The sequence below is a fragment of the Staurois parvus genome, unplaced genomic scaffold (genome assembly GCF_062004578.1).
Source record: "Staurois parvus isolate SC_StPar_1 unplaced genomic scaffold, SC_StPar_1.0 ptg001046l, whole genome shotgun sequence".
NCBI lineage: Eukaryota > Metazoa > Chordata > Amphibia > Anura > Ranidae > Staurois > Staurois parvus.
Genome location: NW_028318842.1, coordinates 215,324 through 287,412, shown reverse-complemented (window position 1 = coordinate 287,412; position 72,089 = coordinate 215,324). Strand labels below are relative to the sequence as shown.

Sequence of the window (72,089 nt, the reverse complement as noted above, 5' to 3'; positions counted from 1 at the left end):
GACCTTGATTAGGCATATTCGGGCACAACATTTTTCGCACTGGCCCTCCCCACATACGTCCAAGCATGAGCAGGAAACAGCGGTGGCTACATTAGCGCAATTCTGGGGCTCCCCGCCATGACTTGGAGCAGGACTGGTGGTGACGGCAGTGGGTGAATCTCTGGAGAGTGAGATTGGGTGCATAGCTGAGGCATGTCTTTCACTATGACACTCCTCACACTTGATGACAGATTTACAGTCCTTAGCCATGTGCTCCAATGAAGCGTAGCATCTGAAACATACCCCAAGCTCGGTGAGGATTTTCTTGTGCTCCAGTATGGTTTTGGATCTAAACCCTCTACATTTGTTCAGAGAGTGTGGTTTTTTATGAATGGGACATTCACGATTGAAGGTCTTTTCTCCTGATGAGGTAGCGTACTGTTTACCCGTGGGTACTGCAGGAGATGGTAGGTTAGTCTTTCTAACACTCGCGCTGCTCTTGAAGTCTCTGTGTTTATGCATGACGCTTTCATACCTTGGTGATGATGTTGCTGAAGCTGTAGTGTTGCACTCCAGGAAGTCGAGGCTGGGGTCATTCCTCATCTGGGACTGTTCATCGATGAACCTATAGAAGTGAATAAATGGGGGAAAGGTGATGTCATGCTCTCTTTTGTACCTTGAGACTGATGCCGCCCACTTTTCTTGCAGACTGTATGGCAGCTTCACGACAATTGGGTTCACCCCGTGAGCTGTATCCAGGTAGCACAGCCCGAAAAGACGAGGGTCACCCTTGGCAAGCTCCAGTTCCATGAGCAGATCACTTAAATCCTGAAGCTTCTGGACATCCTTGAGATTGATCCTTGGAACGTTCTGAAGTCTCTTGAATAGGGCCTTCTCTATTGCTTCTGCACTGCTGAAGGTACGTTCGAGTCTCTGCCAGGTGGCAGCGAGACCTGCTTCTGCTTGTCCCACGTAGACAGTTCTGAGGCTCTTGACATGATTTGTGGAACCTGGGCCCAGCCATTTGATCAAGAGGTCAAACTCCTGCTCTGCGGTTAGGTTGAGGTTAGCGATGGCGGCCTTGAAGGTTGCCTTCCAAGCTCTGTAGCTCTCTGCACGGTCATCAAATTTTGAGAGACTGGTGTTGATTAGCTCTCTGCTCACCATAAACCTGGCAAACTCAGACATATCTGATTTCTCACTGCTTGCTGCCATGACTACTTGTGATGCCCCTGGAGCGTATGGGCTGCCTGGCGTGAAGGTATGAGATGCTTCTGGGTAGAATGATGTAGCTGCAGGGTTGAGCTGTCGTTTAGCCTCTGTAGTTTGTGATGACTGCTGCTTGAGCTGTGGAGGTAGGCCAGAAAACGCCTGATAGCGATCTTGCTGTAATAACCGTCCTTGAGAGGGCACATCTGGGTGACGGTTATTAGGTTGCTCGGGTGCTGTGGGTAGCACTGGTACTGCAGGTAGAGCTGACTTGGAGGTTTCAGTGTTGTCGGCTTGGACGGTACTGCAAACTGGGGGTGGCGCAGATAACTGATTCAGTACATAGTCACTGGTGCGATCAACTGGATCATCTATCTCCTGTGGTGGCGACCAGACTGGATCAAGACCGTGGCTCAGTGCTTGCTCAAGTAGTCTTACTTTAGCTAACGCAATTTCCTCCTGCATCTCTGTTTCGAAAATCTTTATTCGAGCCTCTGCTTCCGCTTCTGCCCTCTTGGCCTCTGCTTCTGCCTCTGCCCTCTTGGCCTCTGCCCTCTTGGCCTCTGCCTCTGCCCTCTTGGCCTCTGCCTCTGCCCTCTTGGCCTCTGCTTCTGCCCTTGCAAGAGCTTCTTTTTCCGTGAAGGAGCGTCTCGCTTTGGATTGCTCTGCGTTTATGCGGGCCTCTAGTAATCTGTCGCTCAAGGCTGAGCTTCTTGAACACGATGATCTGTATGACCGAGAGGAATGTTTAGACGAATTTGATCTGTGTGATCTAGTTTCTTGCAAATGCGAGATACGGAGTTCCACTTTACCTTTAACATCCAGCACCATGACGTCTCTTTGTCTGTATATTGATTCTGCCTTGCTCAGTTCTGATAGGGCTTCATTGATATTAGAGTCTTTTAGAAAGGTTATATACCTTGTGGACAGTCTCTTGTATCTTTCATGAGCTGTATCCAGCCACCTGACGGCAGCTTGTAAGCTTGTGGCATCACCTGAGGAGGATTTAAGTCTGGACATGAGGCAGGAAACTCGTTCCCATTGCTCCTCCAGGTTATCACATAGCTCATCTTTCGTGGTGTGATAGTTTTCAATGACCTTTACCATCGGTTTGAGAGAGCATCTTGTTCGCACGACTTGTTCTGCTGGAAGTGTGGATTCTGTTCTCTGCCCTTCATGATGATCAGTATCAGGTTGCATTTGCTTTATTTCATCACTGGGAACTGTGCAAAGTCCTTGTCGCCATTTTGACTTAAGGTGCGCTGTCTCTTTAAGAAAATTAACTTTTGAATTGGGGGCTGAAAATCGCAGCACGGCTCCGATAGGGCACTTTGATAAAATTTCTAAGATGTTTAGAGTGAATTGCGGGGTTTTGGGGCGGCCACGGCAATGTAAGAAGCGTGCATAAACAGTACTTCTATTATCCGAGCAAAGGTTAATATAGGACGTAAAGAATGGCTTGGCGAGTTGTGGAGGACTTCCAGGCGAGAGTATAGATACTGCGTATGCGCAGTGCTTCCGCATAGGCTTGTGGAAAGTGCACTGTAGCCGGGCAGATTTGCTGCAAGTGGGCCTGTTGCTAGGAAGATTCCTGAGTGTGGTACTGGACTCTGAGGGAACCTCTAGCGGGTTTGGACTTTAAGGCAGTTTTTGACTGTTCTGTCCCCACATGAAGGTGAATGAAGGTATATCTGATAATGGCTGCGTAACTTCCTACCTTCGTATCCAAGCAGTGGAGCAGACCGGACCGGCAGATGCTCATGTTAGACGGATCCAAACGTATACACGGGAATGAAATCAGCGTGGGTTTATTTGATCCAAATACAGCGACAAACAGTGATACAATACTGTAAGGTAGTAGAGGTATTGATGCTGTCCTGTAATATCTTTCCTGAGGCTAACTGCTGGTCAAAAACTGATTCCTTCACAAGCCCAGGGTATTGAATGTCCTGTCACACAGCTATGAAGCACATAGAAATGGCTGCAGGAAGTGACACAACCAAGGCTGTTTAAACCACGCCCAGCAGAGGAAAACTTACTAACAATAGCAGAGGCATGCAGCATGCAAACCCTGGCCAGCAGATGGCAGCAACAGATCAATGCATAGAAACAACATGGTGAAATAAGAATTGGTAATACAATGCAATGCACAGTTAAATAACAAATATGAGGAAAACAGCACAGACACCTCCCCTTCCATGTCACTGATTCCCTTGCAGACCCTGAAGGGAGATATCTGTTTATAAAGGGGACCTTCGCCAACAGACCTATCACACTTGCCAATGTCTATGCTCCTAACTCTAGGCAGGTTTTGTTTATGCATTCCCTCACCTCCTCCCTGGCCGCCTTTCAATCAGGGATGCTGATACTGGGGGGTGATTTGAATGTCCCTTTGAGTCCTTTGTTAGACTCCTCCTCAGGTTGCTCATTTTTGCCCTACAAGGCCCTTAAACAAATATGTATACAACTACAACACCTGCAATTGCACGACTCCTGGCGTACCCTTTACCCTACTGTTAAGGACTACACTTTTTTTTCTCCACCGCACAATAAATACTCTAGGATAGACTACTTCTTTCTGTCGCATTCGGATCTCCCTTTCCTCCACGCCGCCACCATAGAGCCAATGATCTTCTCGGATCACCATCCCATCACCATGATATTGCAGTTCCCCATTGCACATCCAAGCTCTAAATTTTGGCGTTTAGATGCTTCCCTGCTTGCGGATATTGTTAGCGAACAAGAGATCCGCTCTTCCCTGACTAAATATTTTTCTTTGAATAGCTCCGCGGATACTTCACCTCTCACGCAGTGGGAGGCCCACAAATGCGTGATTCGGGGTATTCTTATAGCTAAAGCGACGAATTGTAAAAGGCTCAAACAAGAGCGTATGAAACTCCTTACAGACAGGATCCACTCACTAGAGCGAGCTCATAAGCGGACCCTGGCCGCCTTCACTCTCTTGGAACTGACGAACGGTCGCACACAACTTCTCTCGGAACTGGGTAAGGTAGTCAGGAAAAGATACATTCTTTCGCAGAAGCTCTACTACGAATTTGCAAATAAGAGTGGATGGTTTTTAGCTAGAGCTCTGCGTGAACAATGATTGGCCATGGCGGTTCATAAAATCAGGGGCCCCGACGGCATTGAGGCCACATCTAACCCTGACATTGCTGCTCACTTTGAAAGTTTTTATAAATCTTTATATAATCTCCCTCTGGAGTGCCCCCCTATACACACAGATAAATCCAGAGCCTCCTTGATTTCTGAATTCCTCCATCTCCACGGTCCGACCGCCCTCTCCGAGGACCTGGTTCATGCTCTTGAAAAAGACATCTCCCTAAATGAGCTGCAGTGTGCGGTGAAACAGATAAAGTCGGGTAAGAGTCCAGGCCCTGATGGTTTTACGGCAGCTTACTACAAATCTTTTCTAGATATCTTGGGTGCTCCATTTCTTTCTGCCTTTAATACGCTTTCCCACCCTTCACAACTGCATAACCATCTTCTGGAGGCTCACATTACAGTTATCCCCAAAATCGGGAAAGATACCACCCAGGTATCTAACTATAGACACATTTCCTTGCTGAATGTGGATATTAGGCTATTTGCTAAGATCATTGCTAATCGCCTTCTCCCCTTGCTCCCCTCCCTGGTCCACGTTGATCAAGTTGGATTCATCCCGGGCAGAGAAGCAAGGGACAACACGATCAAGGCTCTTAATCTCAACCATTGGATTCATGGCTCTAGATATCCTGGTTTTTATCTCTCCTTGGATGCAGAGAAGGCCTTTGATAGGATTGCATGGGATTATCTAAAGGCGTCTCTAGTGGCCTTGGGATTGGGTGAGAAGATGCTTAACTTTATCATGGCCCTATACTCTGACCCATCTGCCCAAGTACGGGTTAATGGCCATCTGTCGAACCCATTTTGTTTGAAAAATGGCACCCGCCAGGAATGTCCCCTATCCCCCATCTTGTTTGTTTTGTCCCTCGAACCGCTGCTAAGGAAAATCCGTCTTAACCCTGATATTAAGGGGGTCATGATAGCAGACAAAGAGTTCAAGTTAGCAGCCTACGCGGATGACATTCTCCTCTTCCTTACGGACCCTCATACTACCTTGCCCAATCTACTGAAAGACCTCACCTTTTTTAGATTCCTGTGAAATTTCAAAACTAACTTCTCCAAGTCCTCCGCCCTTAAAATAATCCTGCCAGCCGCTCTAGTCTCTTTTTGTGAGTCCCAATTCCCATTTCATTGGGAAAGGGATTCCTTTACTTATCTCAGTGTCCAGCTTACCCGTCACATTGGTGATCTTTATTCAAAAAATTTCCTTCCAGTGCTTCGCTCTATGCAGGAAGATCTCAGTAAGTGGCATCGTCCTTGCTTTTCATGGTTCGGTCGGGCGGCGATCATCAAAATGAACATACTTCCCCGCCTCCTATATCTCTTCCAGACATTACCAATTCAGTTACCGATGGCCTTCTTCATATCTTGCAAAAGAATGTGCTTGTTGTTCCTATGGAACCATAAACGTCCGCGCATTGCCTACTCCCAATTGACCCTCTCTAAACTTGCAGGTGGTATTGGGTTCCCTGACCTTCAACGCTACTATTGGGCATGTCACCTCGCATGGATAGTCGATTTGCACGTTCACCAGTCCTCCAAGGATTGGATATATGTTGAAAGTGCTTCCTCATCCCTACCCCTGGCTTCGATCCCTTGGCTTTTACCGAAACATACGCCATTGGCCCTTCTTACTCACCCGCTGATTGTGCCCACCTTAAAAATGTTTTGCTTGGCGTGTAAATCCGCGTCCATCTCTGAAACACGCAACCCCTTAACCTCTATCTGCCTTAACCCTGATTTCCCTTCCGAGATGCACCAAGATGTTTTATTTAAACACTGGCCATATAAACAGATCTTGGCGAAACACTTCATCCACAACGGCAAATTGAAAACACTTCAAGAACTACTTACAAGTCTGGATATCCGCGATTTCCCTTTTTGGGCATACCTCCAAATTAGACACTACCTGCTTTCACATAAACCCACTCAGAACTGGTCCCGCCCTCTTACCCCGTTCGAGTCTATTTGCGCTAAAGCGGAACCATGTAAACATTTGATTTCAGAGATCTACCCCCTCTTACTGGAAAACAGGACATACAACTCTCTTCCCTCTTGTTGGGCCTGGAATAGAGATTTAGACACTAACCTATCAGACTCCGACTGGGATTTAATCTTTAAGTTCTCTCAAAAATGCTCCCTCAATGTCTCGACCCAGGAAAACAGCTACAAATAGCCTCTAGATGGTATTTCACCCCTTTGAGGATTCATTGCTTCAATCCTTCCTTTCCCAACAGCTGTTGGAGATGCGGAACTTCTGTTGGATCATTTCTCCACATCTGGTGGTCCTGCCCGGCTCTTCAACCGTTTTGGCAAGAGGTTCATCTGCTTGTGGTGTCCGTAACTACCTTGCCCTTAGTTCTTTCCCCAGCTCAATTTCTCCTTCACCACTCTCCCCTTCCCAGGGGACAGTACTTCAAATCTCTGGCCATGCATATGGTCAACGCAGCCAGACTTTCTATTCCTGTTCTGTGGGGCTCCACCCGTCCTCCCTCTATATGTGATTGGCTCACTCGAGTGGGAAAAATGGCGGATATGAAAGAGTTGATTGCAACTGCACACGATACCCCCACGACATTTCTCACGTATGGGCCTGTTGGACACATTTTCTGACTACTCCTGTATACCGATCTCTCATGGACCAGTCGGTCTAAATTCAATTGGACTCCCTGAGGGCGCTACTCTCTCTTGCTTGACTCTATGGGGGCAGATTATTCCCGTTTGTCCTCCTCCCCCAACCGATCGATTCTGATGACAGGCTGGAATCTAGTGGCTTTTGCGAATGTATCACCATATGGATAACAATCACTCTGTTATTCCCTTTCTCATTTGCCCACCCCTTGTGCTGCTCCCCCCCCCTTTTTTTTTTAGTTCTTATCTCTCTTACTCTTCCCCCCTTTTTTTTCTTTTTCTCCGCTCTATGGCTTCTTCTCTTCTTCTCTTCTTCTCTTCTTCATTTCTGACAAACCTCTGCATGCATTGGTCAATTACCCAAAGGACAAATAGCTATGCTGACAGAATCACTTCCCCTTTTATACTAGCAGTGTACTTGATCACACATTCTCGCACCCGCGCTCAGACGCCTCCATCACTTTAAACTCACAGTACTGACTCTGGCTTAGACGTCGTTTGTGTTCTTCTCCCCGCTGCAGATCCACACTTCGTGACGTTATCACAGGAGGTCTGGGGCCTCATGGCCTAACGCATTTTATTATAAGTGTTCTAATGTATTTCAGGCACTACCGTGTCGTGGTTTAGTTACCCCACACTGCTTTATTTTTGTAATTGTACTTGTTTTCATGCACTCTTGACTGATGTGTGTATTGCTGTCTTTCTCACATTTCACATGTTTATCTTATCTTATTATGTCACTCTGTATTTCACAATAAACAGTATTTCTTGGAAAAAAATGAAATAAAGTTGTCATAGAAGGTAATGAGGTCTGTAAATCTCTGACATACAGTATGACACGGGATATAATTATTACAGAAAACAGCAGCATTACAATCAGGACATTATTAGTAATACATCCAATTGGGCCCTCAAAGCAGTTCAGGATGTCCATGAAATGTATAAAAGAAATATAAATGGATAGAAAATAAATCTAACTGGGCAGCTCTTTGTGTTTTCCATGTTGCTGGTGAACATAAACTCCATAAGAACATTTAGAACCCCCTAGAGGTGTCTCCTGGATAAATGGTGACTGATCTAATGTGACCAAACAAGAATGTATCTTCAAGTTGGTGACAGATTATATACAGTGACATGAGTGGGTGTAACAGTTGTGATATACACTCACCGGCCACTTTATTAGGTCCACCTGTTCAATTGCTCGGTAACACAAATTTCTAATCAGCCAATCACATGGAAGAAACTCAATGCACTTAGGCATCTAGACGTGGTGAATACATCTTGCTAAAGTTCAAACCGAGCATCAGAATGGGGAAGAAAGGGGATTTAAGTGACTTTGAACGTGGCATGCATGTTGGTGCCAGACGGGTTGGTCTAAGTATTTCAAAAACTGCTGATCTATTGGGATTGTCTCGCACAACCATGTCTGGGGTTTACAGAGAATGGTCCGAAAAAGAGAAAATATCCAGTGAGTGGCAGTTGTGTGGAGGAAAATGCCTTGTTGATGTCAGAGGTCAGAGGATAACGGGCAGACTGGTTTAAGATGATGAAAGGTAACAGTAACTGAAATAACCCCTCGTTACAACCAAGGTATGCAGAATACCATCTCTGAATGCACAATACATCCAACCTTGAAGTAGATGAGCTACAGCAGAAGAAGACCACACCAGGTGCCACTCCTGTCACCTAAGAACAGGAAACGGAGGCTACAATTCACACAAGCCCACCAAAATTGGACAATAGAAGATTGGAAAAATGTTGCCTGGTCTGATGAGTCTGAATTTCAATTGCAACATTCAGATGGTAGGGTCAGAATGTGACGTAAACAACATGAATACATGGATCCATCCAGCCTTGTATCAACGGTTCAGGATGGTGGTGGTAGTGTCATGGTGTGGGGAATCCATCCTGCCTTGTATCAATGGTTCAAGCTGGTGATGGTGGTGTTATGGTGTGGGGGAGATTTTCTTGGCACACTTTGGGTCCCTTAGTACCAAATGAGCATGGAGTATTGTTGCTGACCAAATCCATCCCTTTATGACTCCAGTGTTCCCATCTTCTGATGGTTCCTTCCAGCAGGATAATGCACCATGTCACAAAGCTCAAACCATCTCCAACTGGTTCCTTGACCATGACAATGAGATCACTGCACTCCAATGGCCTCCACAGTCATCAGATCTCCATCCAATAGAGCACCTTTGGAATGTGGTGGAACGGGAGATTTGCATCATGGATGTGCAGCCGACAAATCTGCAGCAACTACGTGATGCTATCATGTCAATATGGACCAAAATCTCTGAGGAATTCTTCCAACACCTTCTTGAATCTATGCCATGAAGAATGAAGGCCGTTCTGAAGGCAAAAGGGGGTCCAACCCACTATTAGTACGGTGTACTTAATAAAGTGGCCGGGGAGTGCATATTATTCGGTGGTCAGTGACATCAGTCAGTATCACGGTTGATGGGAGATTCTGAACAATGACTTATTTTATTATGGGATAGATTTAGATACAGTAAAATGGTGAGAGCCAACCTGTCATGACCCTAGTACTACGAGCAGTCGGGGACCTCAATATAGTCATGTGCAGAATATGGAGCTATAGGAAGATCAGTGATAGGACAGCGTCATAGAAGCTCAGGTTGGGCATGGCCAGAAAGGGAGGACTGCCCATTTCCTGGTGACCCAGGCAGAATGCAGGGATAAGGGTTTACTATGATTTTTGGTGGGATCCCATGCCATTTTGCTTACACAAAGCTGTGTACTGTCCCATTTAAGAAACAATGGCATGGGCCCCCATAACATTTATACCACACCCTTATCTTGGCACGTGTGTGGGTGCAGCAGTAAAAACACAGAGTCCAGTTGCAGATAAATTAGAACTTGTGTTGTAGAAAAATGTAAACTACAAACAACCCCAGCGGGAGAGCGTCGCTAAGGGTAACACTCAGAGTTCAGTTCTTGGCAGAGGGGCGGTGTGTAAAGATGCACCAACAGTATCTGTCTTTAGAAGGCAGAATGTGGTCTGGTCCCAAAAGTAAGCTGCAGCACAGGTTTGCGAGTCCCTAGTGTAGCATTACCCCCTTCACTAGTCACTAGAGATTTGGGTCCCCCTATAGTCCTGCACACCCAGGCAACATGCATTTCCTTCCAGACGTGCACTCCAGAGACAGTAACCAGTCCTTGATCTTGGTTTTTTTTTGTTTTATTAGGGGATTTTGAACTTGGGTGGGGTAAGGGGCGTATGGGATGCCCAAAGGAACTGCAATTGAGGACAATCTTCCTGGAACTATGTACAAGTCTCTTTAAAACAAAGAATCATCTTATTGGAGAGCTAGCCAACCTCTCCTGGTGGACCACCCCAGACCCTAGATACTTCTTTATACAGCTGTCTGAAGGAATCCCTGAGCAGGGGATCCAGTGCCTGTCACTTTAAATGTAAGGCAGTCCCGGGAAGAAAGCTAATCCAGTTTCTCACTAGAGTGCTCCTCCCCCTCTCTGGCCCAGGGGGTGCATGTCCACTCACTCAGTCCTCCTATGAGCTGGTGGTTTGGTTGATGCTCTCAGGCCTTCTGCTGGGCTGCTCCTTCCCTACTCATAGGTGATCCTCGCTCTGGGGGCTGGTGAAGTCCTGAGCTTTCCTCCTTTCCAGGACTACTGCCTATAGGTAAGCCCCTTCCCGCCTGGACCCCCTCCGAGGCTCCTGCTCTTCAGCCTCTCACACATCTTCCACCCAAACTCTTCCTGCTGCTGAGCAGGATTGGTCACTCTTAAGGGCTGTCCTGGCCCCATGCCAAGCCTTCTGTTCAGGATTGGCCAGGATCCCTCAAGAGTGCAGACTAGCTCCACCACTAGCTGATTTCTAGAGACTGCTAAAAGTCTCTAGATCAGGAGAGGTGTCAGGGAACTTCTCTATAGAGCATCCCAGCCCTGACTTAATTTCACCCTGCTAACTATTACACCTGGACTGCTGCTTAGCCCTCTTAATTTCCAATTGACTCCATCTCCCTCTAGCTATCTAGGAGGGTGCTATCCTGTTCCTAGTCATCAGGAACCTTTCCCTTCCACTATCACTTTCCCTAATAGACGGGTGTCACGGTATAGGGGCCTGGCCAATTATCAATTCCTGCTTACTGATCCGGAGTGTCACGATATAAGTTCTCTGCCAGCCCAGTTATTAATCTGCAGGTATTAATTCCTTTATTAATTCCTCCTGGCCATAGGAAGAGCTTCCTCCAATTAGTATTCAACTCATGTGTGCCAAAGGCCCCTAGCTGTAATTAACTTGAATAACTCTTGGAATCCTAGAGTAGATGGAGAGGGTGAATTCCAATATGTGGATCAGTCAGCCTGGGAAGATATATCAGAGATCCGGAGGTCCCCTTAAGGTAGGTATGATTATCAGCCAGACTCCAAAAGCTCCGTCCCTCTGGTGGTGATAGGTGAGTACTACAGGGATCCTGCAAATGGATTTAGCTCCCAATGGGAACCAAGAAACAGGTGCCCATAGTGTAGTATTTTAAAATATGTTTATTCAATGTAACTCAAATAACAGGCAGGGTAGTAAGGCTGTGTACAGTACATAAATAAAGCAGAGTACGCAGCAATGGTACTGACCCTGAGTTAAAATGGCCGCGGGGCTGTCTCGTGGCTCCGGGCAGAAGATGACGTCATGCTCTGTCGGTTCCTCCTAAGGCCTTTCGTGCCCAAGCACATCATCAGAGGGGATACCAACCAGAGCATGACAGACGTCCATCTGATTTATTCTGAATCTCGGCATTCGCGCATGCGCAGTGCGGCGCCGCCATTTTGCCGAAGTCTATGGAGTGCGCATGCGCGACTCCATAGACGCCATTTTGCCATAGGTTAAAAAGCATATGCAGTTCCTGATAAAAACGGTTGTTACTAACATTAAGTGGTACAACCAAAACCTTATAAAATTACATTAGGGGTCAAATAGAGATGAGGATTACAAACTAATACTCAATATAATAGATGGGTAAAGTATCAGACCCAAAAAATTCTATTTAATATCCAAATGATAATCAGGATTATTATACTCTGCAATACGGCAAAAGGGCACAAGGGGGTGCTAACTCCAATACGGAATAAAGCACTAATAATGAAATATACTGCAGAACGGAACAACCTATTATATAGTTATAAAAAATATATACATGATGTTTCATAATATATAATAAAACATGTACCAATATCAGGATATGTAATACAATTTCCTAAAAAATCGTGATGAGACTCAATATAAAATCAATAAAAGATAAAAAATTTATAATAAAATAAAATAGTATAATAGTATAAAAGAGACAAAAGAAAAAATACCAGGAATCATGGGGTATTAAAGAACCTAATAGGGCGATTGTTTGCAATAAAGCAGTTGACATCAATTTCTATATTGTGTCCTAGTGGGTATAAAGTACCCAGTTCATATACCCACTTAGTTTCTGCTTGTGATACTGCACGCATTTTGTTCATGCCTCTCCAGTGTGGAGTGATGATATCAATCGCCGTAAACTTAAGCGAGGTGGGATCTTGATTGTGATAGATCCTATAATGATTTGATAAGGCATGGTCCTTGTATCCTTTCTTAATGTTGGATACATGCTCGCGTAAACGATCACGTAATCTCCTAGTGGTGCGACCCACATACTGTTTTAAACAAGGGCATTGTAGTAAGTACACTATGTACCTACTATTACAAGAAATAAAATGCCTTATGGTATATGTTTTACCTGTAACATGTGAATTAAATGTATTTACCCTGCGTTTCCTGGTATTACCACATTTACAAATAACGCACCTGTTACATGGATGAAAACCCGTTAGGTCAGCAAATAATTTTACATTTTTAGGGGGGTCAATGACATTAGGTGCCAGACTGTGTCTCATAGAGGACGCTCTCCTAAACACAATTTCTGGTTTGTCTGGCAGAATATTACTCAAAATTGGATCAGTTTTAAGAAAATCCCAATTCTTTTTTATTATTCTGCTAATAGATCTATGCTGGATTGAAAATGTTGTAACGAATGGGCAAACTTTAGCTTGTATAGGTCTGGTACTATTCTGTAGCATTGCATTCCTATCAAAGTTAGCTACATTGTTAAGAGTGTTTACCAGAGTATTATCGTCATATCCTTTTTCAAGGAATCGGTTTTTCAGAATATTGGCCTGAGAATGGTATACCTCTAGATCTGTACAATTTCTCCTAATCCTCATGAATTGACTTTTAGGTATATTAGCCAACCAGTTAGGGTGGTGACAACTGTTGGTAGGGATATAGCTGTTTCGATCCGTATTCTTAAAGAAAGATTTGGTTATAATCCTTCCGTCAATATTCATGAGTGTTAAATCTTGAAAATGTATCTCTTGTTTACTGTATGAGTAGGTGAGGTGAATATTTAGTTTGTTGTTGTTCAAGGTCCCAAAAAAGTTAATTAAGGATTCCTCATTACCATTCCATACCAACACAATATCATCTATATATCTTTTATAAATAGTCAATTCCGGCCATTCTCTAGCATATATCAAATCTTCCTCCCACCTTGACATAAACAGGTTAGCAAGACTGGGGGCAAACTTTGCCCCCATGGCCACTCCCTTAATCTGCAGATAGTGGGTCTTATTGAACCAGAAATAGTTTTTCATCATGGCAAAATCCAGTAACCGCAAAATGAAATCTTTCTGTACAATGGGTACAGTGCTGTAATGTGTCAAATAAAAATCAGCGGCCTCCATTCCATCACAGTGGTTAATATTAGTATACAGTGAAGTTACATCCGCTGTAACCAAAAATGTGTCTGGGGAGATATTAACATTGTTGATAAGGTTCAATACTTGCTTGGTGTCCTTTAAGTAAGACGGTGTCTGTATAACCAAAGGCTGCAAAAAGAAATCAATGTATTCTCCAATTTTTGAGCACAAAGACCCAATTCCACTAATTATGGGGCGACCTGGTGGTTTAATGGGGTCTTTGTGAATTTTAGGCAATATGTATAAAATGGGTAGTTTAGGGGCAGCAGGAATCAAAAAAGCCTTCTCTTTCTTATTTAGTATGTGATTATCATACCCATAATTAATGATGTCCTTAAGAGACCGTTTGTAGCTAATAAGAGGGTCCTTTGCTAATGGGACATATGTGGTCCGTTCTTTCAAAATATTTTCGACTTCTGCTATATAGTCAGTCTTATTGAGTACCACTACCCCTCCTCCTTTGTCCGCTGGTCTTATTACAAGATCTTTCTTTTCCAAGAGTGATCTCATGGTTTTATAATCTCCTGATCCATCAAATGGCCGCTTAACGGATAAATTGCCCAATTCTTTAAGAACTTTATCTTTAAAAATATTAACATGGGAATTGGTTTGTGGAGGGGGGTTAAAAGTGGAGGCATTTCGCAAATTAGAATGAATAAAATTATCGTAAGTGATGATATTATTATTAGGACGATTAGCAAAAAACCTTTTTATAGATAGTTGCCTGGCGAATTTATGTATGTCCATGTATACTTGAAATTTATTCAGTTTACTGGGAGGGGCATATTTAAGTCCCTTGTCAAGCAACCTAAGTTCATCATTTGTAAGTTCTTTATTGCTGAGGTTAAATAACCCTTTGCCCACTACATCTTTCTTTTCTTGTTTGTGTCTATTTGTCCTCCTCCCTCCCCTCTTTCCTCTGCGGTGTTTCTTCGTTTTCGTGTATTGCCATTCCCTAAAAAAGGCTGTCGTGAATTATTCCGATTAGGATTCTGAGGATTAGTGTTTCTATTGGGAGTCATAGGAGGTGCCTGATAGCCATAAGATTGATTAGGAGGTGCCTGATATCCATAATTTTGATTATTCCTTCTTGGACCTTGCCAATAATGTCCGTTTTGCGGTGGTTGTGTCTTTCTATTATTGTTATGTTGGCGTGGAGGTGGATAATAGGAGTTGTCATATTGGCGTGGAGGTGGATAATAGGAAGAATTATCCCCATTAGGCCTCTGAAAATTATCTTTTCGCTGAAAACCATTTCTCTTGGGAGTATAAGTTTGTGTATATGCCGGTGTATTCATAGTAGGGTGCCAACGGGAACCAATATTTTCATCATATGGTTCATATAGAGGTTCAAATCTATTGTAGGTGTTAATATTATAATGTTGAGTCTTTTGGTTATCAGTATGATATGTAGGTCGAGGTACAGAACCTGAAGTATTAGGTCTAGGATTAGTATTCGTTGGTACTGGTTGGGTCTCTTTATTTTGCCAATTAAATACAATATGTTCAGAATAATCTTTATGATCCCTCTGGTATTTTTTCCTTTTCTTAACTTTCTGTTCTCTTTCTACTCCTTCCAGATGTGTTTTAAGTCTGTCTGATTCTATTTTATATTTCTCATTTTCTTTATATGGCATAAGTTTCTCACGCACTAGGTTAATTTCATTGTCAAGATTATTTAATTTCTTCTTTTTCCTTAAAATGAGAAATTTAAGTAGATCTATACCAGCCGCATTAAAAAATTGATACCATTCCAGATGCCCTTTATTATCATCTGAATCAGGGGGGACATCCCATCGTAGAGATCTTGGCACCATTTGTTCTTTTACATATTTGTCTAAAAAAGAAATATCCCATAGTGTTTTTATTTCAGCTGTGGTAAGATTTTTAAGGTGCAGAAAGAGACCTTTAAGATCATCACTGTCACTGTCAATAGTAAAGAAATCCTCAGATAACTCTGTCCTAGATAATCTGAGGTCAAATATATCTCCCATCTTAAATAGTGATAGAAAAAATATTTATTACAATTGGATATATAAAAGAGCTGCTACAACTTAGCACTGGATATATAGAAACGGATAAGGATGGTATAAAGTGAGCGCTCCTAACCAAGCAGCTAGCACTAGAGGTAATCACAGTGTACCCGTAAACAACAGAATAGTAATAACAAAGTGCAGCGCTGAGAAATGAGTGTAAAAAGCAAATAGACCGTGGTTATTAGCTACATATAAATATATAGTCCCAAGAAAAAGCTGATGAAGACCAGGAAGCAAATGGAAAGAGTGCGCACTCACCGGACGCGCATGGAAAATGCGCATAAATGAATAACTCCTGGAATCCTAGAGTAGATGGAGAGGGTGAATTCCAATATGTGGATCAGTCAACCTTATGCCATATAAAGAAAATGAGAAATATAAAATAGAATCAGACAGACTTAAAACACATCTGGAAGGAGTAGAAAGAGAACCGAAAGTTAAGAAAAGGAAAAAATACCAGAGGGATCATAAAGATTATTCTGAACATATTGTATTTAATTGGCAAAATAAAGAGACCCAACCAGTACCAACGAATACTAATCCTAGACCTAATACTTCAGGTTCTGTACCTCGACCTACATATCATACTGATAACCAAAAGACTCAACATTATAATATTAACACCTACAATAGATTTGAACCTCTATATGAACCATATGATGAAAATATTGGTTCCCGTTGGCACCCTACTATGAATACACCGGCATATACACAAACTTATACTCCCAAGAGAAATGGTTTTCAGCGAAAAGATAATTTTCAGAGGCCTAATGGGGATAATTCTTCCTATTATCCACCTCCACGCCAATATGACAACTCCTATTATCCACCTCCACGCCAACATAACAATAATAGAAAGACACAACCACCGCATAACGGACATTATTGGCAAGGTCCAAGAAGGAATAATCAAAATTATGGATATCAGGCACCTCCTAATCAATCTTATGGCTATCAGGCACCTCCTATGACTCCCAATAGAAACACTAATCCTCAGAATCCTAATCGGAATAATTCACGACAGCCTTTTTTATGGAATGGCAATACACGAAAACGAAGAAACACCGCAGAGGAAAGAGGGGAGGGAGGAGGACAAATAGACACAAACAAGAAAAGAAAGATGTAGTGGGCAAAGGGTTATTTAACCTCAGCAATAAAGAACTTACAAATGATGAACTTAGGTTGCTTGACAAGGGACTTAAATATGCCCCTCCCAGTAAACTGAATAAATTTCAAGTATACATGGACATACATAAATTCGCCAGGCAACTATCTATAAAAAGGTTTTTTGCTAATCGTCCTAATAATAATATCATCACTTACGATAATTTTATACATTCTAATTTGCGAAATGCCTCCACTTTTAACCCCCCTCCACAAACCAATTCCCATGTTAATATTTTTAAAGATAAAGTTCTTAAAGAATTGGGCAATTTATCCGTTAAGCGGCCATTTGATGGATCAGGAGATTATAAAACCATGAGATCACTCTTGGAAAAGAAAGATCTTGTAATAAGACCAGCGGACAAAGGAGGAGGGGTAGTGGTACTCAATAAGACTGACTATATAGCAGAAGTCGAAAATATTTTGAAAGAACGGACCACATATGTCCCATTAGCAAAGGACCCTCTTATTAGCTACAAACGGTCTCTTAAGGACATCATTAATTATGGGTATGATAATCACATACTAAATAAGAAAGAGAAGGCTTTTTTGATTCCTGCTGCCCCTAAACTACCCATTTTATACATATTGCCTAAAATTCACAAAGACCCCATTAAACCACCAGGTCGCCCCATAATTAGTGGAATTGGGTCTTTGTGCTCAAAAATTGGAGAATACATTGATTTCTTTTTGCAGCCTTTGGTTATACAGACACCGTCTTACTTAAAGGACACCAAGCAAGTATTGAACCTTATCAACAATGTTAATATCTCCCCAGACACATTTTTGGTTACAGCGGATGTAACTTCACTGTATACTAATATTAACCACTGTGATGGAATGGAGGCCGCTGATTTTTATTTGACACATTACAGCACTGTACCCATTGTACAGAAAGATTTCATTTTGCGGTTACTGGATTTTGCCATGATGAAAAACTATTTCTGGTTCAATAAGACCCACTATCTGCAGATTAAGGGAGTGGCCATGGGGGCAAAGTTTGCCCCCAGTCTTGCTAACCTGTTTATGTCAAGGTGGGAGGAAGATTTGATATATGCTAGAGAATGGCCGGAATTGACTATTTATAAAAGATATATAGATGATATTGTGTTGGTATGGAATGGTAATGAGGAATCCTTAATTAACTTTTTTGGGACCTTGAACAACAACAAACTAAATATTCACCTCACCTACTCATACAGTAAACAAGAGATACATTTTCTAGATTTAACACTCATGAATATTGACGGAAGGATTATAACCAAATCTTTCTTTAAGAATACGGATCGAAACAGCTATATCCCTACCAACAGTTGTCACCACCCTAACTGGTTGGCTAATATACCTAAAAGTCAATTCATGAGGATTAGGAGAAATTGTACAGATCTAGAGGTATACCATTCTCAGGCCAATATTCTGAAAAACCGATTCCTTGAAAAAGGATATGACGATAATACTCTGGTAAACACTCTTAACAATGTAGCTAACTTTGATAGGAATGCAATGCTACAGAATAGTACTAGACCTATACAAGCTAAAGTTTGCCCATTCGTTACAACATTTTCAATCCAGCATAGATCTATTAGCAGAATAATAAAAAAGAATTGGGATATTCTTAAAACTGATCCAATTTTGAGTAATATTCTGCCAGACAAACCAGAAATTGTGTTTAGGAGAGCGTCCTCTATGAGACACAGTCTGGCACCTAATGTCATTGACCCCCCTAAAAATGTAAGATTATTTGCTGACCTAACGGGTTTTCATCCATGTAACAGGTGCGTTATTTGTAAATGTGGTAATACCAGGAAACGCAGGGTAAATACATTTAATTCACATGTTACAGGTAAAACATATACCATAAGGCATTTTATTTCTTGTAATAGTAGGTACATAGTGTACTTACTACAATGCCCTTGTTTAAAACAGTATGTGGGTCGCACCACTAGGAGATTACGTGATCGTTTACGCGAGCATGTATCCAACATTAAGAAAGGATACAAGGACCATGCCTTATCAAATCATTATAGGATCTATCACAATCAAGATCCCACCTCGCTTAAGTTTACGGCGATTGATATCATCACTCCACACTGGAGAGGCATGAACAAAATGCGTGCAGTATCACAAGCAGAAACTAAGTGGGTATATGAACTGGGTACTTTATACCCACTAGGACACAATATAGAAATTGATGTCAACTGCTTTATTGCAAACAATCGCCCTATTAGGTTCTTTAATACCCCATGATTCCTGGTATTTTTTCTTTTGTCTCTTTTATACTATTATACTATTTTATTTTATTATAAATTTTTTATCTTTTATTGATTTTATATTGAGTCTCATCACGATTTGTTAGGAAATTGTATTACATATCCTGATATTGGTACATGTTTTATTATATATTATGAAACATCATGTATATATTTTTTATAACTATATAATAGGTTGTTCCGTTCTGTAGTATATTTCATTATTAGTGCTTTATTCCGTATTGGAGTTAGCACCCCCTTGTGCCCTTTTGCCGTATTGCAGAGTATAATAATCCTGATTATCATTTGGATATTAAATAGAATTTTTTGGGTCTGATACTTTACCCATCTATTATATTGAGTATTAGTTTGTAATCCTCATCTCTATTTGACCCCTAATGTAATTTTATAAGGTTTTGGTTGTACCACTTAATGTTAGTAACAACCGTTTTTTATCAGGAACTGCATATGCTTTTTAACCTATGGCAAAATGGCGTCTATGGAGTCGCGCATGCGCACTCCATAGACTTCGGCAAAATGGCGGCGCCGCACTGCGCATGCGCAAATGCCGCGATTCAGAATAAATCAGATGGACGTCTGTCATGCTCTGGTTGGTATCCCCTCTGATGATGTGCTTGGGCACGAAAGGCCTTAGGAGGAACCGACAGAGCATGACGTCATCTTCTGCCCGGAGCCACGAGACAGCCCCGCGGCCATTTTAACTCAGGGTCAGTACCATTGCTGCGTACTCTGCTTTATTTATGTACTGTACACAGCCTTACTACCCTGCCTGTTATTTGAGTTACATTGAATAAACATATTTTAAAATACTACACTATGGGCACCTGTTTCTTGGTTCCCATTGGGAGCTAAATCCATTTGCAGGATCCCTGTAGTACTCACCTATCACCACCAGAGGGACGGAGCTTTTGGAGTCTGGCTGATAATCATACCTACCTTAAGGGGACCTCCGGATCTCTGATATATCTTCCCAGGCTGACTGATCCACATATTGGAATTCACCCTCTCCATCTACTCTAGGATTCCAGGAGTTATTCATTTATGTGCATTTTCCATGCGCGTCCGGTGAGTGCGCACTCTTTCCATTTGCTTCCTGGTCTTCATCAGCTTTTTCTTGGGACTATATATTTATATGTAGCTAATAACCACGGACTATTTGCTTTTTACACTCATTTCTCAGCGCTGCACTTTGTTATTACTATTCTGTTGTTTACGGGTACACTGTGATTACCTCTAGTGCTAGCTGCTTGGTTAGGAGCGCTCACTTTATACCATCCTTATCTGTAATTAACTTGCCCCTCCACAAAAGGTCCCAACTTTAGGAAGAGCTTCCTCCAATTAGTATTCACTCCTGTGTGCCAAAGGCCCCTAGCTGTAATGAACTGGCCCCTCCACAAAAGGTCCCAAATTCAATTAGTGTATACATCCCTAATTAGTGCCTTACTTTTGTATTAATGTATTTCCCCCACTAATTATCCGGCCCAACCAGTCCTTTCTGTTTACAGTAATTAAATTACTGTAGTTCCATTCTCTTCATTGTCACCTGCTAATGACCCCCCCTCCACCTCTCTTCCTGCTCAAGGGGCTTAAGAGGCCAGTGCTGGTCTCTCTTGTTGTGCCATTCTGACGGGCACCCACTGAGAGGTCCAGTTGGACTCTAGTGGCCCCCCGGCTCTGCCTGAGCTCCATTGGAGGAAGGGGGATCCCAGAAGCTACATCAGCCCTGTCTGGAATTCTGTCAGCTCTGCCTGAGACTATCGCATCAGCTTTGCGTGAGTGTATGCTCCCCTTGTGCTATCTGACTGCTTATGAACTGCCTCTTGGATTACAAATTGCAAATTGTGGAGCCTTTAACTTTGTCTACCGGGGCTGGATTACAAGTATTTTGGACTCTCTCCCTGCACTACTCCCCATTGAGTGACTGTTGTCTGTTTTAATAAATCTTTAAGTGTTTGCCGTCTGCCTTATGTGTTCTGTCCCGCTTACCCTCCGTTACAATGGGATGTGACACAACATGGGGGTCACCAAAGATGGCCACCAAAGGTCACCTGGACACATAATAGCAAACCGAAACGCTGCCTCAAGAAACCATAGAAAAAAAATATTTTCCTTTGACTTATTTTCCAGGATGTGCCGGGTGCCACCTACAGTGAAGAAAGCAGACGGCACCTGCCTACAGGCATACAGCCTTGGTGGCTTGTAGGGATGGTCTATATGTTCGAGTGTTCGCTGAACACACGAACATCTGGGGCATTCAGCGGGCCTTTCGCCTGTATGCCCCACAGTGTAATGCGCTCTGGTGACGCATTGTAATTGGCCAAAGCATTGCACCTGACCACAGGTGGCGACAACCACCACCCACAGACCGAAGTCCCCCAGGGCGCGGAGTCTAAGTCCCAGGCTGCCCTTCACCAGGGCCCCTGATGGTGGGGATGGACTTGACACAGCCAGGAACCAGGTCGCAGCCCCCAAGACACCTCAGTTGCGGTAATGGCCGCTGCCAATGGCATGTAGCTGGTGGAAAAGACAATAGAGTAGTCGGGCAGGCCGGGTCGACAACAACGGGACAAAACGGTACAGGACAGCAGATGAGAATCACGGGTCACGGGCCCAGTTCAGCAACGGAGGGTCAGATAAAAGAGAGCACAAAGAATGGTCAAGTCACAAGCCGAGTCAGATTCCAGGAGAGTCACGAGAGTCAGAACAGGGTTATAGCGACACAAAGACACAAGACACAAGTGCAAAGAGCATGTGCGGACCACAGGCTTATATGTAATCAGCCACACCCCTCTGGGGGATGGACCTCAGAGATCAGAAGGTATAAAAGATTCCCACCATGCTCTGCAGAAATACAACATGAATGCCAGCACATGGAGAAACATAACCTCTGGGAAAAGGTAGGACCTTGACACCCCACTGCCCACAGACCCCCACAACCACTGGACCAGGGTTGTGGGGAAGAGGCCCTTGTTCTCATTGGCATGGGGACACTGAGGGTATGTGGCCTGGTAAGACCCGGGGGGGGTCATTTGCCCCACCCCCTCTCCTGGCCTGCCAGGCCTGTGCTCAGATCAAGGGTCTGGTAAGAATTTACAGGGGATCCCATGCTCCCCTCCAAAATTTTGGGAGGTGCGGTTCCCCTAAAAGTCCTACCAAACCTAAAGGGTCTGGTATGGCTTTTAGGGGGAACCCCACACAATTTTTTAAAATACATTTTTACTGTGGGGTCCCTCCTAACCTTCCTACCAGACTTAAGGGGTCTGGTATAGATTAGGTGGGGGGGACTCCATGCTGATTTTTTTTTTGTTTTTTTTTAAATGTCAGTCTTGCTGCAGCAGGTTTAATACACAGATGTGCAACTTTGCAGGTTGTTTAGGGAGACCCCCTGCCCCCAGGCATGATATTTAAAGGAATTTCTCATTTCTTTTTAACTTTAAGCAATGAAAATGACTACCCTTTAAAAACAGTACTTTTTGAATTTTTTTTTTACTGATTCATGTCCCTCAGGGCAGTGCCCGAGTCCCCATACCACATTTATGGCCAATAATTTGCATATAAGCCTTCCAAATGGGCATTTTTTAGATTTACATTTTCAAGTCCCATAGACCTGCATTATGTTCGATGTTTGCAGTATAACGACCCGAACACAGGGGGTGTGCAGACCATCACTAGTGGCTGAGAAATGGGAAGTAATGATCATGCAGCCTCTTCCTTAATGTACCATACGCCTCCCCCTTGCAAGGCACCCCGTGCCCATGTTCAGGGGGCAGTGGACTCATCTCCACATTCTGTGCCCAAATAGGGTGGCCCAAATAGGGTGGCTGCCTCATCCCTTTACACCCGAACACATATTAATGACACAGGTTCTGTGGCTGAGTAAGGTGGTAATTAACCGCTTCCCGTCCACCATATAGCAGAAATACTGCTACAGGATGGCACGGGTGTGCAAAATCACGTATATATATGGTAGGGTAGTGCCACCATTCATGGAAGTGGCTGTAAATCACCGGATCCTGGCCGGTGATCACTCACCTGGTGACTGCTGAGCATCACCGACGAGGAGGACAGTTCTCCTCCCTGTCAGCTTGTGCACACTGCTTTGGATGGCTGTGCTGTGCACAGCCATCCAAAGCAGTGTGCACAAGCTGACAGAGATTACAGAGAAGCACATGGACACAGCTTATAGTAACACAGCACACAGTTAACCCTTTGATCTCCCCAGATGTTAACCCCTTCCTGCCCAGTGCCATTAGTACAGTGTCAGTGCTTTTTTTAGAAGATCTGAGGGGAAGGCTGCTGGGATTCAGTTCAGTCCTGGGAAAAACGGGGTACTTAAAATAGATTTGATTTTTGGATTCTCTCCTCCCTCCTGGTCCCGATCCTCTCCTGGTCCAGATCCTCTCCTCCTTCCTGGTCCTTAGCCTCGCCTCCTTCCTGTTCCCGATCCTCTCCTCCTTCCTGGTCCTGATCCTCGCCTCCTTCCTGGTCCTGATCCTCTCCTCCTTCCTGGTCCCGATCCTCGCCTCCTTCCTGGTTCCGATCCTCTCCTCCTTCCTGGTCCCGATCCTCTCCTCCTTCCTGGTCCCAATCCTCTACTCCTTCCTAGTCCTGATCCTCGCCTCCTTCCTGGTTCCAATCCTCGCCTCCTTCCTGGTCCAGATCCTCTCCTCCTTCATGGTCCCGATCCTTGCCTCCTTCCTGTTCCTGGTCCTCTCCTCCTTCCTGGTCCCGATCCTCTCCTCCTCCCTGGTCCCGATCCTCGCCTCTTTCCTGGTCCTGATCCTCGCCTCCTTCCTGGTTCCGATCCTCCCCTCCTTCCTGGTCCAGATCCTCTCCTCCTTCATGGTCCCGATCCTTGCCTCCTTCCTGTTCCCGATCCTCTCCTCCTTCCTGGTCTCGATCCTCTCCTCCTTCCTGGTCCCGATCCTCTCCTCCTCCCTGGTCCCGATACTCGCCTCTTTCCTGGTCCCGATCCTCTCCTCCTTCCTGGTCCCGATCCTCTCCTCCTTCCTGGTCCCCATCCTCGCCTCCTTCTTGGTCCCGATCCTCTCCTCCTTCCTGTTCCCGATCCTCTCCTCCTTCCTTGTCCCGATCCTCGCCTCCTTCCGGTGATGTCACTCCCTCCCGTGCATTCCACGCGGGTTCCGGTGCACTTCCTCACATACACAGGGCATCCCGACTCCATTCTCCCATCTTCCAGCCCAGATGACAGCGGCAGACCCTGCTAAAGGAGCGAGCTAAGGACCTACTAATCTGATACGCCTAAAGTTTGTAGTCATCTTGTGAGTGTTTTAACCTCTTTAACTCCTCCCCTTCCAGAGGATCCCCCCTCCTGACCAGGCCATTTTTTTCATTACAACTCTGCATTAATTTAACTGACAATTGCGCGGTCATGCAATGCTGCACACAAATTAAATTTACATCCTTTTTTTCCCACAAATTGAGCTTTCTTTTGGTGGTATTTGATCGCCTATACGTTTTTTATTTTTTGCGCTATAAGCAAAAAAGTGACCAACAATTTTGAGGAAAAAAACAAGATTTTGGACATTTTGCTATTAAACATGTTCTGTAAAAAAATTTAAAAAATCAAATTTTGTCATAAATTTTGGCCAAAATGTATCCTGCTCCGTGTCTTTGCTAAAAAAAACCCCCAATACATGTAAATTAATTGGTTTACATGAAAGTTATAGCGTTCACAAATGGCGGTATAGATAATGAGATTTTTTTTCTCTACTAGTAATGGCGACAATCAGCAACTTTTAGCGGGAATTCGGCGGACATTTTGACACTGGGGGGGAACCAACTTGGTCTCACTGACACCTGCAGTGACACCAATACAGCGATCAGTGCTAATAAAAAGCACTGATACTGTACGAATGGCACTGGGCAGGAAGGAGTTAACATGAGGGGAGATCAAAGGGTTAACTGTGTGCTGGGAGTGTATTACTAGGGGGCGGTGGTGTGTGCTTCACTGTAATCACACTGCTCTGGATGGCTGTGCTGTGCAGTGTGCCCGAGCTGACAGGGGGGAAGATTGTTTGTAAACAAAATAATCTTCCTCCCCATCGAAGATGCTCGGCAATCACTGGGCGGGTAATTACCGGCCAGGACCGGTGATTGACAGGCTCGACCACGCCCCCTACCGGGAAATGAGAAATCATGTATTTATATTTCTTTCTTTCTTTATTTATTTCAGGTACTTGTATAGCGCTGTCAATTTAAGCAGCACTTTTACATATATTGTACATTCACATCAGTCCCTAACCCTCAAGGGGCGTACAATCTAAGGTCCCTAACTCACATTCATATACAAGGGGAAATTTAGACAGGATCCAATTAACCTATCAGCATGTCTTTGGAGTGTGGGAGGAAACCGGAGTACCCGGAGGAAACCCACGCATATATATATATACTGCATATACACATACTGCACTTAGCTGGCACCTCCTGTCCTTCCCTACATAGCTGGTCACTCCCTGTGGACGGCTGCCACCGGCTACTCTTTGGATTTTTTGTATATTGTGGAATTCTGGGCCTTAAATGGACTTTGTCAGAGTAATTAGGACTTATAAGGACTCCCTTACATATTGTTTGCATTACCATTGGTCCTAGTTAAGCGCCAGATCATACTGTTCTCTTTGTGGGGGGAAGCCCCCTGCACCAATTCACCCCTCCACGTTGAGGGCATGTGCCCTGGTGTAGTTTGGGGGGAGTGTCAATCATCCCCGCCCCCTTTCCTGACCTGCCAGGCTGCAGGCTCTGATAAGGGAATGGTACGGATTTGGGGGAGACCTCAAGTCATTTATTTTTTTAATTATCTGTACTGTCCTGACATTTGGGGGATATCTGTACTGTCCTGACATTTGGGGGGATATCTGTATTGTTCTGACATTTGGGGGATATCTGTACTGTCCTGACATTTGGGGGATATCTGTACTGTCCTGACATTTGGGGGATATCTGTACTGTCCTGACATTTGGGGGATATCTGTACCGTCCTGACATTTGGGGGATATCTGTACTGTCCTGGCATTTGGGGGATATCTGTACTGTTATGACATTTGGGGGATATCTGTACTGTCCTGACATTTGGGGGGATCTGTACTGTCCTGACATTTGGGGGTATATCCGTACTGTCCTGACATTTGGGGGTATATCCGTACTGTTCTGACATTTGGGAGATATCTGTACTGTCCTGGTGTTTGGGGGGATATCTGTACTGTCCTAACATTTGGGGGATATCTGTACTGTTCTGACATTTGGGGGATATCCGTACTGTCCTGACATTTGGGGGATATCTGTACTGTCCTGGCGTTTGGGGGGATATCTGTACTGTCCTGACATTTGGGGGATATCTGTACTGTTCTGACATTTGGGGGATATCCGTACTGTCCTGACATTTGGGGGGATATCCATACTGTCCTGACATTTGGGGGGATATCCGTACTGTTCTGACATTTGGGGGATATCTGTACTGTTCTGACATTTGGGGGATATCTGTACTGTCCTGACATTTGGGGGATATCTGTACTGTCCTGACATTTGGGGGGATATCTGTACTGTCCTGACATTTGGGGGATATCCGTACTGTCCTGGCATTTGGGGGGATATCTGTACTGTCCTGACATTTGGGGGATATCTGTACTGTCCTGACATTTGGGGGATATCTGTACCGTACTGACATTTGGGGGATATCTGTACCGTCCTGACATTTGGGGGATATCTGTACTGTCCTGACATTTGGGGGATATCTGTATTGTTCTGACATTCTTGGACCTCAAGAAATTAGATTGGCCTTCAGTACTTCAGGATTGATCGGTTTTCAGATCTATCCCATAGTTTGTGAACTCTATAACTTTCCTACAGATAAATAATACATCCTAATTTGGGTTATTTTCACCAAAGACATGGAGCAGAATACATCTCGGCCTAAATTTATGAAGAACAATTATTTATTTGCACAGAAACAAAGAAAAACATGACTTTTTTTTTCAAAATTTTTGGTCTTTTATTAATAATTTAGCAAAAAATAAAAACCCCAAAAGAAAGCTCTAGTTGTGTGAAGAAAATGATAAAATTTAAGTTTGAGTACAATGTTGTATGACCGCGCTATTGTCATTCAAAGTGTGAGAGCTCTGAATCCTGAAAATTGGCCTGGGCAGGAAGGGGGTGACAGTGCCGGTATGGAAGAGGTTAATAATAATAATAATAATGATAATAATAATAATGTTAATAATAATAATTTCTGATTTCAGGTTCCGATATCTCGATGCTCAGATCCCTGTTTACCCGGCAGCAGAAAAAAGTTTGGCTCTTCCATACATAAATGCTGCTATGAGTGTTCCCCGTGTCCAGAAGGAGAGATATCCAACATTTCCGGTACAGTTTGTATTTGTTAGTAAGTGATTGTTGGACTCGGCAGACTTTACCAATGTAGTTAACCGGTTCCGTGCCGCCCTATAGCAGAAATACTGCTACAGCTCGGAACGGGTGCGCACAATCACGTATATATATGTGATTTCGCAGTTCCGGGTAGCACCGCCATTCGCAGCCTCGGCTGTCAATCACCGGGTCCCGGCTAGTGATTACTAGCTGGCACCCGGTGATCGCCGAGTATCTCCGACAGGGGAGAGACCTGTGTTTAGACAACACAAATCTCTCGCCTGTCAGCTCCTGCACACTGCTTTGTATGGCTCTGCATAGCAGAATGCTTACAGTGAAACACAAACACAGCACACAGGTAACCCTTTGATCGCTCCACATGTTAACCCCTTCCTGCCCAGTGCCATTAGTACAGTGTTGGTGCATTTGATCACTGTATTGGTGTCACTGGGGATTTCAGTAACACCAAGTCAGCCCCCCCCCCAGTGTCAGAATGCCTGTCACAGTCCCACTATAATTCGCTGATCGCCTCCATTACTAGAAGAAAAAAAAAATTCCAGTATATATGCCGCCATTTGTAAACACTATATATAACTTTAAACCAATTAATTTACACACATTGGGATTTTTTTTAGCAAAGAGACGGAGCAGAATACATTTTGGCCTAAATTTATGAGGAAATTAGATTTTTTAAATTTTTTAACTGGACATGTTTTATATCAAAAAGTCCAAAATATAAGTTTTTTTCAAGAAAATATTTTTTTTGTTTATAGAGCAAAAAATTAAATGAAGAAACAAACAAGAGATCCCTGTGCTCAAATCCCAAAAGCTAGTACATGCATTTACCCATCAGGTGCTAAAGGGGTGTAACCACATATTAACACTAGAAATACACCCGGGCACACCATCCCACCGATGGGTCCCAACACACCATCCCACCGATGGGTCCCAACACACCATCCCACCGATGGGTCCCAACACACCATCCCACCGATGGGTCCCAACACACCATCCCACCGATGGGTCCCAACACACCATCTCACCGATGGGTCCCAACACACCATCCCACCGATGGGTCCCAACACACCATCTCACCGATGGGTCCCAACACACCATCCCACCGATGGGTCCCAACACACCATCCCACCGATGGGTCCCAACACACCATCCCACCGATGGGTCCCAACACACCATCTCACCGATGGGTCCCAACACACCATCTCACCGATGGGTCCCAACACACCATCCCACCGATGGGTCCCAACACACCATCTCACCGATGGGTCCCAACACACCATCCCACCGATGGGTCCCAACACACCATCCCACCGATGGGTCCCAACACACCATCCCAGCGATGGGTCCCAACCATTCGCTTTAGCTTAAAAGTATGTGCCGCCTCCAAAGACCAACAACCGCCTCCGGAGCCAGAACATACCGAGAATAAAAAAAAAAACACCCACACACACCCCCAGGGAGGGTGGGAGGAAAGCTCGCTCCAATGATGTTGTATCCTGGATTGAATAGGATGACCCCCCACAACCACACCCAAAGGTGCCGAAGACCCCACCCTGCACTCCCGTCACCAATCAAATAACCTGCCCATTTTCTAACTCCCACCTACTTTTCTCTTAACCCTTTCTTGTCTTTCCTACCCCCCTCTTAAGTCATGTCTACCCTGCGCTATTTTCTTTTTCTTGCTTTTTGCTACAGGCATCTCTTTCCAATCAATGTTATTACCTCAGCCACTTCTCAACTACTCAACTTAACCTCTACATTTAACACAATGGACACAAGCCACCACTTACTCCAATGGCAACACCCTCAACCTCGCATTCTCCCACTTAAGCACTCCCAGCAACCTCTCCAACATCCCTTTCTCTCTCTCTGACCACAACCTTCTCAGTTTCACACTTTCCCTGTCTCCTACCTCCCATGCTTCCAACCAGCAAATGGTTACCCGCAGGAAACTTGGCCACCTCAACCTTCCCTTCTTCATCCTGCTACTGACTGCCTTTATGATAAAATGGCTCCCCTGTCCTTCCCAGACCTGGGCACTTCTGACTACAACAACATTCTGTCATCCTTCCTGGACACCATGCTCCTCTCACTACAGGCCTCACCTGTCACAAATGCTAAAGATAGTTATTAAGAGGTTGTTAAATAAATTATCGTGTCACCCAATGTATGGTCTCCATTCAGTAGCCAAAAGAGGCATACAAAAAGGGGGGATTTGTGAAAAGAGATTCACAGAAAAGTGGCTACATAGTGAACAGAACGTGACACTCAGAAAAATTTCCAAAAATTATGCTTTATTACACATATATAAATATGACATATGGGCAGTCGCCCTGGTTTACCATCACCTCAGTATGAGACAATACACACAGACCTAAAACCATATAAAATGACACCAAAACCGGTCTGAATGCATGTGCAACAGAGAAAATGACTACAAGAGTCTAATGTCCCTGTAGCACAGACACATAGGTGAACACTTCCCAAAGGAGGTGTATCCAAAAATTATACCATAGGCATACCATAATAAGATATAATAGATTAAGCTACTACCATGATGGTAAATCCCAATCTGGGAATCCAAAAATTGTACTATGGATATGAATATCACATGTATGCAATGCAGCAAGCACAATATGCGTCAAAAAGAGAACATCAAGCCTCAGGCCTGTATGAAGGAAGACATAAATGTCAAAAATATAATGCAATACATTCCTGTGCCGGCACAAGTGGTTGGGGCCCATTCATCTGTAATATAAACAGCTGTTTCCTAGAGCTCTTGAATGAGAATATGCCCCATTAATTCCCAGGATGGAAGAAAAGATGCACAAAGCAGCACTCTGCTTGAAATGGTTTCTTCACCACTATATGTGGACTACACACCACTTTTCGTAGGAACAACAAGACACATCCCAATAGATCTTCTGCCTGTTGAAATATATATGGTATATCTTGTTTCCTATACAGCGCACCATGATGTCCCCATCCTGTAGTGAAACAAACAATATGTGGGAAGTCACTGACAGAGCTTACACTCTATATAGGATATATAGGTCATATGGATCACAGAGGACCATATATCTAATGTGCTGTAACAGTCCACTCACCACCTGTGCTGTGGATAATAGGAATGAAAGAGAAGTCCTTCATAGATACTGCCATACAGGGCCAAAGAGGCCAAGGAACCACCGCTGACATCCGCCGATATACCGCGGGTTCCAGCCCCTTCTTGGCGCTTGTGCTGCTTAAGCTTGCCTCATGGCATGTGAAGATGGCTTCCTCCTTATGGGTCAGCGTGCGTTCCACCTAGTGCGCATGACCGGAAGTGACGTATCGGACGTATGACATCAACGCGTTTCGCCGATGGGCGTATCTCACTCAGCTTCGTCAGGACCAATGAAACAACTGCATTTCAATTTCCTATTTATAGTGGGTAAAGACCCACCCATTTATGCAAAAACCAGCCTGCAGTTATTCCTAATGGAAGAAAAAAGGGGGCTAAATACTTAGCACAGCTGCTGGTCATTATTGAATATAATTAAAAAGACAGACGGCTGGAGACATCAGAGAGGGGAGAGGCTTAGCAATTTTAACAATGCATATATTGATCAAGGGGTCATGAATTAAATATACTAGTCAATTGAAGCATTTATCACATTCTAACCAGAAGATGGCGATATTAATCAGAGAATCAACAAGTCCATTTACTGAGTCAAGTTTTTTAGAAGACAATGTAAATTACCATGAAACACCACAAGATGGCAATATAACCTGAGAATTCTCATTAAGGGTTATTTCAACGAAAATACCCCAATTTTCAAATATCCATCCTATGGTGTGGTTATTATTAAAGAAAGGAGGTACAGAGGAAAAATTAACTCAACAGTCAATCCTTTTACATTTTTTTAGAGCTATATTTAAACTCATAGCATAAGATCATCCATATTGTTGTTATTATTTCCAAATACACACAGGCTTTTTTTGGGATTATTTGACATAAAGTCCAACTATTTGTGAAAACAAAAACAAAAAAATGCCATAAATTAGCCACCATATGGCAATAAAAAGGTACATAGCTATATAAAACTATTTTTCCCAGAAATACTTGGAGATCACATTCCACATTTAACCCCTTAGGGTACAATGTATCAAGTTTATATATCCAGTATTTCTCCTTTTTAAGCAATTCTCTATCAAAATCACCTCTCCTTTGTGGAAAGTGCAGTGCATAGAAACCTTTTACTTTTGTACCGTCCAGTTTACCTCCATGATATTTAACGTAATGTTGGGCAAGATTACTATCAGGGTCATTTGATCTAATATCTCTAAGATGTTCACCTATTCGTACTTTAAGTTGTCTTTTGGTCTTACCAACATACATCTTTTTACAGGGACAGGTTAAGATGTATAATACTCTCACTGTAGAACAATTTATGAGGCTCTGAATTTTATAATGAGTGTTATTTCCTGAGTCATGAAAGGAATCCGTATGATCCACGTATTTACAAATTTGACATTTTCCACATTTAAACATTCCCTTGGTACGTGATTTTAACCATGTTGTTTGTTTTAATGGTTGATAATCTGAATGAATAAGGAGGTCACCAAGATTTGGTGCTCTTCTTGCTACCATCTGGGGGCGTTCACCTACAATCTTACTCAACCTGGGGCATTGAGTTAAAATCTTCCAATGTTTTTCTAATATCAATTTTACATCTTGCCATTGGGCTCCAAATTGGGTTATCATTCTAACAGGTTGATCACTTAATTTGGCCTTCACATCCTTTTTGGGAGATAATAAATCCTCGTGGTCAGTTTGATATGCCCGTCTCCGAGCATTTCTAATTTGGGAGTGGGAATATCCCCTTTCCCTAAATCTTCTATAGAGGTCCTGAGCCTCCATCCTAAAGTCATTGATGTTTGAACAATTTCTCCGACATCTCAAAAACTGTCCCACTGGAATCCCTGAAATCAGTGAACGCGGATGATAGCTTCTTGCCTCTAATAGGGTGTTGGCAGCAGTGGGTTTCCTGTGTGTATTGTCTCATACTGAGGTGATGGTAAACCAGGGCGAATGCCCATATGTCATATTTATATATGTGTAATAAAGCATAATTTTTGGAAATTTTTTCTGAGTGTCACGTTCTGTTCACTATGTAGCCGCTTTTCTGTGAATCTCTTCTCACCTGTCACAACCCTGGCAAACAGAAGACACTAGAAGTCTCAAGAGATGCAGCCGTGCTCTTGAGCGAGTATGGAGTAAAACTAAATCCCTGAAAGACTTCTTCCTCTACAAATCCCTCCTTCTCAAATACAGCTCCTGCCTCCATACTGCTAATCAAACCTACTACACAAGTCTCACCAAAACCCTCTCATCCAAATCCTGTCAACTCTTTTCTACCTTTAACTCCTTACTTCACCCCACACTGCCTCCAGCCACCAACTAGCTTACTGCCCAGGATATTGCCAATCATTTCAAAAACAAAATCAACACAATTTGTCATGAGATAGCCAGCATCCAGCTTTCTCTCCCAATCAACACACCAAGTCCAACACCACACTCCTCCTTCAACCCTGTTACCACTGAGGAAGTTGCCAAACTCCTTTCCTATGTCCACCTCACCACCTTTCCCCTGGACCTGTCCTCTCTCAATTACTATGACCACCTTCCTGCTCCATCCTAAACTCTTAAACCCAAATCTTCAACCTTTCCCTCTCTTCAAGCACATCTCCTTCCACGCTCAAACATGTACTGGCCACCCCCATACTTAAAAAATCACTGGACCCTACCTATTTGAATAACCTAAGACCCATCTCCCTGCTGCCATTTGCCTCCAAGCTTCTTGAATGCCTTATCCACAGTGGTATGAGTTGCTACCTCATTGACAACAACTTTTTCCATCCCCTACAGTTCTGCTTCCTCCCCCAACCTTCCACTGAAAATGCTCTATTAAAACTCACCAATGATCTGCTAACTGCTAAAACCTACGGCTATTACTCCATACTCGTACTCTTAGACCTTTCTGCTGCCTTTGACACAGTTGACCACCCACTCGTCCTCAACAAACTCCACTCCCTTGGCCTCCATGACTCTGCTCTTTCCTGGTTATTCTTGTACCAGTGCACTTTTAGTGTCACATACAATACCATCTACTCTGCTCCTCTTCCTCTTTCTGTTGGGTTCCCCCAAGGCTCCATCCTTGGGCTCCTCCTCTTCTCTCTCTATATCTCTTCCATATTCCAGTTGACAATCTCCCATGGCTTCCAATCCCACCTTTATTCTTATAACACCCAGATCTATCTCTCAACTTCTCAATTCACCCCCTCAATCCCCTTACAGATCACAAATTTACTAAGTGACATATCAGTATGGATGTCACACCACTACCTCAAACTCAATCTTTCTAAAACTGAGCTTGTATTAGTTCCTCCTTCTGTATCCCCTCCCCATGACTTTACCATTGAGTTCAACAGCACAACCAATGGTCCCTCCACACACGTTAGTGTCTCACGTTCTCACTGGCCTACCCTTACACTAGCTATCCCCCCTTCAGTCTGTAATGAATGCTGCTGCCAGACTAATGCACCTTACTAACCAATCCATGACTACTGCCCCTCTGCCTATCTCTTCACTGGCTTCAACTAGCCCAACATATAATTTCAAAATCTATGGCAGACAAGAAGGTTCCCATGTTACAAACAACCAGTGGAATTGGTACTATTTGTATGAAAATAAAAAATATGCAAAATACGTGTGAACAAGGTGTCAATCCATTAAAGTGTTTGTTCACTAATGCCAGAAGTCTGCCAAGCAAAGTAGGTGAGGAAGCTTTGTTGCATGAAGAGAACTATGATTGAATTGGTATTGCTGAATCTTGGCTTCATTCTTCACATGACTGGGCCATTAATATTCCTGGCTATGTTCTCTTTCGGAGAGATGGGGGAAATAGGAAAGGTTGTGGTGTCTGTCTTTATGTGAGAAGTGATCTCAGAGCGAGTTTAAAAGAGGACCTAGATGATGGAGAGTGTGATGAGGCTGAAGTATTATGGGTGGAACTGCACATGAGGGGCGTACTAGAAAGGTAATCATTGGAGTTTGTTATAAGCCTCCCAGTGTTAATGAGGAGCTGGAGACTCAGCTCCTTGTACAGATGGAAGGGGCTGCAAGGGCTGGTCCTGTGATAATAATGGGGGATGGTAACTACCTGGAAAGTCACTGGAGTAATGGTATTGCAGGAACAGTTAAATGGAAAACATTTTTAAACCTACTACAGCACAATTTTATGGTACAATTCATAGAAGCCCCAACTAGGAATGATACTCTGCTGGACCTGGTCATCTGCAACCATGCAGAGCTTATTACGAATGTCCATATAAAAGAACATCTGGGTAGCAGTGACCATAACATGATTTCATTTATTGTTAGCTGTAAACAGTGAGCACATATAAGAAAAATAAAAACGCTCCATTTCAAGAGAGCTAATTTTCCAAGCTTGAGAGCTGCTCTCCAAGACATAGACGGGGAGGGAATATTGGCATCGATGAAACCCAACATAGAAATGGGAGTTCTTCACAAAGACTGTATATGACCACACTGCACAATATATTCCCATGGGCAACAAGTATAAAAGGCTAAAAATCAAATGTGGCTTACGGCCAAAGTTAAAAAAGCTATAGAAAATAAGAAAAGAGTTTTATTAAATATGAAACGCGATCATCGTTTACACATTGCAAAGAATAGAACAGAATATGCAGAAAGGAAATAAAGGCACAAAAATGTAAAATGAGTGACAGATTTTAAAAGATAGTAGGACCAACCCCCAAAAATTCTTCCAATATACTAATAGTAGAAAGGTCCGGTCCGAGCATGTAGGCCCTTTACAGAACCATCTAGAGGGGGTGACTGGGGACAAAGAGAAGGCCAATGTATGAAATCCCTTCTTCAGCTCCGTGTATACAAAGGAACATGGGGAGCTCTTGTCCATAATGGGCAGTGGTACTGACACAGCTCCAGATGATCCACATTGGCTCACAATTGATATGATCCAGAAATATTTAGACAGAATAAAGGTGAATAAAGCCCCTGGACCGGATGGCATACACCCACGGGGCCTTACAGAATTCAGCTCTGTCATTTCACAGCAATTGTTTCTCATTTTTAGGGCCTCTTTAATGACTGGCATAGTACCACTGGATTTATGTAAGGCCAATGTGGGACCAACATTTAAAAAGGGTCAAAATTATAGACCTGTAAGTGTAACTTCTATAGTTGGGAAGATATTGGAGAGTTTAATAAAGAAAACACATAGATGAGTTCTTGCTGGGAAAAAATATTGTAAGCCACAGACAGCATGGATTCATGAAAGACAGAAGTTGTCAAACAAATCTGATTTATTTTTATGAGGAGGTGAGCAAAACCTTGGACAGAGGGGTGTCAGTGGATGTAGTATACCTGGACAGAGGTGAGGGGGGCTGTGGACGTGGTATAATTGGACACAAGGGTGGCAGTGGACGTGGTATACTTGGACAGAGGGGTGGTGGTGGACGTGGTATACATGGACAGAGGGGGGGGGGGCTGTGGGCATGGTATATTTGGACAGAGGGGTGGTGGTGGACGTGGTATACTTTGACAGAGGGGTGGCAGTGGACGTGGTATACTTGGACAGAGGGGTGGCAGTGGATGTCGTATACTTGGACGGAGGGGTGGTGGTGGGCATGGTATACTTGGACAGAGGGGTGGCTGTGGACGTGGTATACTTGGACAGAGGGGGGGGGCTGTGGATATGATATACTTGGACAGAGGGGTGGTGGTGGACGTGGTATATTTGGACAGAGGGGTGGTGGTGGACGTAGTATACATGGACGGGGGGGGGGGGCTGTGGACATGGTATACTCGGACAGAGGGGTGGTGGTGGACGTGGTATACTTGGACAGAGCGGTGGCAGTGGATGTGGTATACTTGAATTTTGCAAAAGCGTTTGACACAGTTCCTCACACATGGCTAATGTGTAAGGTAAAGTCTACGGGCTGGAAAAATCCGAATGTAAATGGATAGAAAACTGGCTAAAAGATCGTATTCAGAGAGTAGTGTTTAATAATTCATCCTCTGAATGGTCTGGGGTCATCAGTGGTGTACCCCAAGGTTCAGTGTGATTAGTGGGGTACCCCAGGGTTCAGTGTGATTAGTGGGGTACCTCAGGGTTCAGTGCTGGGACCCTTAATTTTTAATATATTTATAAACAATATGGGGTGTGAGATTTTAAATCCCATTTCAGTCTTTGCAGATGACACCAAGCTGTGCCGGGGAATAATGTCCTTACAGGATGTCTCCAACTTACAAGCCGACCTCAATGCTCTGTGTAATTGGGGGACTATGTTGCAAATGAAGTTTAATGTTGATAAATATAAGGTTCTGCACTCGGGGGCTAAGAATATGCATCATACATACTAGGGGGGTACAACTGGGGGGTCAATGGTGGAGAAGGATCTGGGGGTGTAAATGGTGGAGGAGGATCTGTGGGGGTCAATGGTGTAGAAGGATCTTGGGGGTCAATGGTGGAGAAAGATCTTGGGGGGGTCAATGGTGAAGGATCTGGGGGTGTAAATGGTGGAGAAGGATCTGGGGGGGTCAATGGTGGAGAAGGATCTGGGGGGGTTAATGGTGGAGAAGGATCTGGGGGGGTCAATGGTGGAGAAGGATCGGGAGAGAGTCAATGGTGGAGAAGGATCTGGGGAGTCAAAGGTGGAGAAGGATCTGGGGGGTCAAAGGTGGAGAAGGATCTGGGGGTTCTGGTAGATAACAAGCTAAATAATAGCATCAATGCCAAGCTGCGGGTTCTGACGCAAGCAAAATCCTATTAGGAGAGGTATAGACTCCAGAGAGAGAGATATCCCCCGGTACAAATCATTAGTAACACCTCATCTGGAATATGCAGTTCAGTTTTGGGAAACAATTAAAAAAGAACATTGGGGAACTGGAGAAAGTACAGAGGAGGGCAACTAAACTGATACGAGGCATGGAGGAGATCAGCTATGAGGAAAGATTAGAGGAACTGAATGTATTCTCTACTGAGAAGAGGAAATTAAGGGGGGATATGATCTCCATGTATAATACATAAGGGGGGGATATGATCTCCATGTATAATACATAAGGGGGGGATATGATCTCCATGTATAATACATAAGGGGGGGATATGATCTCCATGTATAATACATAAGGGGGGATATGATCTCCATGTATAATACATAAGGGGGGATATGATCTCCATGTACAATACATAAGGGAGATATGATCTCCATGTATAATACATGAGGGGGGATATGATCTCCATGTATAATACATAAGGGGGGATATGATCTTCATGTAAAATACATAAGGGGGGGATATGATCTCCATGTATAATACATAAGGGGGGATATAATCTCCATGTATAATACATAAGGGGGGATATGATCACCATGTATAATACATAAGGGGGGATATGATCTCCATGTATAATACATAAGGGGGGATATGATCTCCATGTATAATACATGAGGGGGATATGATCTCCATGTATAATACATAAGGGGGGATATGATCACCATGTATAATACATAAGGGGGGATATGATCTCCATGTATAATACATAAGGGGGATATGATCTCCATGTATAATACATAAGGGGGGGTATGATCTCCATGTATAATACATAAGGGGGGATATGATCTCCATGTATAATACATAAGGGGGGATATGATCTCCATGTATAATACATAAGGGGGGATATTATCTCCATGTATAATACATAAGGGGGGATATGATCTCCATGTATAATACATAAGGGGGGATATGATCTCCATGTATAATACATAAGGGGGGATATGATCTCCATGTATAATACATAAGGGGGGATATGATCTCCATGTATAATACATAAGGGGGGGGGGATATGATCTCCATGTATAATACATAAGGGGGATATGATCTCCATGTATAATACATAAGGGGGGATATGATCTCCATGTATAATACATAAGGGGGATATGATCTCCATGTATAATACATAAGGGGGATATGATCTCCATGTATAATACATAAGGGGGGATATGATCTCCATGTATAATACATAAGGGGGGATATGATCTCCATGTATAATACATAAGGGGGGATATGATCTCCATGTATAATACATAAGGGGGGATATGATCTCCATGTATAATACATAAGGGGGGATATGATCTCCATGTGTAATACATAAAGGGGGGATATGATCTCCATGTATAATTGTCTTGGAAATTTGCTTTCAACAAATTTTTCCTTACCGTGAGTACCCGCAGTTGGATGCACAGCAATCCCCCATAAAGCTGTGCGAACTTCGCTTGCCGCGTCTGTAGCTTATCTCCACGATTCCTGCGCCTCCCACTGGTATGCAAAGGTTTAGCTCTTTTGAGAAGTGGGAAAAATGGAGCTCCTGTGACCCAGGAATGATCACACAACACTCTCAGGTTGGAGTTTGAATCCACTCTGTCTGGCTCTAACCCCAGACTCTTGTTTTATTCACAGACAAAACAAACACACGCCCCCCTGCACGGGGGTCAAGTCAATCACCTCCCACAGAACAATGTATAGGGAGTGTCCATACACGAGAATGTACATCCTGCTTGGAGTGTAACGCTCCCTCTTATCTATACTGAAAACCAGTTAAACCAGTCCTACCCCTCCCCCTCCCCCTGGTGATCTCTCTTTCCCATCATTTACATGCTATCAGCTCCTAGCAGTGTGTTCATTGTCTGTACAAGCATCCCTTAGATTAAACAGTGCCAGTCTGTACCTGAATGGGCCCGATACGATCTTTATTAAAACACATCCATCCAGATACAGTTCAGGTCGGTAGCGGCTTGTAGAGATATACATGAGCCTACACATGGAGTTCGCACTGCCTTGCACCTGGCCATACGAAGTCCATGTGGTACTATGCTGCTGATATGTGGATACAGGCCCGCGGCCTACCGCCGGCGGCATTTGCATCGAATGCCGTGGTGGCATACAAGCCAGTCTATAAGCGCAGATCTGCCATCTCATCCATTACCGAGCTGAGTACTGTAATACATACATTTTACATGCGCATGGCCCAAATGCAGCCTTCAGAGCTTTAATTAAGCCACACGAGAGACATATGAATAACACTCATATATGACACATTTAAAGTTCAACCTGTAATAGAAAATCTCCATGACACTCCCTCCTGTTTTATCATATTCTTTTCATGTCCCTTCTTGATCTTCTTCAGCTTGATGGGTGTAGTCTCAAAACCTTAAAGAGTTAGTCTTAGTTCCTGTAGTTGTCCCTGAGAATAGAGCACCACGGGGTACCTGAAACAACAAGATCCGACACAGACTCGACGCAAACAGGCTTGATTGAAGCAATGATCCTCAAGAGCGTTGGAACCTTCACTAAAGGAAGGCTCTTGCAAAAACCACAAACAGAACTTTTTTAAACTGTTCCGGCAAATGGAACCGGACTTGTGGTATAAATAAGGCTTGTGATCCCACGGTGGTCCGGGGACATCCAGCAGCAGATTCTCAAATTGCCCCTGCAGACGGGGCCACACAAGGCTGGTCTCGACCCAGACGGTTTTCCAAAAAGCGGACACAAACAACGATGAGGCTTGATGCTTGCTTGGAGGTCTTGGAGAACATGGTCTTCAGGGAGATAAATTAGAGGGATGCCAGGACGTATTCTGCAGAGAAGTTGACTGGTTGGTGAGGTCTTCCTCTGATCAGTGGTTGGAGTGGGATCCCAGGAGCGGGAATGGAGATGTGGTCATCTGCCCGAGCTTGGCTTACACGGTTGATGAGGCAACAGGAACATCTCACCGCGGCATACAAAAGGCAAAGGAAAAAGAGAAGCATCAGGACATACACTCCCACTTCCTTCAACCAAGATCCGATGGAGAACAGGAAATCTCCCAATCCTCCCAAACCCTTGAAAGGATTCCAACCCTCACTAGCTATAGCTCTAGCTTTTCCCTTTAGTTCACTAACTTTGTCCATATGGGCCTGGACCTTGTCATCGGTGTCTTCTATCCAAGTACAACAATCCTCTCCGATGAACTCACAGAGCCCCCCTTTGGCAGCCAAAAGGTAATCGAGGGCCATCTTCTCCTGAAGCACTAAAATTCCCATCTGCCGTTGTTCTTGGGCAATTTCTCTGACAGCCTCTACGGTCTCGTTAAACATACTATCCACGATGACAGAAAAATTGTTCAGGCGCTTCATAAGTTCTATTCCCCAACCTGTCTATGAGGGGAACCAAGCCCATGCCTGGTCGCCCTCAGAGAACAGCTCCCTGCGAACTCTCCCTGCCATCCCTACCTTCTTGTGGACCATCAACTCTTCATGATCCATCACTACATAGGATGCGGGGACTTGTTTTATGAGGGCACACGAACCTTTCGCGTTCTGGTGAAATGTTATATAGGCTGCCGAACCACACAGAAAATAGTACGGACCTGTCAGAGCAGAGCAGGAGGAGTTCTTCGTTCGGCCTCTGGCACTGAGTAACAGTTGCACAGACTAGGGGATTGCTCCCTCAGTCTGCATATCACATCCCTCCTTCCAGCAAATGTGGTCTGGTCGGTCAGTGTGGTTACTCAGAAGGGAAGTCAGATTGACAGTTATACCTCCCTCGCAGGTTGTAGTCCCAACAAACTTGTTACCTGTGCCAAAGCTGATGTTAAAGCACACCTGAGGGCTGCCTAGCTGTCCAGTTACCCATAATGGACTGACGAGGGCACTACAGAAGCTAGAGCTAATATTGGTACTGAAACTGATGTTACCTGCTAAAAATGTGTCATTAAGTTCTACAGACAAATGTCTACATGGGGGCTGACCAGGGGTCCTTTGCTTTTTCATGCCGACCCGGATGTCATACACGTAACCTGTAAGCTGTGAATGCAATGATGACAACTGTTGAGGAAAGTACAACCCTGTTTTGGGAGGTCCCCCAAACAACACCTCGTAGGGTGGAAGCCCATGTGGTTGCCGAGGGGCATTCCGGATGGAATAGAGGGCAATGGGGAGACACTCAGGCCAAGGTTTTTGGGTATCGGCCATGATTTTGGAGCTCCTGTTTTTAAGGATTCCGTTGAGACGTTCAACCTTACCGCTACTCTCGGGGTGATACGGGGTGTGTACTCCTTGGTTGATGTGAAGGGCTTTACATACCTCTGCAAAGATCTGTCCAGTGAAGTGTGACCCCCCTATCGGACTGAATGGTTTCAGGTAGATTCCAGCGGCACACAACCTCAGACAGGATCTTCTTTGCCGTGGTACTAGCGTTGGCACACGTAACGGGCCACGCAACTCACATGCCCTGGCCAGTGCACACAGCTCAGCTTCCTGAGCTGACATATGTGCGTTCAAAGAGCCCTTTTCCACAACCAGTTATAATACATAAGGGGGGGGTATGATCTCCATGTATAATACATAAGGGGGGATATGATCTCCATGTATAATACATAAGGGGGGATATGATCTCCATGTATAATACATAAGGGGGGATATGATCTCCATGTATAATACATAAGGGGGATATGATCTCCATGTATAATACATAAGGGGGATATGATCTCCATGAATAATACATAAGGGGGGATATGATCTCCGTGTATAATACATAAGGGGGGGTATGATCTCCATAAATAATACATAAGTGGGGATATGATCTCCATGTATAATACATAAGAGGGATATGATCTCTATGTATAATACATAAGGGGGATATGATCTCCATGTATAATACATAAGGGGGGATATGATCTCCGTGTATAATACATAAGGGGGGGTATGATCTCCATGTATAATACATAAGGGGGGATATAATCTCCATGTATAATACATAAGGGGGGGGGGTATGATCTCCATGTATAATACATAAGGGGGGATATGATCTCCATGTATAATACATAAGGGGGGGTATGATCTCCATGTATAATACATAAGGGGGGATATGATCTCCATGTATAATACATAAGAGGGGGATATGATCTCCATGTATAATACATAAGGGGGATATGATCTCCATGTATAATACACAAGGGGGGGATACGATCTCCATGTGTAATAGATAAGGGGGGATATGATCTCCATGTATAATACATAAGGGGGGGTATGATCTCCATGTATAATACATAAGGGGGGTATGATCTCCATGTATAATACATAAGGGGGATATGATCTCCATGTATAATACATAAGGGGGGGATATGATCTCCATGTATAATACATAAGGGGGGATATAATCTCCATGTATAATACATAAGGGGGGGTATGATCTCCATGTATAATACATAAGGGGAGATATGATCTCCATGTATAATACATAAGGGGGGGTATGATCTCCATGTATAATACATAAGGGGGGATATGATCTCCATGTATAATACATAAGAGGGGGATATGATCTCCATGTATAATACATAAGGGGGATATGATCTCCATGTATAATACATAAGGGGGGATATGATAACCATGTATAATACATAAGGGGGGATATGATCTCCCTGTATAATACATAAGGGGGATATGATCTCCATGTATACTACATAAGGGGGGATATGATCTCCATGTATAATACATAAGGGGGATATGATCTCCATGTATAATACATAAGGGGAATATGATCTCCATGTATAATACATAAGGGGGGATATGATCTCCATGTATAATACATAAGGGGGGATATGATCTCCATGTATAATACATAAGAGGGATATGATCTCCATGTATAATACATAAGGGGGGGATATGATCTCCATGTATAATACATAAGGGGGATATGATCTCTATGTATAATACATAAGGGGGGATATGATCTCCATGTATAATACATAGGGGGGGATATGATAACCATGTATAATACATAAGGGGGGATATGATCTCCATGTATAATACATAAGGGGGGGATATGATAACCATGTATAATACATAAGGGGGGGATATGATCGCCATGTATAATACATAAGGGGGGATATGATAACCATGTATAATACATAAGGGGGGATATGATCTCCCTGTATAATACATAAGGGGGGGATATGATCTCCATGAGTAATACATAAGGGGGGATATGATCTCCATGTATAATACATAAGGGGGATATAATCTCCATGTATAATACATAAGGGGGATATAATCTCCATGTATAATACATAAGGGGGATATAATCTCCATGTATAATACATAAGGGGGATATGATCTCAATGTATAATACATCAGTGGTTCATATATTATTATTATACAGTATTTATATAGCGCCAAAAAGTTTGCTCAGCGCTGTACATTATAGTGGGGGACAGAACATGAGACGATACAGTAACAATACAATACACGAGAGGTTTGAGGGCCCTACTCCTTTGAGCTTAGAATCTAGGAGAGAGGGGATAGTGGTACAAGAAGAAGAGGCTGTGGGGGATGGAGTGGTGGGAGGAGTGGAGGAGATTGGCTGTTAGGTGAGGGCGGGGTAGGCTTCCCTGAAGAGATGGATTTTCAGGGTGCACCTAAAAGTGAGGAGGGTAGGTGACAGTCTGATGGATTGGGGTCTGGGCAGTTGAGAGGTCAGAGGAGGGGAGTGTTGAGGGGGTTATCATTGGAGGGAGGCTAGGTGGGGTGGAGGATGAGCATTGGCGATGTCCCTACGAATTGTGACGATCTTGTTTTGGAAGTAGTTAGCAATCTTGTGGGTGGTGTGTGAGATACTGGGTGGAGGTGGGGGGGAGAGAGTAGAGAGTTAAAAGTGAAGAGCTGGTGAGGACTGGAGGAGAGGGTATTGATGAGGGTTACGAAGTAGGCTTGTTTGGCAGCGTAGAGGGAGGAGGTGTAGGTGAGGAAAGCAGATTTGTATAGGGTGTACGCTTGTTGGGATCTGGTTTTGCACCATAGTCGTTCCAGCGCACAACAGCATTGTTTAAGATTTTTGGTGTGGTCGTTCTGCCAGGGTTGAAGCAGTCGGGATCTGATGCTACGTGTTGTTACGGGTGCTAAGGAGTCTAGGGCGGCTGACAGTGAATTGTTATAAGCAGTAGCGGCCAGGTCAGCGCAGGACAGGGGAAGGATACTGTCATAGAGTCGGTCAGCTGCAGAGTGGAGAGGGGCAGGGTTCAGGTTGCAGAGGTTACGGCTGGTGATGGTTTGAGGAATGGGGGGGAGGAGTTTGAGGACGGGGAGATGGAGAACATAACGAGGTTGTGGTCAGAGAGAGGGAAAGGGGCTTTTGTGAGGTTGTGGGGGGTGCAGAGATGAGAGAAGACAAGATCCAGGGTGTTCCCATCGGAGTGGGTGGAGGACTGTGTACACTGTGTGAGTGCAAAGGAAGAAGTTAGGTGGAGGAGTTGGGATGTAGCCAGGTTATTGACGTTGATAGGGATATTGAAGTCTCCAAGTATGATAGTGAGTAGCTCAGAGGAGAGGAAGAAGGGTAGCCAGGTGGAGTTATCATCAAGGAAGCGGGATACGGGTCCAGGAGGCCGATAGATTACTGCAATCCTCAGAGGGGAGGGAGAGAATAGCCAGATGCAGTGGGCCTCAAAGGAGGAGAATGATAGAGGGGGGGTTTGGGAGGACCTAGAAGGTGCTCAGTGGTGACAAGAGCATGCCGACCCACCACCTCTAAGACCGCTTGGTCTGGGTGAATGGGTCCAGACGAGACCTCCATAGAAGAGTGCTGCAGGGGAGGTAGAGTCGGTGGCCTGGATCCAGGTTTCGGTGACCGCTAGGAGGTTGAGGGAGCGGGAGATAAAGAGGTCATGGATGGCGGTGAGCTTGTTGCAAACCGATCGGGCATTCAGGAGTTCACACGAGAATGGAGGGGCGGTTGTGGGGAGCAGGGGGACAGGTATTAGGTTAAGGGGGTTGCGGCAGTTTGTGGAAGTAGGAGGGTGCCTAGTGGGTGAGTGAGGTTGTGAGAGACCAGGGTTCGGGGAGATGTCCCTGGTGGTTAGGAGAAGGAGGGTGAGAAAGGTGGCATGAGAGCGGGATGAGCAAGAGCGTGTGAGTCTGCTAGTGGTGGCGTGTGGGTTGGGGGAAGAGTGGAGTATTAGGAGAAGGTGGTAAGAGCCGTAGTGGGGAGATGGAAGCAGTGAGGGTGTGATGTGTAGTTGTTTTGCAGCAGTAGCGGGGTAGAGAGAGGAGATTTTGGGCATGGAGGAGAGGAGTATGAGGAGGAGGAGTACAGGTGGCATTTTAGGAGGATAAGCAGAGTGGTGGACAGTTGAGGGAGGTGAAATGTTTCTCAGGGCACATTGTTGTGGATAGTCCGTCGTGCAGTGGCGTATCACGTTGAAGTAGCTTCTCGTAGCAGGCGTTCTAGTGATTAGGATCTTTCCGTGACAAGAGTTCTCGTGCTTGGGATCGGGATGGGTAGACGGGCTGCGGGTCAGGGCTGGGTTGTGCCGGGGTAGGCGATGGTGGGCCTCACCAGGTTGAGGTCGTCCATTGGGCAGGTCGAGATCATATTTTGGGCTCAGCAGGTCCGGGCAGGGTAGCGGCCTGGAGGGTAATGTTAGACATTGCCATGCTGAGGTCACCAGGTCGAGGTCGTTCGTTGGGCTTAGCAGGTCCTGTCAGGGTTGCGTCGTGGAAGGCGATGGTAGGTCTCACCAGTCTGTGGTCGTCTGCTGGGTACGGCGGCATGGATGCAGGCTCGCTTCTGGTCCCTTTTGTTTGGGGCAGCAGGAGACCGGAGGGCAGCCAGATTGGGTGCTGTAGGCTGTGTGCTGGTGGCTGGATTTTGATGCTGTGAGCCACGTGCTCTGTCAGTGCAGTGTGCTGGGTGACCTGGAGCGGTCCCTGGGCCGAGGCTGGGAACTGGTTGCTGGGTGCTGGCTGTTGCAGAGTGCTGGGAATCAGCCTGGAATCAGCCGATGGGCCGAGGCTGGGTGCTGGGTGCTGGCTGGGTGCTAGTTGCTGGGTGGCCTGAAGTGGACCCTGGGCGGAGGCTGGGTGCAGGTTGCTGTCTGTGGCAGGGTGCTGGGTGGACTGGGGTGGGCCCCTGGGCTGATGGAGAGGGTCCCCGGGAGCAGGCAAGTCAGCAGGGGGCGGAGTGGTGGCGATCTTGGCCATCAATCGGCGTTCTGGGTCTCAGCTGTGGCAAAAAGTGAGGCCGTGGCTTCGTAAGCCGCAAATCCTGGAGCTCCGGGATTGGGCTGAAACTGGCCCAGCACTCCTCCCTGGGTGCTTATCGGGGGCCACAGGGTGCTGGGGGCCCCTTTGGAGTCCGCTGCCATCCGGATGGGGACTTGGGCGATGGAGCTCCTGACTACAGGACTACTCCGGTCGCCATCTTCGACATATAGTGAACTCGGTTTAGAGTTATTCACCCTGAGGTCATCACAGAGGACAAGGGGGCGCTCTTTACTTCTGGAGGAAAAGAGATTTAATCTCCAAACACGGAAAGGTTTCTTCAGAGTAAGAGCTGTGAGAATGTGGAATAGACTCCCTCAAGACTTGGTTGTGGCCAGCTCAGTGGATTGCTGTAGGAAAGTCCTGGATTCTTTCTTGGATACACAGAATATAACTGGATAGAACATTTATAGGGAGAGTTGATCCAGGGAATATCCGATTGCCTCTCGGGGGGTCAGGAAGTAATTTTTTTCCCTGTAGGAGCAAATTGGATCGTGCTTTGCTGGGTTTGTGTCTTCCTCTGGATCTATTGTGGGTGTAGGATTATAACTATTTGTTTTTTGGTTGAACTGGATGGACTTTTGTCTTTTTTCTGCCATACTATAGGGCTCTAATTACACATTTATCACTTCCATCAGCTCTACCCCCACAGTTATAACCCTTTGTACCACTTGCCCGACCCTATTAGATTGTGAGCTCTTATGTGCCGGGCCCTCTTAATACTCTAGTTTTTATTGCATTGTAACTGTATTGTCTCCCTTTATATCCCTTTAAAGATCTGTGTAAACTGTGGGCGCTATAAAAATCCTGTATAATAATAACAGGACAGCTCTGAATTTCTGACATAATAAACAGGTATTTTTTTTAATTTTCATTCATTATTGAAACAAAATGTTTACAATGGTATATTTAACAGGCCAAACGGTAGGAAAAAAGAGATGTTCATTTTCAGGGTTTTCAGACATTATAAATTGAAACTCCCCATTATCACTTTTTGTCTATTTATTGTGCATATCTTTTTTTTTCACCACATACTAATGTGCATAATGTGCAGTCTCTACACATAGGAGTTCAACTGTGTAATTATCTATCTATCTATCTATCTATCTATCTATCTATCTATCTATCTATCTATTATCTATCTATCTATCTATCTATCTATCTATCTATTATCTATCTATCTATCTATCTACCAGGCCCTACCGCTCCCACAGACACCGGACCCCTAGCACCCTTAGTCGCTGGCCCGCAGCATCCGCATGCACTGGCTCACTTCACCCACGGACACCAAGTCCTACTGCACCTAGCTACACCTAGCCCACTCCACCTCCAGACGTCTGTCCACACCACCGCCTGACGACGACCCTTCAACACCTCCTGACGCCAGGCCCTCCAGCACCTTCAGCGCCTCCCGACGCCGAGCCCTCAGCACCTGACGCCTGGCCTCAACATATCCAGTCACCGAGCCGCCAGCATCACCAGACGCCGTGCCTACCAACACCCCCGGACATCGCGTCCTATGACCCCTCCGCTCGCCGAACCACCGTACCCACTCAAGATGCGTCACAGCACCCACGGACGCCAGCAGACTGCATCCACAGACTGCAACCAGCCAGCTGCTGACCCAGCTGCCCTCTTCTCTCACTCTCCCACTTCAGAAGGACTCAAATGGACTCCTCCATGGCAATACAGACTCTCCACATCACCTTGCCCTGACCTGTATCCCGCCACCTCCCCGACCTGTCCAGCACTCCGCTCACCCCAACATGCCACCTGCACTCCTCTTCCTTGTATTCCTCTCCTCCATCCCAAAATTCGCCTCCCTCTACCCGCCTACCCCCCCAAACAGCTCTACATTGCCCCTTCACTTCTCCCCTCTTCCCACTATGGCACTCACCACCTCCTCCTGCTATTCCACTCCCCCGTCGACCCACGTGCCACCACTATCAGACCCACACACTCCTGCACCTCCCATGCCACCTTCCTCACCCTTCTCCTTCTCCTATCCACTGGGGACATCTCCCCAAACCCTGGCCCCTCACCACCCCACCCCCCTAGGGACCCCCCTGCTCCTGCCTGCTGCTGCAACCCCCTCAACCTCATACCTGTGCCCCTCCTCCCTGCATCCAACCCCCCTCTCTCGGTTGCACTCCTGAACGCCCGCTCAGTATGCAACAAGCTTACCGCCATCCATGACCTCTTTATCTCCCGCTCCCTCAACCTCATAGCGGTCACCGAGATCTGGGTACAGGCCACTGATTCTACCTTCCCTGCGGCACTCTCCTATGGAGGTCTCGTCTGATCCCATTCACCCAGACCGAGAGGTCACAGAGATGGTGGTGTTGGCTTGCTCCTATCACCGCTGAGCACCTTCCAGGTCCTCCCTAACCCCCCTCTCTATCATTCTCCTCCTTCAAGGCTCACTGCATCCGACTCTACTCCCCCACCCCCCTAAGGATCGCAGTGATCTACAGGCCTCCCGGATCCATACCCCGCTTCCTGGATGACTTCGCCGCCTAGCTTCCCTTCTTCCTCTCCTCTGAGCTACCGACCATCATCCTTGGGGACTTCAATATCCCCATCAACGACAACAACCCGGCTACTTCCCATCTCCTCCACCTAAGCTCCTCCTTTGCGCTCACACAGCGCACGCAATCCTCCACCCACATTGATGGGAACACCCTGGACCTTGTCTTCTCCCACCTCTGTACCCTCAACCAGTTCACTAACACCCCCCTCCCTCTCTCCAACCACCACCTCCTCACATTCTCCGTCTCCCCTTCCCCTAACTCCCCCCCCCCCAAAATGCCAAACCATCACCAGCCGCAACCTCCGCAACCTGCACCCGGCCCCCCTCCACTCGGCTGCCGACCGCTTACACGATAGCATCCTTCCACTGTCATGTCTTGACCTAGCCACCTCCACGTACAACGACTCACTGTCAGCTGCCCTACACTCTCTGGCACCCCTAACCACACGCAACATCAAACCTAGGCCGCTTCAACCATGGCAGAACGACCATACTAAATGCCTCAAACGTCGCAGTCGCACTCTGGAGTGAATATGGCGCAAAACCAGGTCCCCTTGTGCATTCTCCCTCTACAAATCTGCCTTCCTCACCTACACCTCCTCCCTCCACACCGTCAAGCAGGCCTACTTCGTAAACCTGATCAACACCCTCTCCACCTGCCCTCCCCGACTCTTCTCCACCTTCAACTCCCTGCTCTCTCCCCCTCCTCCTCCACTCAGCACTTCACTCACCGCCAATGAGATTGCCACTCATTTCCACAACAAGTTTGACACAATCCGTAAGGACATAGTCAACTCGCAATCTACCTCCCCACCCAGCCTCCCCCCCATCACCCCCCCATCTCTCCCCTCCTCTGACCTCGCAACCGCACTGCCCCCCACCACACCCAAGGCCCCGCTTACCGTAACCCCCCCAACAATGTACTCCTTCAACCCTGCTACCACTGAGGAAGTCACCAGGGTCTTCTCAGAAGCCCACCTCACCACCTGCCCCCTGGACCCTATCCCCTCTCAACTCCTCCAGTCACCCCCCTCCTCCCTTAACCACTCCCTCACCCGCATCTTCAATCTCTCTACTGGCGCATTCCCCTCCCCCCTAAAGCATGCACACATCACCCTCATACTCAAAAAGTCCTCCCTGGACCCCACTGACCCAAACAACCTTAGACCCATCTCCCTGCTGCCATTTACTTCCAAGCTCCTTGAGCGCCTAGTCTACGATCGCCTAAGCGCCCACCTGACAACAACCTCCTTGATCCACTACAGTCCAGCTTCCGTCCCCTACACTCCACCAAAATCGCCCTCCGCAAAATCACTAACGACCTGCTAACCGCCAAAGCCAAAGGCGACTACTCTGTCCTCCTTCTCCTGGACCTCTCCGCGGCCTTTGACACAGTTGACCACCCCCTCCTCCTTAATAAACTTCTCTCCCTTGGCATCAGAGACACCGCTCTCTCCTGGTTCTCCTCTTACCTATCCTGACGATCCTTCAGCATTTCCTACAACGGTGCCACCTTCCCTTCCCTCCCCCTCTCTGTTGGGGTCCCCCTAGGCTCTGTCATTGGACCCCTTCTCTTCTCCATCTACACCTCCTCCCTTGGCAAACTCATACACTCCCACGGCTTCAACTATCACCTCTACGCCGATGACACTCAAATTTACCTCTCCACCCCTCACCTCACCCCCACATTCTCCGCCCGCATCACTCACCTAAACGACATCTCAGACTGGATGTCGCTCCATTTCCTCAAGCTTAACCTCTACAAAACCGAGCTCCTCATCTTTCCCCCTGCCCACTTACCCCCCCCCCCATCCTATCCATCACTACCAACAACACCACCATCAATCCCGTCCCGCAAGCCAAAGTCCTTGGCGTCATTCTGGACTCTAACCTTTCCTTTCAACCTCATGTCAAATCACTTACAAACACATGCAGGCTCCACCTCCGCAACATCGCCAAGATACGCTCCTTCCTTACCCCAGACACCACTAAACTACTCGTGCACTCCCTGATTATCTCACACCTCGACTACTGCAACTCCCTTCTCACAGGCCTACCCCAGTGCAGGCTCTCCCCGCTCCAGACCATCCTAAACTCAGCGGCCAGACTCATTCACCTCACCAACAGCTCCACCTCTGCCACCCCCCTCTGCCTATCCCTCCACTGACTCCCGATTGCCCAACACATCAAATTCAAACTACTAACCCTGACCTACAAAGCACAACACTGCCCCTAACTACCTCACCAACCTGATTACCAAGTACCACCCTACCCGTACCCTTCGCTCTTCACAGGACCTCCTTCTATCTTGCTTTCTGGTCTCCTCCTCCCACACATGATTGCAAGACTTCTCAAGGTCCTCCCCCATCCTCTGGAACTCACTGCCCCAGTCCATCAGACTGTCACCTTCCCTCCTCACCTTCAGGCGCTCCCTGAAAACTCACCTCTTCAGGGAAGCCTACCCCTCCCTCACCTAACAGCCGTTCTCCTTCATTCTTCCTACCACTCCATCCCCCACAGCCACTTCCTCCTGTGCTACTACCCCCTCCCTCCTAGATTGTAAGCTCGAAAGAGTAGGGCCCTCTAACCCCTCGTCCACTGTTGTTGTTGCTGTTCTGTTTCTTGTATTGTCCCCCCCACTCTATTGTACAGCGCTGAGTAAACCCTTTGGTGCTATATAAACTCGATGTAATAATAATAATAATAATAATATCTATCTATCTCCCACAATTAACTGATGGAGATCCCATTGCAAGCTGTGAGACAACACAAGACAGTTCATTTCTTCAGAAGCTCTGACCCCGATGCTCATTGTGTTTGTATTGTTCTTCCTGCAGACAGTGAAAACTGCATGAAATGTCCTGATGATGAATGGCCAAATGAGAAGAAGGATCGCTGTGTTCCAAGAGTGGTGGAATTTCTCTCCTACACTGATGACACCATTGTTGCCGTATTTTCAGCTGTCTCCATCCTCTGTTGCCTTCTGACTGGTTTAATATTGGGGGTATTTATATATTACCGGGACACCCCCATTGTTAAAGCCAATAACCGGAACCTGAGCTATCTTCTCCTGGTCTCCATCATGCTGAGCTTCCTCTGTGTCTTCTTGTTCCTTGGCCATCCAGTAGATGTGACCTGCATGCTGCGTGTCACCTCTTTTGGTGTCATCTTCTCAGTTGCCGTCTCTTCTCTACTTGCCAAAAGTATCATGGTGTGTATTGCCTTTAAGGCCACCAAACCTGGGAGTCACTGGAGGAAATGGATGGGAACCAAACTGCCCAATTGTATCATTTGTGTCTTCTCACTGGTCCAAGTCATAATCTGTGTGACTTGGTTGTCTATTTCTCCCCCCTTCCAGGATCGAGACATTCACTCTTATCAGGGGAAGATCATCATTCAGTGTAATGAGGGTTCAGTTATCGGCTTCTACTCTGTCTTGGGATATATGGGGCTTCTGGCAGCTGTGAGCTTCATTATAGCTTTTTTAGCCAGGACATTACCGGACAGTTTTAATGAGGCCAAGTACATCACCTTCAGCATGCTGGTGTTCTGCAGTGTCTGGATTGCCATGATCCCGGCCTATCTGAGCACCAGAGGGAAATACATGGTGGCTGTGGAGGTCTTTGCTATAATAGCATCAAGTTCTGGACTTCTTGGCTGTATATTCTTCCCAAAATGTTACATAATTCTGTTCAGACCTGACCTGAATACAAAGACAGTTATCCGCTGATATGTATGGAGCAACACTGGGCTACCTGTCATTATGGCATTATCTCTATTATTATATATATATTTTAGTATTGTACTCGTGTTTGGGAATTTAAATATTTAATACTTACCTCTTCGGTAGATGGTGAGTCTAATTGAGTCTCTCTTGAAGAGCTATGGATGCCACTAGTATCAGATACTTTGGGTTTGTTGGAAACCTTGTCCCCTGCTGGGTGTAGTGATTCCTCCCATCAGCCGTTACATCACTACAGAACAATGTAGTCTCTTATTGAGGAGGAACCACAGTGACCAGAGGGGGACAAAGTATCAAAAACATCCTAAACCGTCAGATACCAGAGACACCCATCACTCAAGAGAGGGAAGATTTCTGTCATCACCTTCCATAAAGGTAAATATTAAACACGTTCTCTTAGAAGATGATTGTGATGTCATTTGTCAGTGTCACATTCATTATATTTATCATTGTATGTAGATGTATCCGACTATATCAATAAATTCATAAAGCAGTAAAGGTGTACAGAAGAATGAAGTCATACAAATTACAGGAGCATAAATGACACGAAGAAAAACAGTAATGCAAACAGCAGGTCACATAGAATTAGTAGACTGAACGGAAGTTTACAGCCATAGTAATGGTGGAGAACAAATGTCTTCATCTTGGGGATGTAAGAGGGAAGGAAAAGGGAGTATAGAGAGGGAAGTTAAAGTGGAGCTCCACCCAAAAGGGGAAGTTCCACTTGAAGCCTTTGTCCCTCGCTCCTCATTAAGGATTGGCACCTTTGGAGAGCGGTTACCCGAATTTAACAGGTACCCGCTCCCACTTCCCCTGCAATCGCCTGGGCAATCGGAAGTGGAAGTTGTCCTCCCCCCCTCCCTCCCCGTAGTCTTTTGTGTCACGTGACAGGACCCAGAAGACTAAGGGGCCATTCACGAAGCGCAGCGCTTCTCCCGCATGCTCAGTGGGCACCCCGGCTGTGAAGCTGCAAGCTGTCACAGCCGGGTGCCCACACTGAAGATGGCGGGGAGAGAATACAGCCGGTGAAATCAGAGGTGGTGGTGAGGACACCGCGGGACCCAGGGACAGGTAAGTGGCCGTATTTTAAAAGTCAGCAGCTACAGTTTTTGTAGCTGCTGACTTTTATTTTTTTTCCATGTGGAACTCCGCTTTACGGTTAAGGCAGGGTAGAAGGAGGAGAAATATTGGAGGAGGGTAATCAAACATGGGAGTGGACTAACAATACAAGGAAATAGTTCCAGTCAGCAATACAAGGCAATGTAAGTACATGTCATCAATCTTATAAAGTACAATCTGCGTTATTTAGTCATATGGACCAAATTAGAATGAATTTTTTGTGCTAATAATTTTTTTTAATTCTGGTATTTTTTCCATTTCACATTGGTAGTTTAAATCTCTAAGAGTGTTGACCATACTGGGCTGTGAAAGGGAATTCCATATTCTAACAATGGTGCGTTCAGCTGCAAAAAGTAGGTAGAGAACCACAAATTTAACATTAAGGGGTATTTGTAAAGTACCTAAATTCAGTAATGTAAGGACAGTGTCAGGTAAGATCTAAGTTACATAGTTAGTCTGGCTGAAAAAAGACAAAAGTTCATCCAGTTCAACCATAGAAAAAAAAAGTTATAATCCTACACCCACGGTTGATCCAGAGGAAGGCAAAAAAAACCCAGTGCCCTATAATATTAGAGGCTAGGAAGTAGATAGCATTCCAGTAAGGGTGCCATAAAATATGGGGAAAAATCTTGTTTCTCCACATAGTCACCAGCACCTAGGGGACCATGTCAGGTATAATTTAGGTAACTTGAAGGGGGTAGAATACCAATGATGGAGTGTTTTTTGGCCAAGTTCCCGGTGACTGAAACAGTAGAGCTTATATATAGTGGAGAGTGCGGCTTTCCAGCTCGCCTTGGTGAGGACTTTATCTATGTTCCCCTCGCACACATTCTTGGAAGTACGGCTCATCAATGGTGGGTGATGTAGTAACTACCAGCTGGGACTGGAAACATCCTAGGCAAACGTACATATTCATACAAAATGATAGAAAAATGCCGCAATATAGGTGGATCACCCTATAGAACTACTCTGACTCCTCAGTCAATATAGATGTGGGTTAATGCCGAAGAATTAGATCATACTGAAAAAGGGCCGTCTGTAGTAACGGTTTAAAATGAACCCAAGCAGAGTAGTTAATGGTACAAAAATGACTTTATTATAAATCTGGCATAAAAAAATATGAAACCTTGCAAGGTGAAAAATACACATCACAATATAACAACTTGAGCAATCCGGATTGCAAAGGCCTAATGTCACAAGTTAGCCTGCAGTTTCTTGTTTGTGTGTTCTGACCTCCTTGGTGCAGTGCTGTTCCTGATCCCTTTCACATGTGTGGACTGTCTGTGCTCACCTATGGGCGTCGTCTGCTGTTCTCTGGGTTTTATTTCCTTCCCTTCCATCACTTCCTGGCCCGCCTCCTTGTTTGCCTGCCTATATAAGAAATGCTCAGACTAGGCCACGTTGCCTGAGCAACTTCCTAGTTGTTGGAGCTCCTGTGTGTTGCTACTGCCTCAGGGGCGGACTGACAACTCATGGGGCCCCCGGGCAATAGGGGATCATGAGGCCCCTGTGTCCTTGACCACCCTCAAAGCACACCCAAAAAAAGCCTATAAAAGTTACCAGGGGCATTTCATAGGGCCCCCTACTGACCCCGGGCCCTCGGGCAGTGCCCGAATGGTCAGTCCGCCCCTGTACTGCCTATATCCTGCATTGACTACTCGTATAAGGACCCCAGCTTCCTTCTCTGACTGTGCTTGTTTTCCGCCCATCCTGACCTCGTCCTGACCTCCGTTTGTCTCCTCCCATTGTACTCTGCTCCCCTGAGCGGTCTCCTCATCCTCAGCTGGGTGTACTCAGCGACCGCGACCTGGTCCCAGCTTGCTGCAAGTCCATCCCCACCATCAGGGGCTCTAGTGAAGAAGCAGGCTGGGGTTTAGACTCCTCACCCTGGGGAACCCCAAGTTGACCATCAACAAGGGCTCACTACCACAGGAGCTGACACCTAAGGCTAATAAATATACCATACATCATAGATAAGCTCCATGAAATACAATACAATACATGAAATATAAAATCTGCACGTTTCTAACCCCAGAAACCACTAAACAGCTCATCGACTCCCTCATCATATCACGACTTGATTACTGCAACTCCCTCCTCACTGGCCTGCCTTGTCACTGGCTATCCCCGCTTCAGTCCATCCTGAATACGGCTGCCAGACTCATTCACCTTTCCAACCGTTCCATCTCCGCCACCACCCTCTGCCAATCCCTCCACTGGCCTCCACTCAGTGTCCTCCACCCCCCTCTGCCAATCCCTCCACTGGCCTCCACTCAGTGTCCTCCACCCCCCTCTGCCAATCCCTCCATTGGCCTCCACTCAGTGTCCTCCACCCCCCTCTGCCAATTCCTCCACTGGCCTCCACTCAGTGTCCTCCACCCCTCCGTTGCCAATCCCTCCACTGGCTTCCGATTGCGCAACGGATCAAATTCAAAATCCTAACGCTGACGTACAAAGCTGTCCACCATACTGCCCCAAACTACATCAGTGACCTAATATCCAAGTACCGCCCAAAACGCACACTCTGCTCCTCACAAGACCTCCTTCTCTCTAGTTCCCTGGTCTCCTCCTCGCATGCCCGCCTCCAGGACTTTTACAGGGTGTCACCCATCCTCTGGAACTCCCTGCCCCAACCCATCAGATTATCCTCTACTCTCCTCACCTTTAGGCGCACCCTGAAAACCCACCTCTTCAGGGAAGCCTACCCCACCCCTTGCTAACCTGCCGACCTCCTCCACTCTTCCTACCACTCCATCCCCCACAGCTATCTCCTCCTGTACCACCATCCCCTCCCTCCTAGATTGTAAGCTCGAAAGAGCAGGGCCCTCGATCCCCTCATATTTTGTATTGTATTGGTATTGTTCTGTCACATGTTCTGTCCCCCACTATAATGTACAGCGCTGAGCGAACTATTGGCGCTTTATAAATACTGTATAATAATAATAATGAAATAAACACAATCCATTATTCACAGAAGCGGTAAATTTATATTATTATTTTACAGTATTTATATAGCGCCAAAACGTTTGCTCAGCGCTGTACATTATAGTGGGGGACAGAACATGAGACAATACAGTAACAATACAATACACGAGGGGTTCGAGGGCCCTGCTCCTTGGAGCTTACAATCTAGGAGGGAGGGGATAGTGGTACAGGAGGAAATGGCTGTGGGGGATGGAGTGGTAAGAGGAGTGGAGGAGATCGGCTGTTAGGTGAGGGCAGGATAGGTTTCCCTGAAGAGATGGGAAGAAATACCACCTTACTTGGTAAATGAATTGCAATATGTCATCGTCAATTACAAAAATATATGTTAGATGGCATATTAGCTGAGCATAAGGATGATAAGTGTTCCAATCACCCCATGAGGATTGAAATGGGATCATGTAAACCCCAGAGGAACAAAAATAATCATACAGGCCCAGGAGCAAATATATACATATCACAACATGCCAATAAAGATGATGGAATACGGCAACGTTAGCAATCAATAAGGGACAACAGATATTAGGCCATGTAAGGCTCCATGTATACGGGACACTTCTGAACGATAGAAACAGATTGCTGGAAAATGCAGGTTAAAAACCATCTGTTTAGCTGTGTTTATGTGTGTTATGGAACCGACCCCAGACTGCACTTGGATACTTCCGTTAGACTCCTGCTTCCCCGTCCGAATATCGACAACAGACACCACCGCTGACCATACAAGACTAGACGACACCAGTCTTGAAGTAAACCAGGAAGTAGCCTAGTTTATTTTAACACAGATACAAGATATATACACTCAGGGGATAATCCCCCCTCCCTGCATAATGACACAGGGCGAGGCAATCTACATTTAGTTACAAGAGACACACCAGCAGACAGTCCCATCAGGAGGGAGGTCTGCTGGAGACACCCCCCACCAAGCCAATACCCATAAACACATACATCCCATAATATTTTGCGCCCATGCAAGACATACAATAGAACATTTGGATGCAACCACATGGCATTAAACAATCAACAACCCCCCCACCCCAATATTAGGACAGATCACCCTGTACCCCTAACAGGCACAGGGTGACTTACATATAAGAGGGATATGGTGAGCTGAGACAGGGGTCTCCCCACCCCTCTAAAGTAAGTTGAGTTCCATGGGCCCCCCACTCCTGTGACATAGTGCGTTTGCGTTTTGAAGTGTTTTTTTAAAGATAAGCACAGGAGAACCTCCCAAAGGCCCAGAATGCATTGAAAAGTTGTAAATTATGAACTATTTCAGACTGTTTCAGAGAAATGCAGAGAATAGAAGCAGAGACAGCAGTATGTGTTGAGATTAGCTGAGCTGGGAGTTGCTCATTAACATTTCTTTTGTTTCCAAGGGTGGAAAAGTGTCAGGTGGAGGGAGTCATTAAGGCCACTTGGCAGGGGGTCTTCACGAGGAATTTGAGGTGTGAATGATCATTCACATATCTTTTGTTTCCAATGGTGGGAGAGGTCTGAGGTGTGAATGGTCATTACAATATGTAGAGAACTGAAAAAAAATGGGTAATGTGGAAAATGCTCTCAGTCAAGGGATGTGATTTGAAGCCAACAGGAGCGTTCTCCGATCTCAGCTCCCTTCAGAGAGAGTTGGAGTCACACTGTTCACTTCAGGCTGCTCAAATTGTATTATACAGTGGGGCAAAAAAGTATTTAGTCACCACCAATTGTACAAGTTCTCCCACTTACAAAGATGAGAGAGGCCTGTAATTGGCATCATAGGGAGACCTCAACTATGAGAGACAAAATGAGAAAACAAATCCTGACAATCACATTGGCTGATCTGGAAAGAATTTATTTTGCAAATTATGGTGGAAAATAAGTATTTGGTGAATATGAAAAGTTCATCTCAATACTTTGTTATATATCCTTTGTTGGCAATGACAGAGGTCAGACGTTTCCTGGAAGTCTTCACAAGGTTGGCACACACTGTTGCTGGTATGTTGGCCCATCCTCCATGCAGATCTCCTCTAGAGCAGTGATGTTTTGGGGCTGTCGCTGGGCAACACGGACTTTCAACTCCCTCCAAAGGTTTTCTATGGGGTTGAGATCTGGAGACTGGCTAGGCCACTCCAGGACCTTGAAATGCTTCTTACGAAGCCACTCCTTCATTGCCCGGGTGGTATGTTTGGGATCATTGTCATGTTGGAAGACCCAGCCACGTTTCATCTTCAATGCCCTTGCTGATGGAAGGAGGTTTGCACTCAAAATCTCACGATACATGGCCCCATTCATTCTGTCCTGTACATGGATCAGTCGTCCTGGTCCCTTTGCGGAGAAACAGCCCCAAAGCATGATGTTGCCACCCCCATGCTTCACAGTAGGTATGGTGTTCTTTGGATGCAACTCAGCATTCTCTCTCCTCCAAACACGACGAGTTGTGTTTCTACCAAACAGTTCTATTTTGGTTTCATCTGACCATATGACATTCTCCCAATCCTCTTCTGGATCATCCAAATTGTCAGGAATCAAGGAGTGACCAGAAAGGTGTGGACTGACACAGGGAAACGCAGGTTTCAGATATAGTATAATACAGGTTATTAGCCACCCAGATATATATATATATAAACGCACAGTGAGCAAACTAACCTTCCACTAATCTTAGGAGGTGCAGGAACACAGGCGTAGTCAGGGCTGGAGAGGTGGAATGGTCAGGCCGGCCGTAGGGTTCTGTAACGACTGCCTGGTGGTACCTCTAGCGGTCCTCAGGGCAGGATTCCCCAGGGCACGGAGTCTAAGTCCCAGTCTGCTATTCACCAGGGCCCCTGATGGTGGGGATGGACTTGGAGCAGACAGGAACCAGGTCGCGGCCCCTGAGTACACCTGCTAGTGATAGAGGGATCCGCCAGAGGTACGTGCAGGTACGGCTGGATCCGTGCAGGATGGATGGATGGCAGAGTAGTGAGTGTGGTCAGACGGGCCAAGTCAGCAACGTGCGGGCAGCAAGGTATCAAAGGAGCAGGCAGAGAATGGTCAAGGTCACAAGCCGGGTTCAGTAACTCACGGACAGCGCAGTACAGAGGATCAGGCAGAAGGATGGTCAGGGATGAGCCAGTAGTCAGAACAGGAGACGGTCAACAGGAATCAGGATCAGGCAGGGTCGGCAACAAGGTATCTTCTCACAGGAACTAGGAACAGGATACAGGGGCTCATGGGAAAACATACACCAAGGCCCAGAGCACAGGCCTGGTCATGCCTTATATACACCTTTCTGTAATCAGCCCCAGGTTTGGCTGATTGTGAGCTTCTGGCTGCTAAGAGCACCCGCTGGTCAGCTCTGGTACTGCAGCCCACACGGCAGGAGAGTCCCACCACCAGTGCTGAGAGCACCCGCTGGTCAGCTCTGGTACTGCAGCCCACACGGCAGGAGAGTCCCACCACCAGTGCTGAATCCATTCCTGACACAAATGCTCTCTAGCAAACTTCAGCCGTCCCGGACATGTACTGGCTTAAGCAGGGGGACACGTCTGGCACTGCAGGATCTGAGCCCCTGGCGGCGTAGTGTGTTACTGATGGTAGCCTTTGTTATGTTGGTCCCAGCTCTCTGCAGGTCATTCACTAGGTCCCCCGTGTGGTCCTGGGATTTTTGCTCACCGTTCTTGTGATCATTTTGACCCCATCGGGTGAGATCTTGCGTGGAGCCCCAGATGGAGGGAGATTATCAGTGGTCTTGTATGTCTTCCATTTTCTAATTATTGCTCCCACAGTTGATTTATTCACACCAAGCTGCTTGTGTCAGGGCTCCAGGGTATGACCAGAGGTATGTGACTGACGCAGGGAAACGCAGGCTTCAGATAAGTTATAAACAATGTAATTTATTAACACTAACAATACAAACATAAACGCAGTGCAATACTAAAACATAACACAGTGCAAACGAACCAAACCACCCACAGATAATACATACAATGCAAGCGTCGTCAGGCAGGCCGGGTCAATAACAAACGGGCAGGTAGGTACAGGGGGAGCAGGCAGAGAGTAGTCAGGTCACGAGCAGGGTACAGCAACTAACAGGCAGGTAGGTACAGGGGGTCAGGCAGAGAATGGTCGGGGTCACAAGCCAGGGATCAGAACAGGAGAAGTCAGCAGAGGTAAGAATCAAGCCGGGTCAGCAACAAGACAGGAACAGGAACAGGATGCAGGAACAGGATACAGGGCCCAGGAAAAACACACACCAAGGCAGAGTCTGCAGGTCTGGCCATCCCTTAAATACACCAGTATAAGCAGTTCCAGGTGTTTAGCTGGCTGCAAGGTTGAGTCTCTGATTGCTGGGATCACCCGCTGGCCAGCCCTGGTACTGCAGCTCATAAGGCAGGTGAGTCCCACCATTGCTGGCCAGTCCATTCCTGACAGTACCCCCCCCCTCAAGGAGCGGCCTCAGGACGCTCCAAACAGTCCTAGCTGGGCAAAATGTTCCACCACCCGGGTCTGGTAACTGGCGGGATATCAAAGACTGGCACACCGGGCAGGACTCCGGGCAGCGGCACACCGGGCAGGGGCACACCGGGCAGAGGCACATCGGGCTGGACTCCGGGCAGAGGCACATCGGGCTGGACTCCGGGCAGAGGCACATCGGGCTGGACTCCGGGCAGAGGCACATCGGGCTGGACTCCGGGCAGAGGCACATCGGGCTGGACTCCGGGCAGAGGCACATCGGATTACCAGGTGAAGCAGCAGGCAGCGGGCCACCAGGCGGAGCAGCAGGCACCGGGCCACCAGACGGAGCAGCAGGCACCGGGCCACCGGGCGGAGCAGCAGGCACCGGGCCACCGGGCGGAGCAGCAGGCACCGGGCCCCCGGCGGGGCGACAGGCATCGGGCCCCCAGGCGGGGCGACAGGTCTCGGGCCCCCAGGCGGAGCGGAGGGCGCCGGACCCCCAGGTGGAGCGACAGGTCTCGGGCCCCCAGGCGGAGCGGCGGGTGCCGGACCCCCAGGCGGAGCGACAGGTCTCGGGCCCCCAGGCGGGGCGGCGGGCGCCGGACCCCCAGGCGGAGCGACATTTCTCGGGCCCCCAGGCTGGGCGACAGGTCTCAGGCCCCCAGGCGGGGCGACAGGTCTCAGGCCCCCAGGCGGACCCCAGGCGGAGCAACAGGTCTCAGGCCCCCAGGCGGAGTGGCGGGCACCGAGTCACCAGGCACGACAGTGGGCTCCGAGTCAACTGGCATGACCGCTGGCACTGGGTCAGACATTGGATCGTCTGGCTGGACAGCGGGCATCGGGTCACCAGGCATCAGGTCATTTGGCTCGACAGCGGGCACCGCGTCATCTGGCAAGGCAGTGGGCTCCGAGTCAACTGGTATGACCGCGGGCACTGGGTCACACATTGGATCGTCTGACTGGACAGCGGGCATCGAGTCGTCTGGCAAGACTGCGGGCACCGAGTCATCTGGCAGGACTGCGGGCACCGAGTCAACTGGCGGAACAGCGGGCACCGAGTCAACTGGCGGAACAGCGGACACCGAGTCAACTGGCGGAACAGCGGGCATCGAGTCGTCTGGCAAGACTGCGGGCACCGAGTCGTCTGGCAAGACTGCGGGCACCGAGTCGTCTGGCAAGGCAGTGGGCACCGAGTCAACTGGTATGACCGCGGGCACTGGGTCAGACATTGGATCGTCTGGCTGGACAGCGGGCATCGAGTCGTCTGGCAAGACTGCGGGCACCGAGTCGTCTGGCAAGACTGCGGGCACCGAGTCGTCTGGCAAGACTGCGGGCACCGAGTCGTCTGGCAGGACTGCGGGCACCGAGTCAACTGGCGGAACAGCGGGCACCGAGTCAACTGGCGGAACAGCGGGCATCGGGTCACCAGGTATGACAGCGGGCACTGGGTCACCAGGCATCAGGTCATTTGGCTCGCCAGTGGGCACCGCGTCATCTGGCAAGGCAGTGGGCACCGAGTCACCAGGTACGACAGTGGGCTCTGAGTCAATTGGCACGACAGCGGGCACCGGATCAGGTACCGGATTGTCTGGCTCGACAGCGGGCATCGGGTCACCAGGTATGACAGCGGGCACTGGGTCACCAGGCATCAGGTCATTTGGCTCGCCAGCGGGCACCGCGTCATCTGGCAAGGCAGTGAGCACCGAGTCACCAGGCACGACAGCGGGCTCTGAGTCAATTGGCACGACAGCGGGCACCGGATCAGGTACCAGATCGTCTGGATCAACAGCGGGCATCGAGTCAACTGGCCTAATAGGATCATCAGGCTGGATCAGTTCGTCATGCTGGGTAGAGGCATCAGGCTGAATGGAGGCATCAGGCTGAGTAGAGGCATCAGGCTGAGTAGAGGCATCAGGCTGAAGAGAGGCATCAGGCTGAAGAGAGGCATCAGGCTGAGTAGAGGCATCAGGCTGAGTAGAGGCATCAGGCTGAGTAGAGGCATCAGGCTGAACCACGGAAGGCAGGTTCTCGGACGGCAGGCTCACCGGTTTGGATACTGGCAGGATGGTATTGGTTGGAAAGAATTTTCGCTTTTTTCTGGTTTTAACTACTGGAGCACTGCAAGTAAACGCAGGTCTGCAAACGAATGGAGCAGCTGGAGACAGGGAAGAGCTGGAGGATGGAACAGAGGAGGGAACAGTTGCTACAGAGGGCTTCTTTACAGGGTTAAAGGCAGGATAGGTGCAGCGAGTGGGAACAGGGTACTGACATGCGGTAGATAGCAGGGCAGGAGGAGCTGTTGGGAATACAGGAGTAGAGCTTTGAGGAAATAGATTAGAAGCAGGACGGGGTCTTTGTAAGCTGACTGAGGCTGGGTGCAACAAGTCTGACTATGTCTGCAGTATGGGTTGAACAAAGCTCAGCTTACACAAAGCCTGTCTGACCAAAGACTGCACTGCGTTTATACAATCTCTTAGTGTCTGTGGTGAACATGCAGCATAATGCTCCAAGAAGCAATCCACATCATCCTCTAATAACCATACCAGGGACTCTACCTGGTCTGCACTAAATGGTGCAAAAATTCATCCCTGCTTTCAGGGGTACCAGATGAAACAACTCTACACAAACCTGAATCAAAGGTTGCACCTCAGAGAACTCTGTGCCCTGATCTACCAGGACATGAGCGACCCGTATACATTCTAGCAGTTGATCCCGGGTATACTCCCTCAGAGCCTGATAAGCATATTCTCTGTCATCAAAAACCAGCAGCGACAAATATACTACCTCATCAAGATCCATCTTTCCCAGCAACAAGCCAAGATGGCTTCCCCGTGCAGCCACTTCTGGTCAGGATTGGCCTTGGTGTAATGTCAGGGCTCCAGGGTATGACCAGAGGTATGTGACTGACGCAGGGAAACGCAGGCTTCAGATAAGTTATAAACAATATAATTTATTCAAGACTAACAATACAAACATAAACGCAGTGCAATACTAAAACATAACACAGTGCAAACAAACCAAACCACCCACAGATAATACATACAATGCAAGCGTCGTCAGGCAGGCCGGGTCAATAACAAACGGGCAGGTAGGAACAGGAGGAGCAGGCAGAGAGTAGTCAGGTCACGAGCCAGGTACAGCAACTAACAGGCAGGTAGGTACAGGGGGTCAGGCAGAGAATGGTCGGGGTCACAAGCCAGGGATCAGAACAGGAGAAGTCAGCAGAGGTCAGAATCAAGCCGGGTCAGCAACAAGACAGGAACAGGAGCAGGGTGCAGGAACAAGATACAGGGCCCAGGAAAAACACACACCAAGGCAGAGTCTGCAGGTCTGTCCATCCCTTAAATACACCAGTATAATCAGTTCCAGGTGTTTAGCTGGCTGCAAGGTTGAGTCTCTGATTGCTGGGAGCACCCGCTGGCCAGCCCTGGTACTGCAGCTCATAAGGCAGGTGAGTCCCACCATTGCTGGCCAGTCCATTCCTGACAGTTTGCCTATTGCAGATTCAGTCTTCCCAGCTTGGTGCAGGTCTACAATTTTGTTTCTGGTGTCCTTCGACAGCTCTTTGGTCTTCACCATAGTGGAGTTTGGAGTGTGACTGTTTGAGGTTGTGGACAGGTGTCTTTTATACTGATAACAAGTTCAAACAGGTGCCATTAATACAGGTAATGAGTGCAGGACAGAAAAGCCTCTTAAAGAAGAAGGTCCAGGTCTGTGAGAGCCAGAAATCTTGCTTGTTTGTAGGTGACCAAATACTTATTTTCCACCATAATTTGCAAAATAAATTCTTTCCAGATCAGCCAATGTGATTGTCTGGATTTGTTTTCTCATTTTGTCTCTCATAGTTGAGGTCTCCCTATGATGCCAATTACAGGCCTCTCTCATCTTTGTAAGTGGGAGAACTTGTACAATTGGTGGCTGACTAAGTACTTTTTTGCCCCGCTGTATGCACAACAATTTATCGCCACCAACCCAAATTCAAACCTTGCCAGACCATTCGCATGGAAACTCGTTACGGTTTCTGAATTTACATTTTTTAGGGGCCTAACCCTCAACATGGGCATTAATAAAAGAAATGCATTGTGGTTGTTTTGGTCTGCAGACCCGATTCATCATATGCCGTGTTCTCTGCTGCCATGGCCAGGTATAGATATGGGAGTATAATGCGTTTTATGCATTTCAATGACAATACACTGTCATCCTCGGGGTGACTGCAACGAACCACCTGGCGGTACCTCTAGCAACCCACCGGTTAGGATTCCCCAAAGCACAGAGTCTAAGTCCCGATCTGCTTGTTCACCAGGGCCCCTGATGGTGGGGATGGACTTGGAGCAGACCGAGACCAGGTCGCAGCCCCCGAGTATACCTACCCATGGTAGAGGAATCCGCCAGAGGTATCTGCAGGGTGAGAGCCTGATGTGAAGAGGCGGATGTGCCAGAGCACGGTGGATGGATGGATGAGCAGGAGCGTGGTCAGACAAGCCAAGTCGGTAGCCGTGGGAGCAGCGCGGTACAAGGCAGTGGGCAGAGAATGTTCGGGTCACACGCCAGGTCAGTAACAGGAGATGAGATCCAATAGGGGGAATCCAGGAGAGAGGTCAGGCGAGCCAGGGGTCAGAGCAGGAGATTACAGCACAGTCAGGGACAATCCGGGTCAGCAACAATCAAAATAACGAGTACACGGGATCAGGAACACAGAGAGACCAAACGGCAATTCATGTCAGTGCAGGGCGGATTTGAATATCGCGCCCTGCGCTGTCATTGGTGCCAGACGTGAGCCCGTGGCACTGAGTGCGCATACGCGAGTTCCATTTCCACCGCGGCTGGCCAGGACCTAGTGCCCGTACACCAGCGTGACCGGGCACACTGCGCCTGCGCCGAGCCGCACATCGCGGCGGTTCCTGACAGTGACCCTGAATTTGACCAGCTCCACAAAATTCAGCCCCTCACAAATCACCTTAACCAAAAATTTGCAGATGTCTATACTCCCCAGCAAAACATCTGTGTTGATGAGTCCCTCATTAATTTTTCTGGCCACCTTCCATTCAAACAATTTCTCCCCAGCAAGCGTGCCAGATATGGGGTCAAGATGTAGAAGACCTGTGAGAGGACAACAGGCTATACTTATAAGTTTCAGATTTACGAGGGAAAAGATAGTCACGTGGAGCCCCCCGGATGCCCAGACTACATGGGGAGCAGTGGCAAGATAGTTTGGGACTTGGTGTCATCATTTCTCCATATGGGGTACCACTTATACGTGGACAATTTTTATTCAAGCGTGCCACTATTTAGACATTTGTACAATCTGGCGCATGTGGCACCGCGTGACCTAATGTGTGCCCACCATTAGAAGTGGATGGATGCAAGGTGGTATATTCTAATGGTGGGCATACCACACACTTTTTCTGACAGAGATTTCTTCTCATTTTTTCATTCAGTCCACTGGCTGCATACAAAAAAAAAAGAACATATCATACACAGTAATACCTCGGTTTACGAATGCCTTTGTTAACTTAATTTTCGGTTTACGAATGAAAATCCATTGAAAATAATGCCTCGGTTTACACATTTTTTACAAATTTCTTTCACAATACGAAGTATATGTCAGTGCTGATTTTTAAATGCAATTGCCGTCTTTTTTTTTTTTTTCACTATAGCTCACATTAGCTGTCACTTTCCCTGGAGCTAAAGGATACTTTGTATCTTTTAAGAAACTGAAAGGAAACATTGTTTCTTTTAACTTAGGGAAATAAACTAAAAGAAACTTTCTCTCTTTTAGTTGGAGGGGGAAAGTGAAGAAAAAAAAAACAAAAGGTAATTACATTTAAAAACTGGCACTTGACAGCTGAGTGTAAAAAAATTGCTGGCAATTAAATTTTTTTTTTAATTGCCAGCAATTCTGTTACATTCATCTGTCAGTGGGGAACCCCGCTGACAGCTGAAACATTAACACATGGTTGTCACTACTAAAATACCACATGAGTTAATAAAAAAACTCATGCAGTATTTTAGTAGCGTTTACTGACCTTCGGAATGGATTAATTGGCATTCCTATGGGAAACAGTGTTTCGGTTTACGAGTTTTTCGCTATACGAAACGTCCTGCAGAATGAATTAAATTTGTAAACCGAGGTATTACTGTATACCCAACAAGGACCAGTGTACTGGTACATCACTGGACTTTGAGTGGTTATACCAGGATGATGCCTACAGCTGCATCCTGGTATTGTTTTTTTACAGTCCGCGATTGTCTTTCATGTAAAAGCAATCCTAGCGGCTAATTAGCTGCAGGATTGCTTTTGCAAGCAGCAGAAGATGATGCCCCCCTTTCCCGCTTCCTTACACGGCCTTCTTGGGCAGTCAAGTGCCATCAGGGCAACCTGAGAATGCAGCCAGTGTCTCTGCCAGCTGACCATAGAGCTGATGGAGACCAGAGTGGTGCCAATCATCTCCATAGTCTAAGAATCAGAAGCTCCGAGCATTTCATCACTTCAGTTTCGCAGGATATAAACAGAGCCATTTGTAAATTGGGAAAGCATCTGAGCAAATATTGTACATGAGAGTGAGGACAGTCTATTATAATACACATACCCTGGCGCCTGTCTCAGAGTGGTTAGGACTTCCTTCGGAGGTGACATTGAACCAGGATTTGAAGGGGAGGCATTTCAAGTATTAGCTCAGATGCGAGAAAAGCCATTAAATGGATAAGCGGTAATGCACTGATGTGAGGAGAGGGGGGAATGGACAAGTGTCATTCATGACGTGCCTTACGGCGTGCTTGGGAGGCTAGAGGATTGACCCCAAAGCTGAGCCGTCGGCTAGCAGGAGAGGACGAGGTGTGGTGGGATAGTCCGCATTGCCTTGTTCCTCCTTGATGTCCAGCAGAGTGGGTCTCCATCGGTTCTTCTTCCTCCTGGAATGCAAGGTGGGATTCGCCTGACCAATTGGGTGTGTCCACTTTAGGAATGTCGAGGGCCTCACAAAATGCTGTTACATCCTCCGGGAATCTCAGGAGCGCTGATCTCCCCATGTGTGTTGCTGAGAGGGCAAATGGGAATCTCCAGCAGTAAGCAATACCCCTTGAGCATAGTAGATCCAATAAAGGGTGCAAGTCGTTTCTACATTGTAAGGTAAGATGTGAAAGATCTTGAAAAAATGTAATGTTCGCCCCATTAAAGATCAACCGATTGCGATCCTTTGCTCTATGCAGTATTTCTTCTTTAAGGAAATCGACTAAGCAACAAATTATGTCTCTCGGGGGGTCAGTCTCTCTACTTCTAGGGCGCAGCATCCTATGGAGGTGTTCAAACTCAATAGGAGACTCTTGCGGTCTTTCCAGCAGATCATTGAAAATGGTTAAGAGCGTTTGGGTGAGTTGACCAGATTCAATTGTTTCAGGGACACCGCGTACCCTTAAATTATGACGTTGCCCCCTATTGTCCAGGTCTTCAATGTGGCGATCAAGCTCTCTTAGATGTACAGTATGCACATCTACCAGCGTGCGTATATCATGAATGGCAAGGTCTTGTGTGATAACTTTATCCTCCACCACTTCAAGCCTTTGGTCTACCGCCTGCATGTCGATATGTAAATCTGCTATTGCAGCAGAGAGGGTCTCTTTAATATCTGATGCAACCGCTTTCAAATCCTCTATAGTAAGAGGTGGGGTATCCAACCTGACAGGCTGTGGGTGTTGTGGCTGGGTTCCTGCTTTGCGAGTGAGGCACTTTGTGAAGCGACTGTGTGGGAGAAGCAGTGTAAGCCGTGTACCGGGGTGGGCTCCCCAGGATACAGTGAAGTCACGAACGAGGAAAGCAACCCCAACACCAGCTTTTGTCACAACAGAATTTTACTTAGATGTGGCAAATAAACACAACCACAAATGCTGGGAACATACAATAAATTTACATACACCCAGCCCAAAGGCTGAGACCCTTGTGCTGCACAGCACGGCGCCTCCTGATGGATGAAGGTAGAAAGTGAAGTAATTTACCTACTGGGGGGCACAACTAAGCTGCCACACCTTACCTGTTATTACCCTACAGAGCAGGAATCAGTGTATGGGTGTACGGTATGGGCTAGCCTGCGGTGCAGCACAACAGCTTACAATCTTACACAGATCTACAGTATTCCCCCCCCATAACTGGTCCTGTAGCACGTGCCTGAGTATTCCTTCTGAGCAAAACGCCAGTCTGGGGTGAGTTTGTAGGATTTTATCAGCTCTCCAATGTGAAATGTCACTTTAAGTTGTGGAGTCCTTCCAATGATCAATAATAACACTTGTGGCCTGACACAAACAGAGACCCTAACTAACTAACTATAGGCCTGGACTCTGGGCGCCAACACTGAAATGAGGTGTGTGCACGATCCTACTGACCCGGGTCTGCTTTGCATCCGCTGATGACTCTGAACAGAACAAAAGTCTCTCCACTAAGCATGCAATATTATCAGCAATGTATGTTGCTTTGCTCCTCTGTCCTCATCAGCTTCCTGGCAGCAAATCTTCCCCTCTTTGAACAGGATTAGCGTCTGCAACACCATCAGCTTCATTCAATAGGATTTCTGATTACGGAGGGCAGCCTTCAGAGCTGGATGGCAACAGATTCTCCGATTACTCAGCCTTCCTCTCTCTCTCTCTCTCTCTCTCTCTCTCCAGTATGGCTTCTCTTTTCTTTTCCTGTTCACTCTCTTTGAGAAAACCCAACCCCTTATTGAATATAGAAATAGCTATGCAGTCTGAGGCTGTGTTAGAAACAGTGACATCTTGTGGCCAAACTGAACGTCAGTCAGGACGTTCTCCAATTTACTTCACACAATATTCAAACAGTGAGAGCTGTTTCCCATCTTACAGCAGGTAGCGGAGGACTCAGTGTGTTCTGGTGTCTGAGACCAGAATAACTCCGGAATGCTGCGATTTGTGGGACCTTTAGGTCGTCAGGGGGGATCTGGACCGTGGGGTAGCAGGTCTCCTATCCGCTTTCCCCATAGCAGCGGTGTCTCTCCTTGATAGTATCAATACGTCCAACTTCCCCGTGTCAGGGCTCCTGTAACTAAGCCACCATGTTTTCTGGGCCCAAGCTTGGCCCCTCTGTGCTTATAAACTTATGTGCTACTCTGTAGGATGATCGAGAGCCCCAACGAAGGCCTCAGATTGTATGTGAAGGTCAATGAGTATTGATCCTGGTGTCTGCACCAACCCTGCAGAGTATTGATTCTCGGGTCCCTCAGGGTACAAGCTAGGGGCCCCTCTGTATTCCCCAAGTGCAGGGCTGCAGGGATTAAAGAGCTTATGGGCCCACTGGTGGCTCAGTAAGGCCTATGGTAGTGAGGGCGCCCAGAGGACTTTATTACAGGCCGTATCCCCTGGTCTGAGGGGGGGGGTCCGATAGGCCAGGGGGGATTGCCTGCTGTTCCGGGAGGGGGGTCTCTGGTCCACAGGAGACCCCTCCTACCTCCAACCACTCTCACCCAGCTCCCGAGCGGTAGTGATTTCAGCCGCAGCTGCGGCTTCAGCAGGCTGCAATGGATCACGGAGGGGGGCGATATTCACCCGGCTCACCTCTGCTGTGCTCCCGCTCGTACCACGGTGCCTCCCCCTGACACTCCAGGTCCACTGTCGCCAGGATGGCAGCGGATTGACAGTGTCTCCACCGGAACTGCGGGTCATACAACTCGTCTGGTCGCCATCTTGGACACACCCCCCAACCTTTGCATCTCATTTGGAAACCAAGGACCCCAAGAATGGAGGAAGAATGGAGAGGCCCAAGGTCCCCGAGTATGGAGGAAGAATGGAGAGGCCCAAGGACCTCGAGTATGGAGGAAGAATGGGGAGGCCCAAGGACCCCGAGTATGGAGGAAGAATGGAGAGGCCCAAGGACCCCGAGTATGGAGGAAGAATGGAGAGGTCCAAGGACCCCGAGTATGGAGGAAGAATGGAGAGGCCCAAGGACCCCGAGTATGGAGGAAGAATGGAGAGGCCCAAGGACCCCGAGTATGGAGGAAGAATGGAGAGGCACATACTGCAAGATGCTTGAAGTCCAGTGTGAAGTTTCCACAGTCTGTGTTGATTTGGGGAGCCATGTCATCTGCTGGTGTTGGTCCACTGTGCTTCATGAAGTCCAGGGTCAATGCAGCCGTCTACCAGGAGATTTTGGAGCACTTCATGCTTCCTTCCGCAGACGAGCTTTATGGGGATGCTGACTTCATTTTCCAGCAGGACTTGGCACCGCCCACACTGCCAAAAGCACCAAAACCTGGTTCAATGACCGTGGGATTACTGTGCTTGATTGGCCAGCAAACTCGCCTGACCTGAACCCCATAGAGGATCTATGGGGCATTGCCAAGAGAAAGATGAGAGACATGAGACCGAACAATGCAGAAGAGCTGAAGGCCGCTATTGAAGCATCCTGGTCTTCCATAACACCTCAGCAGTGCCACAGGCTGATAGCTTCCATGCCACGCTGCATTGAGGCAGTAATTGCTGCAAAAGGGGCCCAAACCAAGTACTGAGTACATATGCATGCTTCTACTTTTCAGAGGTCCGATATTGTTCTATGTAAAATCCGTG

The 72,089-nt window shown here is 46.5% G+C and overlaps 1 protein-coding gene across 1 annotated transcript; it reads left to right on the top strand.

Annotated features, from left to right (window-relative positions):
• Positions 1-52,104: 52,104 nt before the first annotated feature.
• On the top strand, positions 52,105-53,507 carry LOC149440906 (vomeronasal type-2 receptor 26-like). Its single transcript, XM_089657996.1, has one exon. The coding sequence runs from the start codon at positions 52,119-52,121 to the stop codon at positions 52,995-52,997; it is 879 nt and encodes a 292-aa protein (XP_089514122.1). The 5' UTR covers positions 52,105-52,118; the 3' UTR covers positions 52,998-53,507.
• Positions 53,508-72,089: the final 18,582 nt, after the last annotated feature.

What these genes read in the sequence shown, in the direction of transcription:
- LOC149440906 (XM_089657996.1), top strand. Translation starts at nt 52,119, where the DNA reads ATGAAATGTCCTGATGATGAATGGCCAAATGAGAAGAAGGATCGCTGT.